The sequence below is a fragment of the Telopea speciosissima genome, chromosome 6 (assembly GCF_018873765.1).
Source record: "Telopea speciosissima isolate NSW1024214 ecotype Mountain lineage chromosome 6, Tspe_v1, whole genome shotgun sequence".
NCBI lineage: Eukaryota > Viridiplantae > Streptophyta > Magnoliopsida > Proteales > Proteaceae > Telopea > Telopea speciosissima.
This window is the reverse complement of record NC_057921.1, coordinates 49,720,495-49,780,995: the sequence shown is the minus strand read 5'-3', so window position 1 is coordinate 49,780,995 and position 60,501 is coordinate 49,720,495. Positions and strand designations below refer to the sequence as shown.

Sequence of the window (60,501 nt, the reverse complement as noted above, 5' to 3'; positions counted from 1 at the left end):
AACATTGTTTGGTCGTGTGGCCCCTGCACCAGTATGGGAGGTCAATCGAAGCATGCGCCGGTCAATGAAAACATGTGCCAAGGCATCAACATGGAGGGAGGGGTGGTCAGTGGGCTGCCCTTGTGTCTGGGCATAGGGATGCGTGACCAAACAATGTTCTTTTCCCCTTTATTTAAACTTGCATTGATAGAGAGAGAGAGAGAGAGAGAGTGAGTGTTGAAAGTAAAGTTTTCATCAAAAGTTAACTTGCTATTGGAAGGTAAAATTTTCATAAAAAACAAAGTGCCACTCTACAAACAAAGGAGAAAAGGCTATGAACCCAAATAGGTAAACAAAGTAAACTCCAAAATGAAACAACGGACAGTTCCAACATCACACACACTGCAATTTTATTGATAGACACACCGGACAGTTCCAAGATTTTATTGGTTTGCAAAACAACACCATTGTTAGATCGATAACCTCTCCATGAAATCTCCTTCACTAACAATGTTTAGTGCAAAAACATCGTCGGCGGAAGCCTCGGCAGTGACCACCATGAAAGCCCTCTGTCTGGCAAACAGCGCCACAATTGCTCTTTCGGAAGCATGAACCCTTGAAGCGATGGCTCTGAGACTCACAAGTCCTTGCCTCTGCAACTCTTGGCCCCATCTCTTCTACCAACAAGCCATACACTTATTAGTCTAAATTCAAGAATTCGATCTCTGTGTACAAAACTTGCATAATACTGAAGGAAATGAAAGAAAATTTTTTGGACCGTAACTCGACCCATCTCATTACTGGACTCGAAAAATAAAACTCAATCCTTGGTGACAACAGACAGGCCCATCAAGTTTGAGCCCAACTACGAAAACCCATCCTTATCAGTAGTCATGGACTCATGGCCCATCCTTGATGAACCTACAACTCCAAGGTTCAAAATCTACTTATCGGACTTGGGATCAGGTATGGCTGATACCAATCCAGATCGATCAAAAATTACCAAAATCCAGGTTTTTCTAGATCAGGCTTGGATGTGTCAAATAATAATAAATTTTTAAAAATCGGTACAGATTGGTAAAAAATAAAAAAAAAAGGGGGTGGAGGTTAAAAAACCCAAATGACAAGTATAGGATCGGATCGACTGATTCAGCCAAAGATCCAGGAATACCTTGATGGATTGTTCTAATCTTGGAATCAGTCATGGCCAATAGTGATCCGTTCCCTGAACGATATCAGCCAATCCGATCTGAGATTACAAATCATGCCTACAACCATGCTCATGAGAGCATCAATCCGTGGGCCACTCAGACCATTAGCAGACCTACTTCCTTTAACTTAATTTGTAAATTAGATTTTCTGGTAAGAAACCATGAGAAAAATCTCAACTCTTCTTGTCACCCTCTGACTCATGAAGATGTAGTGATGAGAGGGTAGCTTGCAGGGTTTCACGAATCGGGAATTGGATCGGTGAATCGGCCATGATCTCGATTTTCATCGATCTGATACAGTCAATTCACACCGAAAAACCTTAGAAATTCCTTATTATTGGATCTGAGGACCGTTTCTAGTGTTCTTGAGCACCGATTCCAATCCGATCCAGAACGAAATCGCGAATAACCGATTTAGTGTCATCGGCTGGTCACCATGCCATAACTACATTATCACGAATTAGATGGAAACGAAATCAAACTGAAAACAAAAATGGTAGTAAAGGTAGAAAGAAACGCAAGGGAAGAGAAGAACCAGTAGCCACAAGCAGCAGCATGAGAACGAACAGTGCTGAAAATAGACGCTTGCTGCCCTCCATTGATGTCTGAGAGACAAAGAGAGAGAGGAGTAGATTGCAAGAAGGATTTACAATGAAGAGAGCAACCTTGAACCTCTGGGATGCAATGAAGAGATCAACCTTAATGCTAGTGTTTATATAACCCTTGGTAGGTAGGGCCACCTCACATTTTCTAAACCCTATACACATTAGAACCAATTCAGATCCTCTACTCTACCAAAAAAAAAAAATAATTCAGATCTTCTACAGCACATTATCCATAGCGGCTTGAACGGTGCAAACACATACATGCGTAATAACCACCATACCCCCAGCTCAGACAAGTATAAGACGATCAATACACACAGCACACACCATGTGTCGGCATTGCTCAGGCTGCTAGGGGCAGCGCGCCATACAAGATCTGGATCCCACTAGAGATTTGTTTTTTCTGCTTTCAATCGATTATTCATATCTTTATAAAGCCTTTTGTCTGCATCTTTTGAATATGTTACATCTCGATCACGTTTCCTTTTCTAGATTTCTCTACTGTCTTCTTCTGTTTTTACTCATTTAAGAATACAGTACACCAAACAGGAACTTCTAATGAGGAGATCCATCAAGATCCAACGGTAGATATTTTTTGAAGATCAGTATTATACTTTGCAGATGAGATATCGAACGGCTGTCCTTACTCTTTATATAGTGAGTGGGACATGACTCATTAATTCGTTGGCAATGGTTTTTATTATTATTTCTTTTTTTCTTTTTATAGGTTGGCCATGAGCCCATGATACTATATAATATGAGGATGATAAAAAACAAAAAAGAAGCAGAGAATAATGTTTTTAATTTGGAAATAAAAGTTAGGCATACTCTATCAAATCATCTGCAAAGGAAAAGCAGGAAACAAAAGTGTGAGCCTTAAAAAGAAGAGAGGAATAAAGCATATCAGAAGATCGCTTTTTCATATTTGGTACAGCAATTAATGAAACACTTTTGACCTAGGAAATGTAAGAGTGTTTATGATTTGGATTTTTTTTTGGTTTTTTGTTCAAATGGAATATATAGATCTCAAAGGGTGTTGTGAACATGGTTCGTAATCTTCGATCGGATCATTATAGGGGCTTAGAGCGATCCCAAATATTGACCGATCCTATCCGGTATTCACGGATTGTTCCTTGGATTAGTCAATTCGGTTGGATCGACTAAATCTTGGCAATGAATCGATCAATATCAATCATTACTATTCTAAAATGGTTTGTAATTTTAGGATCAGGTCGGTATTGGCCGTGATATTTCGATTTACTTTTATTTTTCATAGTTTTTTTAATATTTTGTTATAATACTGACTGAAATGGAAATCGACCCAGTAAAATCCAATTTTTGTTCATTTTTTATCAATCCAGATCAATTGCGGCTCTGATCAATCGCGGTATTACAAACCATGGTTCTAAACTCATGACCTCTTAATTGTTAGGTGTTAGTCCTTGAATGTTGATGTGTTTAATGAGAAATCCTCAAGGAGGAAGGATATAATAATGATATATAATATGGGAGAATCTCTATGGGGGATTGTGCACCCTGTGCACAAACACAAGGGGGGTGGGGGGGCAGGTGAAATGACCACCCCACATACATGAAAGTTGTAATAGCCATCCTGTTGATGCTTCCATTTGCCCTCGATCTCATTATCCTTCGCGGACATGTAGGGGCCGCGCTCCCCCATAGAAAACTCATGCTGATATAATTAATATACTGGAATTATCCTTACTGTGCCAATCAAATAAGTGAAAGAGCATCTAAAGCTTATTTCGGTAATATAGTTAACAAAATTAAAGCTAGATATGGCTGAGATGCCTTTTCCATTCATGTGATTGCCACAACATTTGTGGGCTTGAAATCATGACACTGATGACTTGGACTCTCACTTGCATGGATAGGGCTCCTATGTGGCGTGGCAGGGCGTCCGACACATATCGGAGGGTTAGGAGCACCCGGGCATGCAGCCCCGTCCAGCACCCATGTGTTGGGCTGTGTCCGGGTGCTCCTAGCTGTCTGATGTGCACCGAACACCTTGTCGTGCCACAGAGAAATTTCTTCCTCTATTTATTTGCAGTCAAATTTGACTATGTACTTGGATGATGAAAAGCATGCATAAAAATATTGGGATTCAATAGATAACAATCGATCTCACATCGGATGCAAGTAGTGTAATGTTAAGACTTATACATACTTAGTCACCATCTCCTTTATAAAACTTTTAAGGATGAATCATCTGACCCTCTTTGGTACATTTCCAGCCATCCTCAACTCTATAATTTGTTCTTCATCGTCTAGAATAATCCTGGCCACCGTACAAAGAAATGATCTTTTTATAAAGGTTACGAGGATAGGCATTAAAGTAGGGTTTGATATCCATTCTAGGTCGATTTCGCATTCTCGGATGATAAAAATATATAGTTGATTCATCGCCAGAGAATGAAAAATCGACTTAGAATGCATACTAAGCACAGCCTAAGATGTTTCATCATTCAATTAAGCTGTCAGTCAGATCTTCCATCTCAAGTTCTTAACCATCTTCAGGTCACAAAATCTCTCCACTTTAATGTTTAACCATTTGGTGCATTTAAGAAAGAAGAAATTAGAGGAACTAAGAAAAAAAAAAAAAAAAAAAAAAAGGGTTAAATACGCATACCCCCTAAAATGCATCAAATATTCCTCATGCCCTCCTAAGGTTTGACAAGTCTACACACATCCCCTGAAAATTCCATGTACCATCCCTACTTTACCCCCTAAAGCCATTTAAGTCCGCACCAGACGTTAAATGCTAAAAAACATAACCAAACTACCCTTTCTTCTATCTTTTCTAAAAATTGAAAAGACCTAATTGGCTTGACCTATTTGATAAAATTTGAAAAAGATCAAAATGCCCTCATCTTTCCCAAATCATCTTCTTTTACAATGTAGATACCCAATACTACCACCACAGCCGCCGCTGCCACCCACCATTAACACCATCACCACCGTGAAGCCCCACCTTCAGCACCAGCTCCAACTCCTCCACCTTTACCAATTCCATTAGTCCCCCTCCCTTGCCTATTCCTCCACCAACACCGCCGCCCTTATCATTAAAATTCAGGCCACACAATCAACCACACCACCGCCACATGTCACCATCTTCGACTCGTTCACACCATTACATGTCTCCTCCATCACCGTCATCATCTCCTCCAGCATCTCCTTATTCTTCTCCACCACCACCACCACCATCATCAGCCTAATTAACCATCTTCTCCTCCACCATCCCCACCGCCCTCATCTCCACATGTTTACATTACACCACCCTCTCCATCACATTGATCTATCAACTCCACTGGACCACCTTCATTATATTATAAGTCTCTTGTACCTCCTTCATCATCATCATCACCACCACCACCACCATACTCTTAGCTATTAATAAAATCAACTCCATCACTTCATTCCTAAACTACAGGAACTTATCTGGTGGCATTGTAAAACGCTGCAATATTGTATACTTTTACCTTAAAATAATGCATCTCCACATATTTGGCCTACTTTAGTACTATAATGTCCAAAGGAGATCGCAACTAGATCTGCTCAAAATTATTTATAGAATTTGTATTTGCTGGAATAACTTATTTCTTCTGATGCTTGTGATACGGATGTCTCATATTCATCTATGCTTGAAGAAGGAAAGACTTCATAATGAATTCCAGTGTGCTTGACTTCTTGTGTTGCTTCTATTTCCTTCTTGTACCTTCTTGGCTTGAACTAGCTAAGACTCTCTTTGGTATGATTTGTATTTGTATTTATTACTTATTTTTGATAAATCATTTGTGACAATAAATTATAATCGTTTGATTACTATTTGTACAAGCTATTATATAATTATAAATAGGTTTGGTATGCCTATGTGCATAATATATTATGGGAAAAAGAATTGGTATGCCTATATGCATAATATATATAATGGGAAAAAGAACTTTGAAAGGTTACATAGCCCTTGCGCCCAGACATATAGGGGCACAAAATTAGCACCCTACCCTCTATGAAAGGTTGAAATCCACCTTGTTGATGCTTCCACGAACACTCCCATTTGCCCCCACACCAATACAGGAGTCTCAATACTTTTTAGGGAACCCTCTCCCATATATTATATAACCTTAAAACTTTTATTAGATAGAATCTATAAAATATTTGAACAAAGGATTCCTGGTCATCCTCATCCCCCAACCCTACTCCCTCTTCTCTTAGGCCTTTTACAAACACATCATGAATTACAAAGAGAAATAAATTTGTCGGTGCCATAGATGATTGAGCAATCATACACATCACAATTGGAAAAGAAAAACCATCAAATATTGTTTGTAGATTGTGTCATTGTAATTGAGTTGATGATGAGTTTCTCAAAGTGAAGGAGTCTCACATATCCACAAAACTTGTACTGGGTTTAACATATTCATGGAAGATTATGTCATTGATATACTCTTGATGAAATTGCTTCCAAGTCATTTCATATACCGTTGCAGAAAACCATATTTTTAACAACGGTTCAAAATAAAAAAATCCGTCGCTAAGAGCAATATAGTTAGGCTTTTTGGCAACGGTATAAAAATAACCGTTGCCAAAATTGAGATAACCAAAAAAAAAAAAAAAATTTAAATCAGTATATTTCCTGTAATTACATTAGTATACTGCTCCATTTGAAAAAAAATAAAATTAACCATACATCCAAATAAAAATACATTTCTTACAATTCACTTCAAAAAAATACTACAATCATAATTAAAACAACTCATGACTCTAATTACATTGTATATATTACTTTCATAGACTTTGCACTCCTCATCAGACATCAGCTGGATTTATCTTGCAAAACTCATTCAATGGATCAAAATGATGCCACAGTAGTTTCAAGACAGCATCACCAACTTGGGAATCAACTCTCAAGAGATCTTCTAGACCATTCAAGAAAGGTTTGGTCATAGCAATCTTTGGTGTGGGAGCCCATCAATATGAGACATCCATCCTCAATTCCAAGTCAATCTGATTGTATCACTGTACCAGTTACTAGTCAGTGTCCCATAAATACTAAATTTCAGAACAAAATGAGAAAGCCTCACATCTATCTTTCTACACTGAAATTTGAAAGCTTTGTGTGACCAGTTTTAATCTCTTATAGCTTAGACTAGTCTTTGTTACTACAAATTCATTACAACTCAACAAGCAGTCTCCTTATCATTGACTTGTGTGCAAAAGATCTAATGGGTAACGCAATTCTATCTTTCCAGATTGCCCAGGAGAACAGAGCTAAATGAAAGCATGAAAATTGAAGTTCAAGGACCAGCACTACATGAATCAGTTAGTTTGACATCACAACTCACACAATAAAAGATCCAAAAAACACCTGCAAGCCCCACAAGCAAAAGATCTGGGAAGAAATTGTCAAAATTATCTCTGATCTCAACAAACTGAAAGATCGTATAAGTAATATCAATGAAATTCCAGACATCACAATTTAGCACAAATTGCTATTGGAGAGCAGGAAAATTTACATAACATACAATACTGAGTTTACCAATTAGGTAAACAAATAAATAACCTTGTTAAGCCTGAACCAATGAACTGTACACCTCTTTCAATGAGAAACAATTCTCATAGACTCCACACTGAACCTGCAATGGATGGCCAATCCAAAAGATCCTCCTCCTAGTAGCTAGTCAAGTAAATGTACTCACTACTCACCACCCACTCAAACAAAGGAGGGCAACCCTCAGGACATGTAATATTAATTGCTCTCCCCACTTAACCACATGCCTCCTATCCAACCCTCCAGATTGGCCTAAAAACTAAATCCTTTCTCACCTCTTTCAGTCTGCTCACTGCAACACTTTAACTTCTGCACCACGCCCCATGTAAAAGATTAAGAATGAGCTGATCAGAAAATGCAGAGCAACCTTCTGTGAAGTAACTCCAATTTCTAACCAAACAAAACCTCCACACCAACTAAACATATGGAAGTGGAACACAAACAACAACCAAAGAAACTATTCCAGAAAAAACACTCAAACAAAACCAAACAGAAATCTAGTGTGGGACTTGAAAAAATAGGGTCACAACTTCATGGCAGAAGCAGAACAAGAAGAAACACTGAGATCCAATTAACAAAACAGAATTTGCTCAAACTTTTAGAAAAAGTACACAGCTATACAATAAGGATTTGAAAATTGATCATGCAGTTCCAAATCAATTGCACTAGATTGAGTAACAAAAGGGGAAAAAATAGTTGATAAATTCGTGAGCATCATCCAAATAGCCTGTGATAAGTTCCTATCCAAGAAGACATACCCCAGATCTCCTTGAATGGGTTCAAATAAAAATCCAGCAATCCGATCTCCTTTTTCTGCATTCCAGAAAAGAAGAAAATGATTAGACTGGTGACATTTATAGAATGCTATGAGAATGACTACAAATAGTTAAGAGGAATGCAGTTCTCCCAGATTTGTGTTTATTTACCAATGGGAAAGCTGTATAGTGGATCATGTGCAAACAACTGGACCCACCATCCAATGGTTTACTTCTAAGATATCTCATAAACAATTTAATAAATTTTGTGGATATAGCTATTCAAATAGTTATTCATATCTCATCATCGTATCATTACTATTCTCAAAATAAGAGATTCTAAGAGCTTTACCTGCAATACAATCCAGTTCTGAACCTGACCAGAATCAAGAAGAAAATGGCTATAACAATTGCCTATTGGCCAAACCAAGAGGAAGAACCTTCCATATCCAAAACAGGAATCAGGCAATGATCCATCAAGTATAGTCACTGTGGGACAGCAACACAAATATCCTTGTGAAAATAAAGGAACCAAGCGATGTCCTAGCGAGTGCAGCCACTACAATTCCAAATGGTACAAGAACAGCAGTAGCAACAGCAAAGATAACAAGCATATGCATACTACTGGACTTTTTTTCCTCGATAGATACTTGAAGAACTGAAGAAGAAATTGAATAAGTAACAGAACAGCCCAAGAATAAACCCAGATCTCATAAACAGGGATCAAGAAATAAACCTACAGCAAATCAACTCAACAATAACAAGAAGCAGTGAAGCACACTAACAAAAAAAACTTGGATATCTGGCAGGAACCTCAGTCAATTTTTTTTATAAAAAAAAAATTCAAAAATATTGCTTTTAGATCTAAAATCTAAAAGAAAAGGAAAGCAAAAATGTTGAAATAATATCTCAAAGTAGTGAATCTACTATATCCACTCGCCATTCATTCCATACCAATTCGCAGACAACAAATGATTTAGTAAAACACACAGTGACACAAAATTCAAACAGGAATTCCAAACATTTCCCAACTAGCAATCCAAACCGAAGTACTTAAAAGCTCCACAACTCCGAATCACTACCCAAATCAATCGAACGACAACTCAAATCCACCTTAGTAAACAAAAACCATTGTCACGATTTCAACAAAAATAGGTGACCGAGAGAACAAGAGAGTGATTTGAAACGAAAGAACCAAGCTAAAGAAGACAAGTAATATACTAAAAATATATTTATACCTGGACAGTTCGGGTTGCGAATTCGACACCAATTGTGGATTTGGACTCCAAACAGAACTCGTTCCTAGTAAATCTGGAGAGAAGATTGGATTTGCCAACGCCAGAATCTCCGATTAAGACGACCTTGAAGAGGTAATGGAGAGCACAGCGAGAGCTTTCGCCTTCACAAACGCGAGAGCGAGAGAGAGAGACAGGATTTGAGACTTGAGGGTTTAAAATTCCCAATAAACTTAAAAATAAGAATAATGATTTGTAATCACAAATCACAAATAGGTCCAGACCTATTTGTGATTTTTTATTTTTCCTAATTTGTCAAAAATATAAATAAGTATTATACACTATACCAAACATCTACAAAAAGAGAAATTCATAAGATAAATACAAATACAAATCATACCAAAGAGACCCTAAGAGATTGTTTGTTTTTCCTTCTTGTACCTTCATGGCTTGAACTAAGATATTGAACTGTCACATGAGAACATAGTCACATGGTAGATATCAAATGGGGCTCAAATCGTGTGGACGGTTAGCTCCTAAGCTTCTGCCCACAGTGGCAAAGGAGCTCTGAAAATCATGGCAGCATTTAGTATGCATTCTTGGAATGCATTCTAGATCGATTTTGCATTCTCCGAGTAGTTATTTTCATCGCCCCAAAATGCAAAATCAACATAGAGTGCATACCAAATACAACACACATCTATAAGAGAATGCATAGTAACGGTAAAAGTATGGTAGACCGTGCGTGTCATACATGGGAATGCAAGCCAATACATGGGAGTGTGTATTTGATTAAAGGGAGCAAGAACGGTCATTTCGCACACCCCTACTTCTGGGAGCAGGGGCAGCGCATCACACACGCCCAGGTAGCAAACTCTTTCCCTTGATTAAATTAACCTCTGAAAATGTACATACATACATGGCACAGCTCATTCATTAGTTCAAACATTGGCTGAATTCGGGATTCAGATCGGGAAACCCTTGATTCCAATTTGTATCTGGTGATTCACGCGATCAGATTGTAATTCCTCAAACCATGTCCTCAAGTCAGGATCTTTATCCCATCCAGCTCCCTGTCCGTTCAAGTCCCCTAACAAGGGGGTGCAATGACCACCCTACCCCTGCCCAAACACTCTGCTCGAGTGGGGTCCACCACCCCTTATTAGAGGGACTGGGGAACTGGGCCGGGCAGGGAACTGGAGGAAATAGTTTTCCCCTCAAGTCCAGTGTCCTCTGATTATTTTACAACAAAACTTAATTGTTAAGCCATGTCTCTTCTACTCCTTAGTAAACAAAAACGAAAAGGGAACAAGGAAAACAGACAACCTTTTTCGTCGAATGGACAACAAGAATCAAGAATCCTACTTTCTCATGATCAGGAAGTCCCCTGAAGATGATAAATTCTTTTGGATTCCCGCTTACAAGTCTTTGAATTGCAGTAAATTGCTGTATCTCACAAAGATTAGACGCGCTTGACACCTCATAGATAATAGATTTCCATTGAACCATGCCCATCCTACTATGCCTTGGATGTCATGTATACCAGTGAAGAACTAGCAACTGCAAACAGGTAACTGCCCGTGGTCCTAGAGTTTCAGAGTTAGAGAAAAACAATTAGGACTTGCCCTATCTTTTCAGATTTTCAGCAAAAAAATACCTCATATCTTGACGTTTGCAAATACCTTGTAAGTAGTTAGCCGAACTGATAGATCAAATCAACCTGGTCTATGAAGCCTGATTGGAGGAGAACGATGATCATTAAATGCCAACACTTCTATTAGAGCTTTTGAATGCTTTCTTCTGTGATTCCACAGTCATTTCTCTGTTCCTAAAATGCCTGTCACTGAATTCCATTGTTATACACTAGGATGAAAACTAACTACGAAACAGAACGAGCTTACTTATCAAAAGATGGGAGGTGGGGAGGGGGAAACAAGCATATAATAACACACATAGCCATGAGTAAATTTCCTTATAAAGAACAAGATAGATTCATGGGACTCCAACAAGTGCCCTATGGACCATATAGCACCCTTGATTCACCTGAAAGCCAATGGAGAACCTAGATTCCTACAGAAAAATATCTCATAGAAGTTACAAGCAAAACAAGGTTGCATCAGCTGAGTGTTTGTAAGGGCCATATATTGTATTTGTGCCACAATGAGCTGCTTCAGAATAAAAATAGCGTCCAATGCACAAAGCTCCAACTACTGCAGGGTCTGGAAGGGGCAAATGTACGCAGCCTTAACTCCTGCTTCGCAGGATAGGCAGTTTCCAAGTTTTGAACCCACAACCAACAGGTTGCAATAGCACAACTTAACCGTTGTGCCAAGGCTTGACACTAATGAGCTGCTTCATAATACTGAAAATAAAAACAAAACTCAAATTGGATTGTACCTGAAGTTTTTGAACGAGGGATAGTTTTCGATAAAATCAATCTTTGGACCTCAAGTGGTGAAATTGGTCCAAACAAAACACATAAACCTGCTTCCTCGAGTGCAGGTAAGAGAAGAATATTTTTGAAGTCCTCTGAGTGAGTGTAATTCATAAACACTCAAATTGGTTTGTACACGAAGTTTTTCAGCTACAAGTCGCAACGACAATGTCACATCCAAAAGGACATCTGATGCAGCATAGCCCCAGATTTATGGATTTTCTGAGACTGAACGACAATGAAAGGTGGTGGGTAATAGAGTAGGGTCGAATAAAGTATCTAGAAACAGAAGAGAATGGGGGAGGGAGGGGGAAGAAGAAATAAGCACTGTTATGGAACTGTGACCACTACGCATGAACAATAACTTCGAAAATAAGAAGAAAGAGAGAGAAAAGATGAAGAATAACTGACTTGAATTTGAAATTATCAGATCTACAACAGCAACCAATAGAAGACAGAGGTAGAGAGAGTAGAAAGCTATGCCTCTGCTGATCGATAAGTACCCAATCTACTTAACCAAAACTTGAACTAACCCATTCAATCTTGTATAGCCAAAGATCAGGGTATACATTCTTGTAACTATTAAAATATGACTCTTGCTGTAACTAGACTCCCCTGATCCTAACACAAGTCAAACCACTACTTTCTTTACCAATAAGGCAACAATAGACTAGAAAAAGAGCATAATTCGAATCCTAAACTGTATGGGAATTAAAGACAATTACAACTTAGAAATCATAAAGAAACTAGGATACAACTTTTTAAACTTTCAAATTCCAAGTTGTCAAGTATCAGCATCGGCCAACATATCAAAATGCTGGTTTTAAGAGATGTCTCGAAGACATATCAGAGAGTCAGAGATATGCTAGATATATTTTGATACACATGGATATGTTAATGGTACATGTAAAACAAGTGCTTTAAGCATTATGCGCCATAAATAAGCAATAAATAATGATATCCAACTAATGTCAAGTTATCTCCGTCTTCATGGCATCTATGTGATTCAAATATTCATTGGCAAGTGTAATAACAGAACTACTAATAAGTAATAGAAAACACTTGGCAAGAATATTTGAAAAAGAAACATTTATTTGCATATTAGGATCTTGGCTTAAATTAACCCCTAAAGTTCCAAACCAAGCAAGCAAGATGCAAGCATAAACACACTACTAAGTATTAACAAAACAAACTAACTCAGCCTTATCCCAACTTAATGGGGTCGGCTACATGGATCCAACAAAACAAAGTAAGTAAAACAGAAGTCTAAACAAAATAGGGGAATGAAGAGATGGGAAAAGAGGAATGGAAATGAGATGAGAAGTGACAAATCAACGATGGAAAGTAAAAAAGAAAAGTGAAAGATAAAAGTAAGAGGAAAGAGGCACAGCCCAGCAAGTCAGGAGAATCTCAGCTAAATGGGGTCTGCTAGATGGATCCTTGCCCTCCAATAGGCTCTATCCGAGGTCATACTTGGTACAAGACCTAGACTATGCATGTTCTTCCTCACAACTTCTACTATGGTCATTTTAGGCCTGCCCCTAGCTCTTTTAGCTCCTTCAATCGAAATCATATCACTCTTCCTTACTGGGGCGTCCAGCGTCCCTAGGATTTCAAATTCATAAAAATGACATTGCAAAGCATAGATTATCTAACATTAACTCTTTCAGATGATCTAGACATTGAAGTTGATGACCACATCAAGTTCAAGGAATGGTAAACTATATCAACTACTCTAATAAGTCACTACTTAGCAACATCCCAATTCCCACAGTTAGATAAGTCAGCAATGTCATTACCTGCCATCAAATTGTCTGAGACAATAGAGAAGCACATGAGCAAAATTCTCCATTAGTTACTTCCTGATTTCGTAAAACAAAAGGACATCACAATCACAACTGTATCATTATCGAAAAAACTATCTAGCCTAGCATCAGAATTGAAAATATATCATCCTTACCTAAATTAATCGAATCCTGCGAGCTTCTATTCAATAAGAATTGGGTAAGTTTTTCAACTTGTGATTGCACATCTGCACTCTTCTTCTTTTCTTTTTACACCTTCTCCTCCAACTTCTCCACTTTCTCCTGCAACTCTTTGTTTTTCTGGTTGAATGCGACATTAGTTTTTCTAGCACTAGCATATTTTGGACTTGACCCAATTCCATGGAGGCGCACTCGGCCATGGATATTGATGCCCATTACCTCAGTAAAGATGCTTTCATGGAGCTCTTTGTGATTCTACTGACAGCTCCTCTAGCTTATCTTTCAACGTTTTCTACAAATCATTGCAAACCAAGTTAGCAACATTCATCAAGAAACAAAGACTTGGAATAACAAAGACAAAATATACCATATTTTCGCCTGAAGCATCGTCAATCGGTACTCTGCTTTTTTCATATGTGTTAGCATGAACATCTAGACCCTTGAAGGTTCCTCACCTTTCTCCTTCAGATGAACAAACAGGAAAAAAAAAGGGTTAGGATAACTATAATGGGTTCTTCAAATAATCAGATGTATGTAGTTCACACGATAACAAACTAACCTGCATATCATAAATTTGGGCAAAACTTCGTCGCTCCCCAGTGCGACTCATATTCTGTGCTTCTCTATTCATGTTATTCCGAGCACAAATTTGCTACCATAGTGAAGACGCAAATTATATAATGTTCCAACGACAGTATACAAATACCAACACGACAGGTTAGCATAGGCATCATTACCTTATGTTTGGCATCACTCCACATAGCTACGTGGTCTTTCCACTGATCTAGTGGAACACAATCATCGTGCTTTTCGATGCATTCATCAATCGTAGTACATCGATTATATATTTCTTTCAATTCTAGCTTGAAAGCCTTCCACTAGGGAGTAGGGACCACTTTTTTCAGCACACTTTTTGGCCGCATCCTCAATCTCATAATATTACAAAACAATGTATTATATTAATTGAAACCCATAAAATATATACGCAATAAAAAAGTTCCTACAATGTGAAATCAGCATAGGAGAAGTTGTGAGGTAGGACATGCATAGTCTAGTTTAGGGGTGTCAATTAAGGATGTCAACGAATATTCAAAAATCCGTATTCAATCCGTGTTCGTATCCAATTCAGGAGAATCCGAATCCATCCAAAAACTAATCGAATACGAATATGATAATCCCCCTATCCAAACGATTATTATTTGATTCGTTTAGCAATCTGATGGTAATAAAATGTCTGAAATATATCTTTGTGCCCGTCTATCCGATTAAGTTACCTTTTGGATTTTGTTTTCTTATTTTTATAATTTTATAAGTTAAGATAATGGGATTCTGTTTCTAGATTTTCTATTGGTTTATATATATTGTTTTATGCACAGTGATACATGGAATCCTATATCTGTTAAAATAAATACAAGATAAAATCAAAAGTAAAAAACGTAAAAAAAAATCAAAAACTAAGAAGAGTAAAAGAAAGGGTAGATGTTGAACTCTCAAGTCTCAACCCTAACCCTCATCAACAAAATGGTACAGCTATCAACGGATAGTCGAAAATTTATATTCGATCTACATTCATATCAGTTTAGGAGAATCCGTATTTAAAAAATCACTATCCGGAAACTATCTGAATCCATCCGAAAACTAATAGGATATTATCCGAATCCATCCGAATATAATCATATACGAATATGATAATGCCACTATCCGACCGAATTCAATCCGTTTACATCCTTAGTGTCAATCAGTCAGTTCGGGCCGGCTTCAGTTCGGGCTGAGTCGGTTTCGGTGTGGGAATGGTGAAACCAAACCAATAAGGACAGTTCGGTTTGGCTTCGGGTTTACATCGGTTTCTTGTATCAGTTTGTCATTGGGTCGGCTTCGGTTTCGACTTGGTTTGAGTTCAGTTTAACATGCACATTTATATAAAACTATAGGGGAAAAAATGCCCGATCTACAAAAACAAAGGTGATATCCAAAGTTGCAACAACTATAGAAGCATTAAGCTTATGAGTCACACTATGAAACTATGGGAGAAGGTTATTGAAGCCTGTTTAAGAAGAGATACTCATATCTCGGTGAACCAGATATGGCAGGTAGATCCACGACAGAAGCTATCTACTTATTGAAGAGGCTCATGGAAAGATATGGAGAAAGCAAGAAGGATCTTCATATGGTCTTTATTGACCTAGAAAAAGCTTATGACCGAGTCCCTAGAGATTTAATCCAGCGTGTCCTAGTGAGGAGAGGAGTTTCTAGCAATTATGTGGATGTTATTAAAGATATGTATGAAGGCGTGGTGACTAGTGTGAGATCTGTGGGAGGTCAGGGAAAGGAATTCCCTTACGATTGGCTTACACCAGGGATCAGCCTCAAGCCCTTTTATTTTTGCGCTCATCATGGACGATCTAACAAAGAACATTCAAGATGAGATCCCGTGGTGTATGCTCTTCGCTGATGATATCGTTTTGGTGGATGAGACAACAGAAGGGATTAACTCTAAGTTAGAGATTTGGAGGTCAACCTTGGAAATAAGAGGCTTCAAGATTAGTAGAACAAAGACGGAGTATATGATGTGTAATTTTAGTCACAATGTAATGGTTACTGATATAGTTCGAATTGAGGATAGAGAGATACCACAAAGTGACTATTTTAGATTTCTAGGATCAATCATAAGTAAAGAAGGTGGCATAGAGGATGATGTTTCACAGAGAATTAAACTGGGTTGGATGAAGTGGCAAGGTGCGTCTGGAGTGCTGTGTGCCTGTGTGACCGACGTATTCCTTTAAAACTTAAAGGAAAGTTCTATGGAATTGTGGTACGACCGGCTATGATGTATGGGGCAGAAATGCTGGGCAGTTAAGAAGTGTCATATTGATAAGCTTTGTGTAGCAGAGATGAGGATGTTAAGATGGATGTGTGGTAAAACAAGGAAGGTGTTAGAATAATGTACACCAGAATACCGTGGGGGTATTCTGGTCCTTTTGGGGTTATTTTTATGTTATTAAGTGTTATTAGCTTATGTCGGCTATGTGGGTTTTAGTCCCACATCGCCTAGCTTCTATTATTTATAACTTCCCCTCTATTATAAACAGAGGGGCCTTTCTCTCATTAATACAAGCAATTCCATTATTTTATTTCCTCTCTCTGACCCACAGTTCAACCAACATGGTATCAGAGCTGGTCTGATCTAGGTTAGAGAGAAGAAAAACCCTAATTTCTCCAACCTTCCTTCCAATCGATCTTCTTTTCTTCTCCTTTTTTCTCCTTTTTTTTCTGGTTCTGTTTTTCTCCCTTTCAGCCCAAAAAAACAGGGGCAGCACTAATGAGGTAAATATATGTCGATGATTTAGTGCTGCCCCCCCTTTTCCTCCTATCGATTTTTATTAAAAAGAACCTGCTGGAAGCTTTTTGCGATTTGGAGTTCCTCTCTCCTTGAGATCAGATTTCGATACACCTGGTCCTCTAACAGAGGAACACCCTGTGCAGCCTTTTTCCAGCCAAATGTTACCCTATTCCTACACCTAACATCCCTCTTTTCTTTCTCTCCATCAATTATTATTTATTCAAGCCCCTACCCTAATCGATCTCAACTTGTCAGGGTTTTCAAAACCCTGACTCCAATCAATTTGTGGTGTTTCCTTTTTCAGATGCAGCTGATCTTTTGGGGGTGATTCCCTATTACTACAAGACCTACTCAACCTAAGTTTGGACCCTTTCTGATGGCTGGATTTGTTTCTACAGCAAAAATTCCTTAACCTGCTAATTTGGTTACCTGCCAAAAACCCTGACTTTCAGGTTTCAGTTTTTGCTAATTTTTGGAGGGTTGATTACTCCCACTTTAAGGACCAATCGACCTCAATATTGCACCTATCCAAGTTTTTTGAAGACCCCTACCCCAATCAATCTCTTCTTTTCAGGGTTTTCCAAAACCCTGATAAAAATCGATTTGGTATAGGGATGTTTGCTGCTGTTCGAGTGCTTTGGAGGTGGTTCTACCTTAAAAGAAAACTCTCCTTCATCAGTTCAAGGCTTGAAGAAGGTCCTTTATGTTGGTGTTGTGCTGTAATGCTGCCCTGCTCTACTTCTGCGATTTTTTGGAGTCTCTCCCCTATGAAGATCAGGTCTCACTCTTACTGGAGATTGATTGTTCACCTTGGAGGTTCCATTCTAGGAGCCTTGGTCAGCATCTGTTACATGTCTACATCGGCAATTACAGCCCCCTTTCCCTAAATCGATCTCAATTTCAGGGTTTTCTAAAACCCTGACAACAATTGATTTTAGGGTTAGGGTTTTCCTATCAAGCTCATATTTTGAGGAGAGTCTTATACATATCCGAGGAGTATTCAGCCCATTATTCAGCATCTTATATCAGGTTTTTTGTAAAAAATTCCAGTTCATTCTGTTGGCTTGGTTTCTTCAATTATCATGTTGTTTTTTTTTTTTCTTGTTCCTATATCGCTGGCTGCTTCAACTGCCTATGGATTTGTCTGGTTAATTATCTTATTTGGCTAGTTATTATGAGCTTCACTACCTACCTGGCTGGTGTCATTGATTGGCTTCTGTAAGCATGACTGGTTGATGTGTTACTACTGCCTTCATGTGGAATACTGCTGCCCTATAATTGTGACTGTGTTTCCTCTTATTGGAGATCGAATTTCTCTTGTTATTGAAGACTCGAATCTACTACCTTGGAGATCAGCCTATTTGGGATTACCACAGTGTGTTCCACAATCTTTTGGTTGCACCTACGAAACTATTCGGTCATGTGGAGCCTTTCTGGTTAATATCCGACATACTTTGGAGCTTGGATACTAGCATTGTTATAGATTCAGATCTGATCCAGTTTTGTTGAGGCTACTTCCATTCATAGCTGTCCGGATATCTTCTTTGTACTGTCTAGCATGTGGGATTTTCTACCATGGAATCTTTTGCACAATTGCTCCTCCCTGTTTGAAGATTGAACAAGCCTTGCCAATTGGAGCATTTCCTTACTACGAATCAGATTTGTATATTTTTCAGATCTGAATATTGGGGTTAGGAGTTTCTCCCCTGCAGGGGTTTCCATTCAAAGTGTTTGTTTGATTGATGGAAGAAGGTTGGAGCTTTCTATGTTACCCAAGTTAATCCTACTCCATTATCCCACTGCTGTTTTTCCTTCACCACCTCCCAAAACATACCTTTGGCATTACCCATAACACCCTTGGAAATTAATGGTATTCTCTTCTTTACCATTTCTTCTTTTTTCCATTACACTTAGCAGCAACTGAACCATTCTGGAATGTTATGTTTTGCCCTATCTCTAACCTAATCTCTCTTATGTCCACGTGCACTACACGTGAGGGGGGGATTATATACAGTATACCTGCAGCCATTGCAGAGAGCAGAACATGCAGGGACACTTGGTGCAAAACATAGAAGGTCAGAGGTTTCACCATTGCCAATAAGTATCTACCTTGTTATTGTATCTACCTTGTTATTGGGTTACGTTTGCCGTAAGGGGGAGGCTGGTGTTAAAAGTTTTGAAGATGTTTGGTTATTGCCTGCCCATATGAGGTCCTACAGTTTGGTTGTTTCCGCTGCTTGCTGCCCTAGTTATTTACCTTCAAGATTATCAGTCAAAGATTCATCCCTGGACAATTGTTGAAGATTGGTAACAATTGATCAAGTCTGCCCAAGTTTGAAGGTCTATTTTTTTCAAGTTCTTGAAGGTCTATTTGGGAGCTGCATTCCTTTTGGAGCTGGATTCTGCTACAACTTATTTTTCCCATTTTTCATTCAAGTTGGGCATTAGTACCTTGTATGCGCCAACTTGAGGGGGAGTGTTAGCATTGTTATGGAGAGAGTTTTTCTTTAGTAGAGAGTTTTTTTCTTTAGTCCACGCTGGATCTTCCTTCTTTCATATTTGTATAATCCAATATGAGGGGGAGTGTTAGAATAATGTACACCAGAATACCGGGCATACCCCGGTATTCTGGTCCTTTTGGGGGTATTTTTATGTTATTAAGTGTTGTTAGCTTATGTCGGCTATGTGGGTTTTAGTCCCACATCGCTTAGCTTCTATTATTTATAACTTCCCCTCTCTATTTATAATAGAGGGACTTTTCTCTCATTAATACAAGCAATTCCATTATTTTATTTTCTCTCCCTAACCCACGGTTCAACCAACAGAAGGATAAAGTACGGAACGAATGTATTAGAGCGGATGTAGGAGTCAACCCCGATCAGTGACAAGCTCCGAGAGAGTCGTTTAAGGTTGTTTGGTCATAATTAACGGAGGCCTAGGGACGCTCCAGTAAGGAGGAGTGATATGATCCCGATTGAAGGAACTAAAAGAGCTATGTGCAGGCCTAAAATGACCATAGGAGAAGTGGTAAGGAAGGACATGCATAGCCTAGGTCTTGTACCTAGTATGACTTCGGATAGGGCCTATTGGAGGACAAGGATCCAAGTAGCAAACCCCATTTAGCTAAGATTCTCCTGTCGTTTTGGGTGAGGCTTCTTTCCTCTTACTATCTTTCATCTTTCATCTTTCATCTTTCATATTTCATATTGCATCTTTCACTAGTCATTTTTCACTTTCTATTTTGCATCTAGTGTCATATTCCATCCTTATTTTCCATTTCTTCTTTCATATTGCATCCCTCGCTAGAACTCAGTTTTCCATTGTTGTGTTTGGATCCATGTAGCCAACTCCATTAAGTTGGGCTAAGGCTTAGCTTCTTCTTCTTGTTGTTGTTGTATAGGGGGGGAAAATGATTTTTTATGGGTTCGGATTGTTATCGGTTTCTTATCGGGGTAGATCGGTTTGGTTTTGATTTCGGTCCTGGTTTTGAGCCGGTTTCGGAGTTTTGGTTTGGTTCGGTTCGGTTTTGGGGTCGTAATCCCCCAAACTGAAACCAGCCTAATAAGACTTCGGTTCTGTTCGGGTCAGGCTATTTTGGTTTGGCTCAAGCCGGTTTACCTGGTTCAGTCCCAACTTTGACACCCCTAGTCTAGGTCTTGTACCAAGTATGACATCAGATATAGCTTACTGCAGGGCAAGGATCCATGTAACAGACCCGATTTAGCTGAGATTCTCCTGACTTGCTGGGTTGTACCTCTTTCCTCTTACTTTCGTCCTTCATCTTTCATTTTCTTTTTATCTTCCATCTTTTGGTCATTTTTCTTTTTTTTCTTTTTTCTTTTTTCATTTCTCATCTCATTTCCATCCCTCCTTTCCCCATCTCTTCATTCCACCTTTTTGTTTAGACCTCAGTTTTCCCTACTTTGTTTTGTTAAAATCCATGTAGCTGAAAGGCTGAGTTTGAAATCACCAAATATGGGTGTCATCATACCGTCACCTTTTCCCAAATTTCTTATAACGATCTGGCACTTTTTGCCAATCTGGATAATTCACTAGCATAACCATAGGTGTCCTTATGTGTGTACCCATCCACGTAATTAATTGTGTCGTTTCCTTACCAATGCCTTGGTGGTAGACATTGATCAAAACTTTAATCCTTTGACTAGACGGCAAAGACGCTGTTTGCCAGTCCCCTCAACCGACCACATATCCTACTACTTTTGTCTATATGTGAATTGGCAACAAATAAATGCAATTCAGTGATCAAAAACAGAAATGAATACATTATCCCAAAATCCATATAATGTTATTACATCATAATACAATAGCTATTGGTCATACCGGTTGCAGCCACACTCGTAGACGCAATGTCTACAAGATTGTTATCCATTTTCTACACCTGCAATGACACATCACTTAAATTGTAAGTACTAATATCTAATCATTCTTATCTACAAAATTAATTAATTTTTTGATTAATTAAATACTAACCCTTAAAAGCAAATAGAAACCCAAAAAATTGTAGTCAAATACTAAGATATATGAGTTACTTTGCAAAGCATTGATCAGTTCCAATAGGGCATCATTGTTCCCTCTTTGTCAAACTAAGACCGGTACCATCTTCACCAACCTGTCCTCTCTTATTGTAAATGTTTTGAAATGATATCTGTAGGTAAGTTTGAACATTGTTGTCAAGCACATTCCCCTCTATATCATAATTATCGTGTATCAGTGTTTTTATAGCAACAAGCCATTCCTGTTTTGTTGAGTCTTGCACATAAAACATCTGCTCTGCTTGTGTAGGGAAGACAAATGGATAATCAACTACACTTTCCCTATAATGCATCAAATGATTAAAGTTTACGAGTGTAAACCCGGAGTCATCTTTGACCACTCCCTTACTAATATGAGCCTAATCACAGTGAAACAACACTATTTTAACATTCGCAGAGTATTCTAACTCAATAACTTCCTTCAAAACGCCATAATAAGCTACATTTACTTCAACGGGCCTAGGATCTCTACAACTACCAAAGTTCTCTGCTAGTACTGTCACTAAGTGATGCAGATTTATCACCAAACTGGGCTACTTTTATTAGGAATAAGTCTAGGGTTGGGTTCTATACACGTTGGGCCTTTGATCAATGTATAGGTCACTTTTATGGACCTAAAGTAGGGGTACATAGGTTGCATACAAGATTAGCTCTATACTTAGTTTATTTTCATGTGTTTGTGTTTTAAATTGAACCGGCCCAAAGCTAGTTTGAACCAATGGTTCAATTTAAGTGACTTAAGTCACCACTTTTCTTTAATGTATTTTCTCTTTTCTTTTGGGTCCACACTCCCACGAATTCAGAAAGGGAGGTGGAATAGTGTTAGCCGGCTAGGAGTATTCAAACTCCTAGGCTGAATAGGAGTAAGGCCTTTGGGCCATCATATAAGCAATAGAAATCGTGAAGCACCACACTCTCCACTTTTGAAAAATTAAATGCTCTTGCAAGCTGCTGCTGCTTCTCTTCCACTGTGAAGGTTTGCTTTGTGTATGATCAAAGCTGGTGAGATTGGTGTCTGATCCAATCGACACCTTGCGTTGTGAAGCCCTGGTGGTTCTTCTACAAGTTCTCTTTCAAGTTTCAGTCCAAAATCAAATTTATATTCAAGCTACTGCCTCTTACTTTCAGCAACTCCAAGTAAGTTTGGAAGCATCCCCATCCCCCACTTATTCTCCCAACCCTCTATAGCTCCGAACCCTAACTCCCCCCGTCTCAAATTTAAAAACCCAAAGCCCTAACACCTGCACAGACTAATTTAGCCATCAGTTCTGCCCCAAAATTGGATCGAACCTTCCCCTCTCCAGTTGGGAAACTCAATCTGAGTTTGGTCCCCAAACTCCCATTCAAACCCTAGATTCCATCATCCCCCACAAAACCCCAAAACCCTAAGTTTCTGCACAGCCAATTCCAGCCATCAAAACCCTCCCATATTTTGACCAAATCTCACTCACCCCCCATTAGCACTCGATCCCATAGTTGTCATGGAGTCCTGGCGCTGGAGAAATGGCCATATCAACTTACGCCATGGCGTCTGTTTCCTTAAATCTCCTATTTTAGCCTTGTTCTCACCATTCAGTTGCCAGCAGAATTTTGGGGCTATTTCTCGTAGGTCTGGGCGATTCATCCTTCCAAACCTTGGCTCAGCCCCTTTCAACATTGAGGCTCCATCGCACATCAGACCTGCACCTCCATTACTAACGTCAGATTTGGTTCAGTTCCATCGATCTCTTGGTTGCAAGTTCTTTCAATTAGATTCTTGGTGCCCTAATGTAGTCCTAGATAGGTAGGAGACCTACTAGGAGCCAGATAACAGGATCAATAGCAAAAAGGGGTTGCTGGTTCGAATGGACAGCACTAGGTTTTAGGTTAATTCTAGGGTTTAGGATGGGAATTTGGGAATGGGTCTTATATGGCTTTAATGGGCAGGTCTAGGGGGTCAATATGGTATAAAAATAATAGGATTTGGGAAGGTTTTAAAATTCTGCAATTCTGGACAGAATTGAGTAGCAGATTTTGGGTTTTAATGGAGTGGAGGAATGGAGGGGTTATAGTGGAGACTAAGGGCTAGGGTTAAGGTCGAGTGTGGGGAATGTAGGCTGGAAGTAGGGTTTGAAATTGATGGCTAAATCTGGAGTGATGGGGGAGTCCTAGTTGAGGTAGGAGTTGCAGGTTTAATGGAGATTAGGGCTTGATGGATGGAGGGGAATGTGGATTAGGTCTAAGGGAAGATAAAGGATGATAGAAGAAGGTTTGAAATAAGAAAATAGGTTCAAACTCACTGTATTGCAGGACAATGGCAGCAGTTTGATGACTTGAGAGAACCTCCCGATCTTCACAATGCAAGGAGTCGCAGGAGTCCACCCACCCTATCCACCTTGAGATCCACAAGGATATACACTCACAAAGAGCAGCAGCAATGGCAGCAAGCATAAAGCTAATTTTTATTAATCAAATTCGTATTCAATGCTGGCCTCCCTTACAAACTCATATAGAAGACTCAAAAATAGACTTAGACACTAAAAAGGAATGGCCTAACCCAATCCTTAACCTATTAGCTAACTTAAACTGACTAGGAAACTGAAATAGATGCAAAATAGAGTCCTAATCCAGCCCAACTAAACAACTAAAACAAAAACTAATAAAATCACTTAAATTGAACCATTGGTTGAACCGGTTCAATTTAAAACACCAAATAAAAAGCTAAGTATGAAAATAAAACTAAGTATGGGAGTTAATCCCGTACGCAACCTATTTACCCATATTTTAGGCCCATAAAAGTGGCCTATTACATTAGAAACCCATGGGATCAAAGGCCCAACATATATGTAACCCAACCCTAGACTTATTCCTAACAAAAGAAGCCCAGTTTGGTGATAAATCTACATCATGCCCTTGAGAGAACAGATTGTGGCAACTCTTGCCTGAAGCTTCGTATCGATTGGGTTCTTACGAGGAAGGCCCACCTTCGAAATAACTTCCATTCTGCCACTGGGTTATGGTTACTTCTTTGGCCAAGGAGTCGTGAGGTTGAAGAAGACTAAGTGCCCGCTTGATAACCTTACCAGAAATTGTTTCTGGTGTTTTTTTATTCTGAGAAACAGAAAAACACCTAAAAAATGCTTGATAAACAGTGTTCCATAGAAATTGTTCTTGGGTGGATAAATCAAAATTTCTGCTCCCCAGAAGACTTTTGACAAAGCATGTCCAACATGTTCTGCATTGCTCAACACAAATCTACCAAAAGTGTGCCCGATAAAAGTTGTTAAGACACAAAGCCCTAAACTCCTCTTTTGTCCTTCACCAAAAAAACCATAGAAATACAAGGAAAGAGTAGGTAAACAAGGGAACCAGTAATACAGCTACACAGACGCCCAATATGGCTGAGTAACAAAGAAAAGCAAATAGCTATTGTGCGAAACAGATCAAGGCAGGTTTGGTTGCAATCTTGCTTGATCCTCTGGCTGATGTGGATGAAGGATCAAGATCTCTAGTAAGGCAAAGCTGAGAGCTACCATAAGCCTCAAAATCCAAGAAGATGACCAACCATAGGTCATCTTAGATTCTCTTTATACAAGAAACAGGATTACTCAGGGCTGTGTTTTGAGAGCTCCTGAGAATCAGCTTAAAGTTGAACCTTGTTGTTTGTTCCTAAGAAGTAAAAACCATAGAAATTGTAAAACAAAGATTCTATGTAAGGGAAATTTTCTAGTAAAATCTTCCTAATATTGGCTAAAATATCTGCCAGGAAACAAACGCAGCCTAGTGGAGTTTTCTACATCCATACATTGGAAAAATTTTTGATTAGGCATGTCGTTTTTTTAGTCTCATTCAATCATATACTGTCTAGGGCATTGACACTAGTTTGTACTATAGTTTTTAATATGGAACTCCAGTTGAATTAAAAAGAACACTAGCAATTGATTTAGATTTACTTCTGGATATTATTGTCTCTGTTGAGAGACGATTCATTTTAGGTCAAGTCTTGGGCAGTTTATCCCATGTCCCCATCTCCCCAGAGTTAAAAGCAGCCTGCAAGATAATCTTTGTTCCAAGTTGGGTTTGATTAGAAGTAACTGTGCATCTAAACACCTTTTGAATTGGGTTAGAACAAATCCATGCATCTGAAAACCTTTTATCCAAATAATTCAGAGCACATGACATGAAAGCAGTTCCTCTGAAATAGGCAGTGTTAGGTATTTCTTCTTCTTTATTTTTTGTTGGATGGGGGTTAGAAAAAATTTGGTTTGAGTTCCTTACTATTTATATAAAAAAAATGCTGCATTAGAGGGGTGGGGGGAGGGTGTTTCTTGTTTGTCCAATCATATTCAATGTTAAATGTAAACTATGGCATAAAAAAATAATAATTCCCTGGTTTGGCCAATTAATTTATAGTATAAGTATTTATCTGCTCAGCATATTCTTTCTTAGTGATCTCTATGAATTTATCCAAATGCAAATTTTCCCTTCAACTTAAATCCTCAATTGTTCAATGATGTCATATGAAAGAAACAGAGTCTTCTTGAGGATTTATTTGTTCATTGAATATCTTGTTTGTTTTGACATTTACATTACCCAATGGTGTGATTTGTTTATGTAATAGATAAGCACTTTGTTGAAACCAAAACCATGGAATATGCTTTAACAGTGGAGCAGAAAAACAAAAAAAAAGGAAAATCAATATGATCACAGTCAACTTCCTATAACATACCTGCACCTCTCTTGGAAGGGGATAAAATATGACCAGCAAGGAACTAGTCTCTCAAGCTGCCACTGCTGATCCCACACTGTTTTTGTATAAACTGAAGAATTAAGGAATGCAAGCTTCCACAGGTTGCTGCAGTATAACTCCACCTAAATAATTAACCACTAAAGCTTTCTTTTCTCTCTCTCCCTTTCTCTATTGATTCCTCAACTGGGGGGTAGTGGGCATGAACAAAAGATCAGCAGTCTATATATCTCTTCTCTCTAAAGCCAATGAAAGAGAATGAAAGAGAGAGAGAGAGAAGTAAGAGAAGAAGAGAATTAACAGATTAGCCAAACCAAACAGAAATGATGGTGAGGGGAGAGATTATGAATAAGCCTTTATTGAGGCCTCTGATGATGTACATGGGATGTGATACATACTGCTGTTGCTATTTACAATTAATTTTATGTTGTTTGATATTTTCCTAAAACCCAGGCTTTATTTATCAATTTTTTCCAACAAGGATGAGGGATCTACCCACCACAAGCATGAATTGACTCTTTCATGTCAAGCCAATTGACACACAGGAAAAATTGCCTAATAATTCGAATACAAGAAAGACTCAAATAGTTAGGGAGGAGAGACAATATCCGAGAGTATCGGGAAACCCATTTAATCTTGGATTTGGAATTTGCTATTGTATGCTGATACATGAGCTTCCATGTTAGAAGACCACTTTCATTGGAAAAAGAGAGTGAAAAAGAGAGTCCACAACAGCTTAAAGGGGTAGTAGCTATGGACAATGGATGGCTCAACAAAGTTAGGGAGCTTAGCTGAGTTGTCTTAGAATATGAGCTTAGTGGGGACTTAGGAGTATCTGGGTATTCATAAAAGTTGTAGATAAGCATGACTTTAGTGGCTCCACTGATAAAGTACTACTTGATGGGTCTTTAGCTCAAATTGGTAGAGCACTTGAAACATGAGCATGTTCCAAGAGGATGGTGGTTGGAGTCCACCAAGGCCTTCTTTATTCAACTGTTCATAGCATAGTCAGTTATGCTACTAATCCACACAAGAACCCAATTTTAATGGCATCTTTAAAATTTGACATATTTTTATACTTACTTTGGTTATGTTAATGAGATATTTTAATTTATGCTAAGGTTGGTAAGAAAAAGATTTTAATATTCAAGAAAAATATTATTAAAATTGGTCACATTACATGTTTCCAGAAACAAATTTTATCAAGCACCAATGGTGTTCCAATTGTCTTCTCGAAACGTTTGCAAAACAGGTTTACCAAGCGGGTAAAAAACGGTTTCTCAACAAAGAAAATGAAAAAAACTGTGCTGAGAAACAAAAAACTGTTTTGGTGTTTCCCAGCACAGTTCCAGAACAGAAACACCTGGTAAGATTATCAAGCGGGCCCTAAATTCCTTTGTTTTTTGTTTCTCGATTTCTTATCTATTAAACCCATTTTCCTTAGTTCCCAACATTACCCTTTTCTTTTACTTTTATTCCCACCATCTATTATTTTCCATTTTGTTCCAAGTATACCCTTTACCCATCAAACGTGCTATCCCACTTCCTGGTTTATTTTCTTTATTAAATTGATTTCCATTAAGTACAGTTCTGCCACTCCTTCTTTACAACTTCAGATTAATTATGATTCTGCCATTGCTCTTATAAATCTTGATTTATCTACTAGTTTGTCATTCAACTTTGCCATTCAACTTTGGATTTAATTACAATTCTGCCATGGTGATGCAGAATGATCATCAAATAGGGCTTATTTCTTTAGAAATAGGCCTAGGGTTGGGTTATATCCATGTTGGGCCTTTGTTCCCAAGGGTTTTTTATGTAATAGGCCACTTAATGAGCCTAAACTAGGGGTACTTAGGTTGCATACGGGATTAGCCCAATACTTAGTTATTTTTATGTTTTTAGATTGAACCGATTTAGATTTGGTTGCATCCAAGTGGTTCAATGGGTCTAATTTAAGTGAAGTGTTCCTATTGGTTAATAGGTTCTTTTATCCTATTGGCTAATATGGAATCTTCTTTTAATTAGTTGTTTTTAAGTTAGATTCTTTTATTTTAAGTTAGTAGGGGTAGTTAGGACATTTTAGTATTTTAAATTAGTAATTTGACTTTGATTAGATCCCTTCCACGATTTAAGTGAGGAGGAGACTAGATTGTATGAGGATTTGGCTTAGGCCTTATTATAAATATAAGAGATCGTGGGAGGCTCCCCCACAATTGAAATTTGAAAAAAAAAACCCTGTTTTCTGCTGCTGGCCGACTGCTGCTGCTGCTCCTTGCTCTTCAAGAGTGTTTGCATCCTTGTGGGTACATCAAGGTGGAAGGGTGGGTGGAATCCTGCGACTCCTTACGCCGTGACGGCTGGGAGGGTCTCTCATTCGAAGGTGGCTTCATCCTTCTTCAATCAAGCTGCTGCCAGTGGAATCTAGTAGTAAGTTTGCTCTTTAATTTCTGTTTTTCCATTCATTCTCCCTCCCTATCGATTCCCCTTAAACCCTAGATCATCTAGGTTATTTTTAATACTCATCACCCATCTGAATTCAATCAGATTCAGACCATAGCTCCATCACACCCCTGCCTATACTCGATCTCAATTCCTGACTCCCCATTAATCACTATAAACCTAAGAAACCCTAATTTCAGTCCAGACCTATTCAGCCATCAGAAAACCTTCCTGCTGCAGCCGAACCTTCCCCCTAGTCCCTCTAACACTCGACCTTAACCCCTGCCCCTGAATCCTACTGTAAACCCTAGTTTTGGCTATTTTCCTAATTTTAAAAACCCGAAACCCTAACCCTAAATCTGCAGAATTTTGAAACCTAAACAAATCCAGATATTTTTATACCATAATGACCCTCTAAACCTGCAGATTAAAACCCTATAAACCCCATTCCCAAATTCCCATCCTAAACCCTAATTTTGCCCTAAAACAGCCCCTAATCAACCCTAAACAGCAGGCTTAACCAGAGCTTGATTCTACCGGGCTCCTAGTAGGGTTATTTCCTATTCTAGGACTACATTATTTTGGTATCAGAGCCATGGCTGAACATGGCAATCCAGTGCTGCCACAACCACTCGACCCTATGGCAGCAATAGTAGAGATGTTTCAGAAATTTACTGCTGACCAGAAGGCGTTGTTTGAAGACTTTAGAGCTACACAGAGGACTATCACTGCAAGGTTGCACCTAATTGAGCAACGACAGGTTACTCCTCATAGGGGCATCAACATTCCCCTAGATGAGGACAGTTATCAGGTCCAATCCCAAGTTCACCAACCTCATAGAAGGCATAGGGAAGATAGGGATAGGCACAAGGATTACAAAGAAGACATGTATAGAGAATACAAATTTACATTGCCAAAGGAAATTGAGAGAGAACAAGTTGAAGATAAAGCTGAAGTGGCAGTGAATTGTGATGAAAAGAAAGAGACAGCACCTATAGCTTCAAAGATGGACAGTCGACATGTAGAATACCCTACTAAAGTGGTCAATGACGAAGAAATCAAAGAAGACAAAGTGGAAACAGTAGAAGATGAAGAGGTGGTTGAGAACTCTCCACAGGAAGGCAATGACCTTCAAGATGCTGTTCCTGAAGAGGTGAAGCTTGTGTCTCATGCATTAAATGCGAAGGTTGCTAACACTAAAGGCTCTATGGACGAAACATTGACAGTTGTTGTTGCTTCAGAAAGCGAACACATAGAGTTTGTTCTGTCACCATGGTTTTTCGAAGAGAAAGCTCCACGCCTTGGAGATTTTATCCCCAATGTTCCTGCTTCACCGGAATTCTGTTTGGGGATGGTCAAAACTGCTGGTCACCTGATGATTCCCCCTCATCACTACAAAATTCGAGGATAAATTTTTTCAAGCTGGGGAAAGTTTATGCAGAATGATCACCAAATAGGGCTTATTTCTTTAGAAATAGGCCTAGGGTTGGGTTATATCCATGTTGGGCCTTTGTTCCCAAGGGTTTTTTATGTAATAGGCCACTTAATGAGCCTAAACTAGGAGTACTTAGGTTGCATACGGGATTAGCCCAATACTTAGTTATTTTTATGTTTTTAGATTGAACCGGTTTAGATTTGGTTGCATCTAAGTGGTTCAATGGGTCTAATTTAAGTGAAGTGTTCCTATTGGTTAATAGGTTTTTTCATCCTATTGGCTAATATGGAATCTTCTTTTAATTAGTTGTTTTTAAGTTAGATTCTTTTATTTTAAGTTAGTAGGGGTAGTAAGGACATTTTAGTATTTTAAATTAGTAATTTGACTTTGATTAGATTCCTTCCACGATTTAAGTGAGGAGGAGATTAGATTGTATGAGGATTTGGCTTAGGCCTTATTATAAATATAAGAGATCATGGGAGGCTCCCCCACAATTGAAATTTGAAAAAAAACCCTGTTTTCTGCTGCTGGCCGACTGCTGCTGCTGCTCCTTACTCTTCAAGAGTGTTTGCATCCTTGTGGGTACATCAAGGTGGAAGGGTGGGTGGAATCCTGCGACTCCTTACGCCGTGACGGCGGGAGGGTCTCTCATTCGAAGGTGGCTTCATCCTTCTTCAATCAAGCTTTGCCGATGGAATCTAGTACTAAGTTTGCTTTTAATTTCTATTTTTCCATTCATTCTCCCTCCCTATCGATTCCCTTAAACCCTAGATCATCTAGGTTATTTTTAATACTCATCACCCATCTGAATTCAATCAGATTCAAACCATAGCTCCATCACACCCCTGCCTGTACTCAATCTCAGTTGCTGCCCCTTTCCATCACTCTAAACCCTAACTCCCCATTAATCACTATAAACCTAAGAAACCTAATTTCAGTCCAGACTTATTCAGCCACCAGAAAACCTTCCTGCTGCAGCCGAACCTTCCCCCTAGTCCCTCTAACACTCGACCTTAACCCCTACCCCTGAATCCTACTATAAACCCTAGTTTTGGCTATTTTCCTAATTTTAAAAACCCGAAACCCTAACCCTAAATCTGCAGAATTTTGAAACCTAAACAAATCCAGATATTTTTATACCATAATGACCCTCTAAACCTGCAGATTAAAACCCTATAAACCCCATTCCCAAATTCCCATCCTAAACCCTAATTTTGCCCTAAAACAGCCCCTAATCAACCCTAAACAGCAGGCTTAACCAGAGCTTGATTCTACCTGGCTCCTAGTAGGGTTATTTCCTATTCTAGGACTACATTATTTTGGTATCAGAGCCATGGCTGAACATGGCAATCCAGTGCTGCCACAACCACTCGACCCTATGGCAGCAATAGTAGAGATGTTTCAGAAATTTACTGCTGACCAGAAGGCGTTGTTTGAAGACTTTAGAGCTACACAAAGGACTATCACTGCAAGGTTGCACCTAATTGAGCAACGACAGGTTACTCCTCATAGGGGCATCAACATTCCCCTAGATGAGGATAGTTATCAGGTCCAGTCCCAAGTTCACCAACCTCATAGAACGCATAGGGAAGATAGGGATAGGCACAAGGATTACAAAGAAGACATGTATAGAGAATACAAATTTACATTGCCAAAGGAAATTGAGAGAGAACAAGTTGAAGATAAAGCTGAAGTGGCAGTGAATTGTGATGAAAAGAAAGAGACAGCACCTATAGCTTCAAAGATGGACAGTCGACATGTAGAATACCCTACTAAAGTGGTCAATGACGAAGAAATCAAAGAAGACAAAGTGGAAACAGTAGAAGATGAAGAGGTGGTTGAGAACTCTCCACAGGAAGGCAATGACCTTCAAGATGCTGTTCTTGAAGAGGTGAAGCTTGTGTCTCATGCATTAAATGCGAAGGTTGCTAACACTAAAGGCTCTATGGACGAAACATTGACAGTTGTTGTTGCTTCAGAAAGCGAACACATAGAGTTTGTTCTGTCACCATGGTTTTTCGAAGAGAAAGCTCCACGCCTTGGAGATTTTATCCCCAATGTTCCTGCTTCACCGGAATTCTGTTTGGGGATCGTCAAAACTGCTGGTCACCTGATGATTCCCTCTCATCACTACAAAATTCAAGGACAAATTTTTTCAAGTTGGGGAGAGTTGATGCAGAATGATCACCAAATAGGGCTTATTTCTTTAGAAATAGGCCTAGGGTTGGGTTATATCCATGTTGGGCCTTTGTTCCCAAGGGTTTTTTATGTAATAGGCCACTTAATGAGCCTAAACTAGGAGTACTTAGGTTGCATACGGGATTAGCCCAATACTTAGTTATTTTTATGTTTTTAGATTGAACCGGTTTAGATTTGGTTGCATCTAAGTGGTTCAATGGGTCTAATTTAAGTGAAGTGTTCCTATTGGTTAATAGGTTTTTTTATCCTATTGGCTAATATAGAATCTTCTTTTAATTAGTTGTTTTTAAGTTAGATTCTTTTATTTTAAGTTAGTAGGGGTAGTTAAGACATTTTAGTATTTTAAATTAGTAATTTGACTTTGATTAGATCCCTTCCACGATTTAAGTGAGGAGGAGATTAGATTGTATGAGGATTTGGCTTAGGCCTTATTATAAATATAAGAGATCATGGGAGGCTCCCCCACAATTGAAATTTGAAAAAAAACCCTGTTTTCTGCTGCTGGCCGACTACTGCTGCTGCTCCTTACTCTTCAAGAGTATTTGCATCCTTGTGGGTACATCAAGGTGGAAGGGTGGGTGGAATCCTGCGACTCCTTACGCCGTGACGGCTGGGAGGGTCTCTCATTCGAAGGTGGCTTCATCCTTCTTCAATCAAGCTGCTGCCAGTGGAATCTAGTAGTAAGTTTGCTCTTTAATTTCTGTTTTTCCATTCATTCTCCCTCCCTATCGATTCCCCTTAAACCCTAGATCATCTAGGTTATTTTTAATACTCATCACCCATCTGAATTCAATCAGATTCAAACCATAGCTCCATCACACCCCTGCCTGTACTCGATCTCAGTTGCTGCCCCTTTCCATCACTCTAAACCCTAACTCCCCATTAATCACTATAAACCTAAGAAACCTAATTTCTGTCCAGACTTATTCAGCCATCAGAAAACCTTCCTGCTGCAGCCGAACCTTCCCCCTAGTCCCTCTAACACTCGACCTTAACCCCTACCCCTGAATCCTACTATAAACCCTAGTTTTGGCTATTTTCCTAATTTTAAAAACCCGAAACCCTAACCCTAAATCTGCATAATTTTGAAACCTAACCAAATCCAGATATTTTTATACCATAATGACCCTCTAAACCTGCAGATTAAAACCCTATAAACCCCATTCCCAAATTCCCATCCTAAACCCTAATTTTGCCCTAAAACAGCCCCTAATCAGCCCTAAACAACAGGCTTAACCAGAGCTTGATTCTACCTGGCTTCTAGTAGGGTTATTTCCTATTCTAGGACTACATTACATGGTTGACATGATCGCCATGGCAACGCCATGGCAGGCGACGTGTCGATATATCGATCAGACACCCCTCCACCGACTTGGATTGCCGTGACAACTATGCTCAATCCTAACCCTAGGTCCACCCCCTCCCTCTAAACCCTAAATTCTCTCAAGTTACACTTTTCAAAAACCCAGAATTCTAAACCTAATTTGCTGCTTTATTCTAATTACACTCAAATACTTGTCAAACCATCTTAGGATCTTCACTGATAGACTCCCCTACCTTGACTTGACAGGAACCATGTATCAAACCCCAACCCTAATTTCACCAAAAACCCTATTTTAACCTAGCCAATTCACCTGTTCATAGCAGATCCTGGTTGATTGGCTCCTAGTTGGTCCTCTACCAATCTAGGACTACATTAAGTTCTCCAATAGGAACTCAGCATTCACCCAAGCATGGTATTTATCTAAATGAAGTAGGACAACATTTTGTATGTGCATTAATCTTGGTGACAATAAAGGGGAAAGGAGGATATGAAAAATTGTGCTTCTTTTCATGGGGTAATGAAAAAGCTATTCATAAAAAGAATGAATAAAATTGTTTGGTAGGATTGCAAAAGAAAAGAAAAAATTCAAGAGAAAGAGGAGAGATGTGATAACTTACCCAATGGAAGTTGCGTATTCAACCATTAGTTCTACTTTCATGTTGAGACTATGCAACCATTACTTTTTCTTTTTACTAGATAAGTATAACCATTACAATTTTCCTTTCCACATTTCATGCCATCACCATTAATAAATGCAAACATTTCAACAGCCTTCACACACTACAGTGCATATAATAACTTTCATATGTTCTTGTCATCAGTTATAGAAGAGCTATGCAAAAAATATCAACAGTATAAAAGGCTTAAGATAATAGCGCATACCTGTATTTAGCTTTCACGCAAATAGAAGATTAAAATCAGCATCTGAAGAGAAACATATTCATGAGAACAGAATGCATTAAGTTTTGCAGGAAATACAAGATTAAAATCAGCATCTACTAGATGCATATGATGGATTACTTACCCAATGGAAGTTGGTCTGAAAGGTCAGAACAGGCAAACATCATTCTCCCTCAAACTTTTCATCCTCAACTCAATATATGCCTCTTCAAGCTTACTCCAGTCCAGCAAGTCCGCAGCACCCATATGGGATGCTGAAAGTGAGCCTGGAACTGGTCAAAATTGGTACAAAAGGTCAGAAAGTCACTTCATTTATAACATATCATTCCCTTGGTTGCCTAACCCCCATAGCCCCACCATCATCTAACCCGAGTACCGAAAAGGTAACATCATCTGGTAGCACACCGGCCTTCTTCATCTCTTTGTATACCAAATGAGCTTTATCCTGTTCACCAAGTCTGCAGTATGCAGTGATTAGTGCAGTATAAGTTACCTCATTAGGATTGGCTTTTTGCCTTGTCATTTCATCAAACCACTGCCGTGCGAGGTCCAACCGGCCCGATTTGCAGTACCCATCAACCAGACAGGTATAAGTGACAACATCAGGCAAAAGGCCATTTTGTACCATTTCAGTAAAAAGAGCACGAGCCTTCTCCATGTATCCAATTTTACAAAACCCAGCTATAATTGCTGTGTAACAAATTGCATCTGCAATCAAATGCTTTGCTTTCATTTCCTTGAATAAATTCATGGCTTCATTAATCCTGTTAACATCACATAGTCCACTAATAAGGCTAGTGCATGTGACTTTGTTTGGTGCAATCCCACTTTTTGACATCCTCGCATACAGCTTGAAAGCCTCCTTTAAATTTGACTGATTGACAAAACCATCAATAAGTGTACTATAAATAACAGCATCGGGAACAAGACCCCTCCGCAACATCAAAGGAAATAGCTCCCAAGCCCTCTCTGCTTTCCTTTCCTTGCACAGTCCATTGATGATTGCATTAAATGTAAACAAGTTGGGAATAATGCCCTGTTCTTGCATTTCGTCCAAGAGTCTGAAAGCTTCATCAATATATCCTTTCCTGCAGTATGCATCAACAATAACAGTGCATGTAACAGTGTTTGGAAGTATTCCCTCGTCCAGCATGAGTTGGAAATGTTCCAAGGCTTTCTCTAAGCATCCCATCAAGCAGTAAGCATGAACCAAGCAAGTATAGTTGTAAACATCAGGAACGAAATTATTTCTGATCATCTTGATCCAAAATCTATGCACAGAATCGAAGTCTCCATGCTTACAATATCCATTTATTAAGATGTTATAAGCGGTCTGGTCGGGATTATAAGCCAAAGCCTCAAGCTTGTGGAACAACTCAAGTGCAGCTTCCATTTGTCCAATCAAGCAGAGACCACCCAAAAGCGAGCTATAGCTAACCAAGGAAGGCCTTATGTTATGGAGAACCATTTCCTCCAGTAAACTGATGCCTTTTGCAACATCCCCCTTCTTGCAGAACCCGTGAATCAGAATGCTGTAGCTGTGAGCGTCTGGTGATACTCCACATCTCTCCATTTCTTCAAAGACCTCCACAGCCTCATCTAACTTACCTTTATGGCAAAAGCCATGGATAATGGCATTGTAACAATGACTATTGAGGGGCTGGTTTCTTTCTCTCAAGTTTCGAAGGAATTTCAACCCAGACTCAACATCTCCAACCCTGCAAATCCCATGAATATATGTACCATAAGTCACAGCTGTAGGTTGCACCCCACACCTCTCCATTTCTTTTAATATCTCAGCCGCATGGCTAATATCTGTGTCAGCCTTCCCAATATCTCCTTTACAGTAAGAATTCATCAAAATACTATAAGACCAAACATTAGGTCGTGGCCCATAGTTCTTCATTTCATCAAATAAACTTTTAACAAATTCTACTTTGTTCCTTTCCACCAAAAACTTGAGCAAGAAATTGCATGCTCTGACATTCGGTTCAAGCCCAATGCTCTTAGCTTGCACGAACACATCTACAGCATGTTCAAGCATTGATAAGCTCACAAAAACCGTCATAAGAACTTCAAAAACAGACACTGAAATTTCTGCCACTGATGACTCCAGTAGAGTGGGACACAGCTCAAACGCGTCATAGTTTACTTCCTGATAATAGCACACGACCTCTCTTAAGAGATCATGTACTTCTTTGAGCATTCCTGCTGATGAGAAGATATGAACCATAATGCAGAAGGCATTGATAGAATGAGAAAATCCATACTTTTCAACAGCTTCAAAGAATCTTATTTCCCTTGCAAACCTCCAATTCAAAGAATGAAATACTCTGACTACTTGGGGGAAAAGGGTACGCTTTCTACTGACAAATAAAATGTCCCCTGGTGCATAACTTTCAGCAGTAATTTTAGTTTCGGCATTTGGTTCTGAATCAAATGAATATTCATCCAAAAGGGAGGCTGAAGCACTATAGTACACTCTGAACCAGAATCTTTGTCTTAGCTGGGTTCCATTACGCAGCAATCCCAATTCAATTAAAGCCATAGATAAGGAATTATTATTGATGGAAAATCCTTGAAACACTCCACGACCCACCGGCATACATGTCCATTAGTTGAAAACCTACACAAGAAAATACTGATCACTGCAAATTGAATTTTTTATCTGCTGCACATAAAACACTGAGGAAGACGAAGAAGAAGAAACCCAAAGTTCTTGATGTTTTGAATTAGGGTGTTTATCTAGCGGACAAATTCTCCCCGAAAATGAAAAACTCATCCTCAAAAGAACTAATTAACTAAGCTTGAGAAGCCAGCTCTTGAAGCAGACTCTTAAAAAATAAACCAAACAATTCTTTTGCCCAAATGATAACACACAACACAAAGAAAGGTTTCTCAACTATATATGGAACAAAATCAACAAAGAGCTCACAATATAAACTTATAAGAAGCAAAATGATTCAAAGAACACCAGAAAAAAGACTGCCATATCCGTTACTTGAGCAGCTTCCGAACCCAAATGGACAGGGAGTTCACCTCGATTGCCGCTGCAACTTTCACCGTCGAAGTGTAATGATGACGGAGAGGGACAACGGTGCAGGGGCTTTGTTTCAATGGTTAGACAGTATTGGGTTTGAAATTCAAATGACTATTTTACCCTTAAGGTTTAATAGGTTCTCTGCCTTTACGTCATGTTTCTTTAGTGAGAAATTGAGAGAAACTTGGTTTAACACTAAATTATTATTCTTTTCTTTACTCTTTACTTTTTTTTTTTCTTTTTTTTTGAAAGAAAATATATATGTAGATCAAGAAGTTAGAGAACATATAGGATCAGAACAGTTAAAAGTAATCCTATAGTTGGGATTAAAATGTTGAACCATATTATTCTAGTTTCTATACATATGTGGTGGTATATTTTAGGGTCTCTTTGTTTGAAGGAAAAAAATGAGACGGGAAAAAAGGGGTAGAATAATTTGGATGTTTTCCATAAAATCCCAAAAAATGATGGTTGTTTGGTTGCCTTGGAACGGGAAACTACTTGACAATGTATACAACAATTAATATCCTTGTCCATTGATATGGCATGCAAATTCTCCCACCCCACCTTCATTACAAAAATCCTACAATTTTTTTTTTTTTTTATTTTTTTTTTTTTTTTTTTGGTAGAACTACAATTTTTAATATGACTGCACGGAAAAGGGAAGGGAAAGTTTTCTAAGTCGAACCATTTGGATATGATGCCGAACATAACAAGGAGATTGTTGTTTCTGCAAATTCCACTCCATATACACCATAGGTGGTAGAAGAAGAAGGAACCGCTTGAAAATGAGAGAAACCTAAAACAAAGGGAAGGGGAAAGTAGAATTAAAATCAGCCTCTTTTATGCCCTGGGATGTGTTTTTTTATATTAAAATACTCATTCGACCCAACCAAACCTAAGGATGTTAAATGGTTTGGTTTCGGTGTAAAAAATTTGGTTCCATTCCAGTGCAATTATTTTTTACATAAAACCAAAATCGAACATGTTGAAACCGAAATCATTTATAAACATTTTCAATTTAATCAATTTTAATGATTTTATAAAAATTTTTGAGCAAATTTCACATACACCCCTTCTAAGTATTCAATATGTCAAGGACTTACCAAACATGGTCAAAATATCAACCTTCCCCCTAATGTTAGCACAGTTAGTACTCAAAGGTGAAATATCCATTTTATCCCTCATTTATTTAAATAAAAAAACTGTCATTTCATCTTCTTCCCTCTTCTTCCATATTCTCACTGGAGAACTGTTACCAGCGGCAATTCTACTTTAAATTTTATTTTTTTTCTCCTCTCCCTATCCCTCTCATTCTCCGTCTCCGACACCTCTCCCTCTCCGTCTCTGAACCAAATCATAAACATGATTCTGGATTTTGGACAGAACTTCCTGTTTATTATTCTAAGAAAAAGAAGAGGCCGAAAGCGGTAAACTGCTTAGGTTTCATGCTGGAAGGGTTCGTAGAGGGTACCTTACTCTTCAGACATGGCCGAAAGCGGAAAACTGCCGAAAGATGCGAGGCCCCCACACCAGAACTTCCATCGCGAGGCTCTTGAACCCCTTGAAAACCCACTTCTACCGCCTTGAATCCCCTGAACCAGGAGCCCGCCAAAATCCTGTGAACATCACCGCTGGAGAAACAAAAAGGGCAAAAAAGAAAAGATATAGAGAAATAGAAGTATCACTCTTGGGTTTATGGGTCACGGGATCGATTTCCATCTTTGCCAACCTTTTCTTGAGATGGGTGTTCCAATAATTCTTTATTTCATTGTCTGTTCTCTTAGGCAAGTGAGTTGCTATGGCTGACCACCTGAAACCAAGAACACCAACACTAACGAATGAACACGTCTTCTTATTTTCTCAATGAAGAAAATTGAAAAGGAAAACTAAACCCTAGAAATTTCCAATTGGAGAAGGAATCTTTAATGAATAATGGGAAATGAGAATATACCCATTTTCAGATTTTTGCAGGAAAGAAAGAAGATCATTTGGAGTAATTAAAAGAAAAGTCATCAGAGATCAAATTCAAATTTGAGAGATTTTAGTTATTTAAAGAAGTAGGACTCGAGAGAGCACACTGACAGATTTTTTTGGAATCTCAGCAGGGGGAAAAAAAAAAAGGGAAAGGCAACAATCATAAGTTTAGCAAGCTGATTATGTACGGACATGTTCTTGAAGAAACCCATTTTGTTTGAAAAAAAAAAAAGAAAATATACAGAGAGATATAGAGAGAGATGTTGCAGTGGAGAAGATGGGTTTCAGGCTGGGTGCACCGAACAGCACTACAACTACAGTGGACAGATTGAAGGGGGAAAACATACAGGTCCTGCTGTTGTTGCTTCTTCCGCCTTCAGAACATGGAAATAGAAGCAAAAATGGCGCCTGTCAATGAATCCCCTTCCCTGTTCTTGCTTCTTCCCCCTTCAGAACAACGAAGACCAGGAAGAGAATGGTCTGTTTTGTCATTTGGGGTTTTATCCTAAAGGGTATTATGGTAAGTTCATCATGTTGTAAGGGTAATTTTGGTATTATAAAAGAGTTAACAGTGACTTAACTGCACAAACCGAATGGAGTGGATTAAATTGAAATAAAGTGATAAAATAAGGGTAGTCTGTGATATTTTTCCAAAGTTTGGTATGTCTGTGATATTTCATATACTTACAAGGATGTCCGTAAAATTTGTCCAAAATTTTTTATTTTTTCTATTCAAACGGTTACTTTCCATTACATATCTTTAAATTTTTTTTTACTCAAATGGAAGTATGGATTGAATTCTTATATGTTGTCTTTAAATAATTGTTTATTTGTACCATTACATATTTATTTACTTATTATTATCATTAATGCTTTAGTATTTCCCTTACAAATAACTAATATATGTTTCAGTTTAAACGGTTCGATTCAGTTTAAATTGTTTAATTAAATGATCTCAATTTTAAAATCAATATTGAACCATTTATTAAACAGTTTTACGATTTTGGTATAAACGACTCGGTTTGGTTTCAGTTTCATTTTGACACTATTGTCCCAACATGAGAAAACCCAAGCCTAGTTTCAAACTTAAATAATTTTGATTGGATTTTGCATATGTTTTGACAATGGAGATAAGTTCTATGTCCAGACACAGAGGGGGCGAAATAACCGCCCCACCCCCATGATGTCAATATGTGTGTTCTCATTGACCCCTGCACGTGCAGGGACCATGCTCCCCCAAAGAGAACATCAACCCTTTAACAATTTCAAACCTGATTCTGGGTTGGGCTTGGTCTCACCCTTTAGATTGACCTCTGAGGCTGCTCAATGCCCCACCCTTAGATTCATGTAGTATCAGATCAGATTATAAAGCTTGTTAGTATTTGAACTGGGTTGGATAGAAATATGCCAAATCCTAATTAAAATTAGATTAATTAGGATCATCCAACCCAACCAAAAACTTGTAATCAAAGACTGGCCGGTTGGGATCAGTTTTATTGGTGGGTGAAATTATAGAGCTTTCTATTCTAAAGATCTGATAATGCCAAGTTTGACGGATCTGGTTTCTCTCTAGGGAGCTCAGTGCCCAAGGAGTGTCTAGGGGGTATCCAAGGGTTGGGTTGTCCCCCACATATCTTGGCGTACCTCTAGAGATGTATGCAGCACAGCCCAACAACTAGATACCCCCTGGGCGTGCTAGGCTCCCTGGAGAGGAGCTCAATCCAAGTTTGACTTGATCAAATGCTCTCTAAAACTAAATCAGCAAGTAACTCCTCTATCCAATGGCCCATTATAGCCATCAGATCAAAAGCCTCTCCAAATCAAACGGATAATATGACTTGTTATGCTGGACCCACCCTTCAAACCGACCCTAACTATCCATAAACCACTACTAAAAAAGCTTCTATACGGTACCTAATCAACCTACAAACCGCCCTAGACTGTCAAGTGTCCTAATGTCAACCACAGGCCTAGGAAAACAATTCTATAGTCAACTAAAGTAACCCAAAGTTGGATAACCAACCCCAGCAATCACTCACGTTAGCAAAAGGGAGAGTTGCTTATAAAAATCCATGTTTGCAGGTTTACATAAACATAAAAAATAACAAGAATAGAAGGTCTTGAGAAGAGATTAAGGGAAAGGGGTTTTGAGATGGAGAAGGTGGTTGGAGGGTGTAGTAAAAGAAGTGGGTTCTTTGTGATGGTAGCAATATTATTAAGCTTGGTTTCTGAAGGTGAGGCTCAGGATACTTCTTGTCTAAACCAGCTGGTTCCATGTTTGAACTACCTTCAAAGACAAGGTGGTTCGGTGGATTCAAACCCACCAAAAAGCTGTTGTGATCCTTTGAAATCAGTGATCGATTCAAACCCAGAATGCCTTTGTACCATGATAACCAACAGAGCTACCAATGCAGCTGAGCAGGCCGGAATTAATGTCACTAAGGCCCAAGATTTACCTGATAAATGTGGTCAGACTGTCAACCCTATCGCTTGCCTTACAAGTGAGTCTCTCTCTCTCTCTCATGGGTACCAATTTTCTTAACATGGTAAAGATATATGGGCCTGAGTTTTTTTTTTTTTTTTAACAAGAATATGGGCCTGAGTTGATCCATATGCTAGAGGGTCTCACACTTCCACCTCAAAATTTTTTTTTTCCTTTTTGTTTTTACCTCATCCCCATTACATTGATTAAATTTCAGTCCAAAAGAAACATTACCACTGATTAAAAAGTAAATATATTTTGGGAGAAAGATCACCACCCGGTCGTGCTAGATACTCTGTCCCTGTGCCCTGACACAGGGGTGTGCAAAATGATCGCTGCACCCCTGGTCATTTTCAACATTCCAAGGGGTGTGGCAGTCATTTCGTGTGCCTCTGCTCACATGCCCCTATGTCAAGGCGCAAAGGCGTGCATTACACGATCGGGTGGCATTCTGTTTCTCAAATATTTCACATAAATTTACAATATATATCATTTCAATTATAATATAATGTCGTACACAAAAAATATATATATATATATATATATATATATAACATGGTAGTGCCCCCCCACCCTTCCCAAAAAAATTAATAAAATCTAGTGCTTGTAATCTTTGAATTGCTGACCCCATTTATCTGGGATAAGGCTGAGATATTGTTATTGTTGTTGAATCACTTTGAACTCACTTTCTAGGTTTTGTTGCACGTAGGTTCTACAAATCTCTCACGAAAATTAAAAATAAAGAAGATAAATAAAAAAAATGCTGGTATCCATCTAAAAAAATAAAAATAAAAAAGATTGGTTGCTTGGGCTGTCCACCTAAGCTTGGCTAGGTGGTTCACTAAATTTTGCCACATGGCATGTTAAGTTGTGAAATTTGGTGGATAAATAGACACCAATTCTCCTTGCTCATATGTTAACTTCAGCCTAAAGGGACTTCGCTAGTGGCAAAAATAAAGTATTGGAAAATCTTGAACTACCAATACTAAGATATACAATGGTAGAAATTCCCACATCATCCTTTTCAACACAACATAATTAATTAGTGAGTTACCAGCGATGCTTAGGTTGGTGAACCACTCAATAACCACTTGGTTCTTAAACTATACTAGTATGTTTTTATTTTTTTTTCATCAAATAATCAAAACGTGAAGAATACATAGCTTCAAAGTTACAAGCCTAAACTACGGTACACATCACCAACAGAGCCTTCTTGACTAGGGAATCAGCTATCATGTTAATCTCCTTATAAATTTTCTCGAACCTACATTCACTTAATAAGTGACTAAATATAGAATATCCTCCACAATAAGCTGCACAAGCATAAGGGTAACATATATATAAGACACTATGTGAACTTTTTCATAAGGGGTAATATATAAAACATTATATCTGAAAACTTTGTGCATGCATGCAGATACAGGTTCATCACCGAATACCGGTAGAGCAGAATCGAATTCAGCTAGTGATTTCTCATTCATGGGCATTGTGATGGTTTCTATTTTATCAGTGAGCTTTCAGATTTTATGGGCATCAAACAGTATTTAAGCTTTATAAGCATCAATGAAAGGATACATCAAAGAAGAAGATTTGAATTGCAATTTTTTTTTTTAAATTCTTTTGTACTCAAATATCCGTTTATTTCTTTCAATTGTATCTTCAAGTTTGAGGCCATACTTCCGGATAGAGTTCTTTTTTCCTTAATTGATTATATCTTTGGCATAGAACAATCATTTTTATCAATAATTTCAAGGGACAGTGGTTGTACTGCATGCAATAGCCTTTGTATCGAGTTGCCCCAAAACCATATCTGGTTTAATTATCTGTCAAATGGCCAATATGGTTTTTAAAACTATACGTAGCATTTTGTTTTAATAAAATAATTGGTATATTCATAAGGGGAAAAATGTCCCATCAAGATAAATTTTCCATGGTGGTGCACAAAATTTTCATAGATTACAAAATAATATGGTAATTCTGACCATTGAATAGACAATACTGAAGGCAGGATAAACCACGGAGAAGACACCTAAGGCAAAGAACATTAGAGGCCAATTATTTCAAATCTCTCCAAAAATTAGGTCTAAAGCAATGCTTAGGAGATCCATAAATCCATGACATGATAAAATCAAGGGGACCTGAGGCTGATGTACAACGAATTTGAGGTATGGATGACGATCTTTGATGAAGACAATAAAGTAAGGATTGTGTTTTCCTTATGTCACAGTGAATGGGAATTCATTCACCATGGGGATTCAAATGCATTCGTGAGGGTATCAAAAGGGTATTTTGTGGAACATACTAAAACCATATACGAGTTTGTGAATCCTAGGATGGTGTGGTGAAGGAAAACCTTCTCTATATAGTTAACTAGGCTTTGATATCCAAAGTAGTTTAAAACCACAGAATAAGCAGTTCATGGGCTAATGTAATGATGGGAGAGGGTTTGCTACATGGATAGTGTGCAGTTTCATTCCTGGGAAGAGGGGTATAAAGGAAAAACATTAAAAAAAAAAAGGAGCATATGACACATTTTACAGGGGTGTGCTATAGTAATCTGAGTCTTATGAGGGGTGTCAGCATGCAATTTTGAAATTAAGTTGGCGTTGTGCAAATCTTTTACCCTACAATGATTGTCAAAGGGGGAAAGTTTATGGCAATAGTTTTTCATCACCCAGTGCGAAAGGAGAATCTCTTCATCCACAATGATTTGAGTCTATTATGGGGCTCCTAGAACAGTGGGTTTCATCATTAACTTATGTCACCTTCCTCAGTTCAATTAGAGGGTTAGATCCCATGACTGAAGAGATTCTTTGTTCACCATGGGTGAAAATAAAATTCGATCCATAGTTTATAGTGTAACCTGCTACAAAACCAAAGAGAAGTCCGGAGATAGGTTTTACATAAAAATAAGATGTGTGTCTTGATGCTCTTAAGTAAGGCCAATAAATCTCAAATATAGAAGTTAGGCAGCGTAGATGCTAGGCCTAACAGGTCCAAGATACTGTGATCATTTTAGGGGTATGATGTCTTGTATTTTTGTCGCTTGTATTTGTGGGTTGATTTTTGGAGGGCCATAGAGATTTGGAAGAATTGGCCAATCTCGCACGTTATCTTCATTACTGGGGCTGTGGGTGCATAGTGATAACCCATGAAGACAATGTTTTTGGGATTATATGGGTATTGCCATAAAGTGTACCCATGTAGGGTTTCCCTATATATTTGTAGCGAGATGGTTTTCTCTGTAATCGAGAGGCGTGAGGACAAGTGGTTGTAAGTTGTAACCTTATTCTTCATTGATAGTAAAGCAGATCTCATCTTACCGTGGACGTAGGCAATCTTGCTTAATCACGTAAATTTTTTGTGTTTGTATTGCGTGATTGTTTTGTTTGGTTTCCATTCTTTTCTACTTCTAAGTTCTAACTTCATGTTGAGAATCGCTCCCTAGCGCAGTGGGTAGGGGTGGCGTACTGGAGTGTTAAAACCGCTACCGGGAGGCCTCGGGTTCGAAACTCCTGGTTCTCATCTTCCTCACCAATATAATAGTTTAAAATAGAAACATATGGCGCATGTTTTACAAACACTTCAGGCTCTGTTGCTTACAGCATAGTAAGACAAATGGGTTTAGAAAGTCCATGGGCCCAACGAGGCCTACAAGCCCTAGCAAATATTTGAGCTATGTGTCTGGACGTAGGCTGCGCAACTCGTGGTTAGGTTGGGCTCAGGCTACCCCTCCAGTGCACCCAACTCACCCGATTCCAGCCCTAGGTGCCTAGGTGAAACAATTAGGAAATATATTGATTTTACAAAATAATTGGGTAGGGGGATATTTAGCATTTGCTTGATGAGGTGAGGGCCGTGAGGCTTTATGCCCTTTTGCGTATCAAGCCTGGCTGCAACTACTAGTGATGAGCCCAAGTTTCATATGGTCAAGCAATGTTTAAGTTAAGTGTGTTAAAAGAATTTAATTTTAAGTGTGTTAAACGATCGGTTTGGTTTGGTTTAGGTTGGTGTTTTTCAGTTTTTTGCATATAACGGTTCAGACCAAAATCAAATGGATAAGGATTCGACCTCTAAAAGCCAAATTACAAGTGATAGTTATCTATCCCATTGTTTCGGTTTATTATCGGTCTGGGCCCGGATTTCCATATATAAAAAGGAAAATTAATATACAAACATCGCTTTTATGAGGTTACGGTTTTTATCCTAAAAACCCAATACCGAAGTGAGCTGATCGACCCAGTTCGATTCTATTTTTGGGTTCGGTCCTACCGGTTTTTCGATTCAAACTCCATTTGACACCCTAGTCTAAGCTATGTATGGTTTGTATGCCAAAAGGCTTGGACCTGAGACCCCTTGGTAAGGTGGGCATTTACACTCTACAATCTACCAATTGTGCTAGGCAATTGCTCTCAATGAGTCTGAGTTATAATTTTCCATTGTTTGATTCTTCGCTTGTCCTCTCACTCGAGACATGATCTTTGGACTCTTATTCAATCTTCCCTATCACTTTATTTTTATAAGGTTTGACAGATCGTTGTGAGGATTTTAAAAATATGAGATGTTGTGGTGTAGTGGTTATGGTTGTGAGGCTTTTAGAAATATGAGATGCTGTGGTGTAGTGGTTATCACGTTAGTCTTACACACTAAAGGTCTCCAGTTCGATCCTGGGCAGCATCAATTCTAATTAGATTAAATTTTTCTAATTCTGGTCTAGCATACCTTTTATTTATCCTAATGCAAGAGAAATCTTTTATACTGGTTTTTAGCAACCGTTAGATTCAAGGGTTTTAATCTGAGCCGTTTAAGGATAAAGTATGGCAGACACTCCTCCTATATAGTTACATTTTGAAATACATGTAAAACACTATCTTTTTTTATTTATCAAAAAAAATTAAAAAAAACGAAACATCTTCCACTTTTTTCATTCTCTGCAACCCGCAAGCACCAGTCGTTGTTCATTACCTTGCAACTCAACCCCACCAGCAACCCAACCACTGTACCCACCCAACCCATACCCAGCTGTTGTGCATCACCACCAGCCCATCGCCAACAACCGCTGCATTCTCTGTGCACTACATCAGGTTCCATGGCTGCAACTCTACACTCTCCTTGCAACCTCCATCATCAAAGCCCAGCAACCATCTTCATTGTGTCACCCCACTAGCCACCATTAACACAACCAAGCACTTCCCCCCACCGCCAGCAGCTGAACCTCCACCGTGTGCAAATCCCTCTCTAAACCCCTGTTGCTCTGAGGTCTAATTGATCATCAAATAATTCTTAAAGGGCTTGAATTAAAAGACACAATATAATCATTATATTTTATATTTATACAAACAACTGTTAGCTCAATTGGTTGGTGGCATTGCAAGTTGGTGCATGTCCCCCCAAGAGGTCAAGGGATCAATTCTCCTGGATTGCATATTGTGCCAAAAAAAAAAAAAGCACATTTTTCCCTTTCCCCCTTTTAGTTGTAGATTGTGGGTTTGTCTTAGCCTTCCCCTTAGCTTGTAGTTGGCCTATGGGCCCTTGAGTAGGATAGTACCACAAAAAAAAGACATTTTATATTTTAAACATTTGATTTGCTTGATACCTATTTATTTAGCATTTTAATCATGATAAAAATAACGATAATGATTGAATTATTAAAAGCATTTTTAATCTTGCATGTTGCAATCAATATTTTAATAACATAATAGGATGGTCTATATCAAATCATTCTCTCTACTCTATTCATGGGTTAAGAATCCTAGGATTGCTTCAGATTTGATGCATCCATTACATGCTCAATTTTTTTTTTTAGGAAAAAATATATATTTACCCAGTATAATTTTATAGTAATTTTTTTTGGTAAGAATAATTTTACAGTAATTGATGATTGAGCGAAGGAAAAAAATTTTAAATTTCATTACAAGCAAGGTTTGGAGTTGTTGAAATAGCAAGAATGCCTACTTTTCATTATTTTGGATAAATCCCACTGGGCTGTTAAAGCGGATGACATTATGTGTTACTCTAGAAAAATGCAATTTACTCATTTTCTTGAATTAAATAAGAAATTGTTTTTAATTGGCACAGATCAACACCTTACAATTAAGAGATCATGAGTTCAATTTTCCTTGGGGTCTTCTTATTTAAAAAAAAAAGAAAAAAAAAAACTATCAAAATAAATTTCAAGAATAGTAATTAAAGCATATCGATATGAAACTTAGTTTTCTTAAGAAGATTTTTCTTTTTTTCCGTAAATATGCCCATACATTTTAATCCAAGGCTTGCCCTAGTGGTTCGTTACTTCATTACTGTCATGGGAGAACTGCGTCAGGAGCTTGATAGGTAGTTCAAGTCTCCTTAGTGGCACCAAGTCCACATTTACTTGCTTTCCTAGAAGTGAAGCCCTATGGGTACCATATTGATCCCTTGTGGGTCTTCTCCTTACCTCCTTGTGGGCCCTGGTGGCCAATCAACCCTTGAATTTCACCACCAAAAAAAAAAAATTTGTCCATACTTGGTAAATTTAGACTTTCCCACCAACTCATATGCAAACTTGTTGATGGTAATTTTAGGTTTCAAATGTTATTTATATGCCCCAATGTGACATGTTGTGGCTCACCTAGGTTTTACATCCTCCTATGTGGTGGATATAATATAAGAGAGGTCCAATATTTAATTTGAGAAATAGGAGGGAGGGAGGTATATGAAATCATTAGAATTCGGAGACGAGTGATATAAAAATATGTATAATGGAATGGAAATTTAATTGCAAAATAATTGAAGAAAGAAAGAAAAATCAAAACTGAAGATGATTCACATAACCTTTATTTTTTTTGTTTTTACTATTATAACCCTACTATGTAGAGTGTCATACACGTTGGGCTAGCTATACCTCAAAAACCAAGCCCAACTAGGGGTGTCAACTGGTCCGGTTCTGAGCTATCGGTTTAGTTCTCTAGCGGTTTCGGCTTTAAGGTGTCAAGACTAGATCCGAACCAATAAGCTTATCGGTTCCAAATTTGAGATCCAAGACCATTAACTAATAGGTGGTCCGGTTCCGATTCTTAATCGGGTCTAGGCATGCCCTTGTTGAGTAGCCAAATGAAAAGCAATTTTTCCAGTGAAACTAAAAATCTCAAGCAAACTAGAATCTTTCAAAAGCAAATCATTAATTACTGGTGTGTGTCCTCTATGTGCAACAATATGAGAGGGGTAGAATACTACAATTTGAGGGGTCAAGTGTTTTGCTTAGTCTTGAGTCATGTTGTAATAACAATTGGACAACAACTATATAATAAAAATCACTTTAACTGTACGTTAAAATAACAAAGATCATCTTTTAATATTTTAAAACAGAAAAAATGTTGCAAGACAAGTTCAAGTGTATGCATTTCTTTCGATTCCAATGGTTTCTTAACGGTTCTGAGGTTCCAAATCAGATTTAAACCAATAACCTATTACTAAGATCAGATCCGGACCCATAAACCATTGGATGGATCGATTCCAATTTCTAGCGGGATGATTTGGAATCCAACATTGACACCCCTAAACCCAACCAAGCACACAAATACAAATGTCTGCAGCAGAGTAGCGTGCCAACCCTCTCCGTCGGTGCAATTATTTGGGCCAACTGTACCAATTGACTGCCATTAAGGCATCAGACAGCTTTTACCTCTTGCAGTCTGAGGCTACTGATGAGAATGACTTTTGAATGAACTAGACGCCCCACTCAAAATTACTTCTGTTTCGGTTCTCCTCTTGTACAGGTGGACCCTATGATGGATTCAAACACTCTTTTGGACAAATCCCCAAAACGAGAGACATCTTCCCGCGGATTCTCTGTGAGCCTTTTCACCCTTTTGGAATTTGGATGCTTACCCAAACGGTAATGGGTAATTAAAAACATAGAAATTTCAAATTCTATAACAATTTTTGGAGAAAGTTTTACAACACCATTCTATGGTTTACAAAACCTTATAGGATTTTAGTATATTCCTCAAAATGTTTTCTTAATATTTTTTTATGCTTATCTGAAGTCCTGCAATGAATGGATTCCCATCAAACGAGATATAAGGAAAACTCGATTTATTTTCTTATATATATCAATTAAAATTTTATTTGAGTTTATGAATTTCAATTAGACACCTAACTACCCAAGTAGATCACGTGAATTAGTTAAATGTCAAATTTGACTAATAAAAAGAACTATGTTCGGGAGTGTGGCCTACGCTAGCACTCCCATGAGTCTATCTCTCTCTCCACTCCGTATTAAAAGACATCTACACTCTCTTATTATGTTATGAGGGGGAGAGAAATAAACACAACAGAGTGTTGGCGTCATAGTTTGAGGAATTGGTATCGGATCGATCGATTTGTATCAGTATCAGTGGAGAGCAATATCGATTCCTAGGCGATCTTATATCAGTGGATCGATATGAACAAGTATAAAAATATTTAAAAAGAAAACTAGTTTTTTTTTTTTTTGGATAAAAATAATGAAAAAAAAAACTATTTATTTTTTAAGAAAAAAGTGGTAAATCTGACAGATCTAGATTAATTAGTATCGAATCGATATCAACAGAGACCAATACCAATACCGATTACTAAAACCCTGGATGGTGTAGGCCACACTCTGGGACAGAATTAAAACTACTTCCCATTCAACTATTAAATACCTACTAGGAGATGGTTATGTCAAATTTCACACTTAATTATAATTATTTATCTTCCCATGAATTAACATGCAATACTATGTCAAAAGGCCATACCCAGTGCACAAGGCTCCCATGTTTAGTAGGGTCAAGGGAGGATCAGATGTACGCAATCTTACCCCTGTTTCCAAGATTTGAACTCGTGACCAAGCGTTCAACAAGTGACTTAATTACTTTATATTATATCCATGCATATCTACAAGAACTCTAATCACTTTAAATTTTTTTACAGTTTGTTTTACCACATGGTGAACTCCATTTCGACTAAAATATGGCAGATATATAAATAAGAACCGTGAATTCTACTTTTCCACAAAATTTCAGCTCAATTCAAAAACACCATGTCCACTATGACTTAATAATAAGCATTCCATTATGACTTAATTATGTGATACTAATCCAACTTCCCACTTTTTCTTTCTCTCCAGTCTTCATCACTATAAATAAGGGTAGTAGGGCTTGTAGGGGAGGAGATGTGCGTTTGGCACTTTGGGTAGCAGCAATATATAAAATGGGTTCCATGAAGATGGCTTGTGTTTTCTTCTTCTGTTTTCTCTTCATAGCCGCAGGTTTGTTGATATATATCTGCTTCCTTCCTCTTCTTTCCTTCCTTTGATATCTCTTCTTACCCACTTAATAACTCTTAACGAAAAATCTCTCTTTCTCTCTCTATTACAATGTGCAGGAGAAATGGAGATGGCAGAGGCAAGGACGTGCGAGTCAGCAAGCACTCGATTCAATGGGGTTTGTGCGAGGAGCAGTAACTGTGCATCCATTTGCCAAACCGAGGGTTTCCCGGACGGCAAATGCCAAGGGCTTCGCCGCCGGTGCATATGTCACAGGCCCTGTTGATCGAGGAGGTGCTCTACAACATCAAGAACAACAAACCGAATCATCCCAATAAACAAACTTCGCCAACCATCTTAGCTTTTTCTCTTCTTCTTTAGGGAGGGCTCTTTTGCTTTCAAGTGTCTAGCTAGTTGTTGTGTGTTCTGCTATTATGAGTCCCGGCCAAGGGTGTTTCTTTGTTTTATGTTTCTGTAAGTTCGAGTCTCTGTTCTTAAGGGTGTGATCGAGAAATAAAGATGCTTTCTTTTTAAGTGTCTAGCTAGTTGTTGTGTGTTCTGCTTTTATGAGTCCCGGCCAAGGGTGTTTCTTTGTTTTATGTTTCTGTAAGTTCGAGTCTCTGTTCTTAAGGGTGTGATCGAGAAATAAAGATGCTTTCTTTTTAAGTGTCTAGCTAGTTGTTGTGTGTTCTGCTTTTATGAGTCCCGGCCAAGGGTGTTTCTTTGTTTTATGTTTCTGTAAGTTCGAGTCTCTGTTCTTAAGGGTGTGATCGAGAAATAAAGATGTAAGTACTTATTCCAGTACAGAGCTGATGTGTCTTGATTTCACTCCTTAAAACTACTTTTGCTTTTCTCTCTACTTTAATTTTCTTAGCTTAATTGCAATGAAGTCGTCAAGATCTCAAATCGGTTGGTGTTTTTATTCATATCCTTAACTGTTCTTAAATTTGGAAGAATACCTCTTCCAGTGATAATGGCCAACTGGGGAACGATCCATACAATAAATCAAAACCTACCAAATCAGTGATAAACGAAAAAATTGATGGCGGCAAGTGCCTGCTCCCAACAGCAACTCTATAGAGTCAAGCTTGCACATTACCCATTGGACGGCTATAGATAGAAAAGGGAAAATTACTGTCTCCAATTAGCTGCCCCCTCCATTTCCTCCAATTAATCCTCTAATCGGGGGAGTGGATCCCACTCGGGCAGGGGATAGGGTGGTCATTTCCGCCCCCTACGAGAGGAATTGGAGGAAATAGAGGAATAGATTATTGGAGACGATATTAAAAAACAAATTTCACCCCCGCTGAATGATAACAGATTGAGGGCACCAAGAGTAACAAGTATAAGAGCAGGGTTTAAAAAAAAATCGGTGAATCAGATTGGGAATCGCCGAATTCAGTCTGGACCGATCTCAATTCTGCCGTTCTGGGCCAATTCTACCGGCTGATTTTGATCCGATTTGAATTTCAATCAACAGGATTGATTCTGTCATCAATTGCAAACCTAATTTTGATCCTCTTTGGTATCACTTTTCATTTTCATTTTCTGACACATAAACGTTTTTACAAGTGTTTGGTACAATTTATGGACCATATTTCTATTTACAAAACATCAAAATAATTGAAAATACCCCCAAAATGATAATGGACTCAAGAGTCCATTATATATGGCCAAAAATTCATTTTAATCATTTTTTCGGTACTTTGATAAGCATGTGTTTATAAAGGTTCCAAAGCCAAGAGTAAAGGAGTCATTTCCTCCTTTAATTAGAAAGCTAACCCCACTCTCTCTCTTCCTCTTCTTCTTCCCTGACGTAACGACTATCCTGTGCTTATTCGAAGTTATTTGTCTTTGGATTTGAGCGAGTTATGATGTCTGGAAGAACGACTCATTGTGAACTGGGTTCCTTTCATCTTACGAATTTTTATCTCCTACAATTCTGACACCCTCCAATTCCCCTGCAATCCCTCACATGGGAGCTGAAATGATCATTTACCCATTGCCTGGACACATTTCCCAAGGCAGTAGGTAAGTGGTCATTTCACTCCCATGTGAGGGATTGTAGGAAATTGAAGGGTGTCAGAATTGTAGGTGATAATGATCATCTTATGTGCCCCCTGACAAGTGGTCATTTCACCCCGAAGTCATTACTCCTTTTCTTGATACTTTACAGGGGGCACACAAGATGCTCACATTGTCTGGCCTGCAGGAACTTTGAGCTTCCTCCAGATCTTTACCTGTCTGAATTTGATATACTTTGTAACCATCCAAGGAATGTTTGTTTGGGTCTGAAAGTGGTAAAAATGGCTGGGGAGCGCTCTTACCCTATGTTATGTGACAATACTTGTGCTTTGAGCATAGCTTTTTGAACTTTTCTATGGTTTTGTTTATATACAAGTTCAAGCCAATGACTCTAGAGCAGCTGGAGAGGTTGGACATGGCTTTTTGAATGATATCGCCACTGAGTTAGGGGTCTCCTTCTACTCTGACCCTCACGACCTCTGTGAAGAACACCCCAAAGTCATTCTCCTCTGCACTTCCATACTCTCCACGGAATCTGTCCTCAAGTCACTGCCCTTGCAGCGGTTGAAACAAGTACCTTCTTCGTCAATATGCTTTATGTGAAAGAGATGCCTAGGAACTTGTTCCTCCAGATCTTACCGCCTGAATTTGATATACTTTGTAACCATCCAATGTTTGTTTGGGTCTGAGAGTGGTAAAAATGGCTGGGGAGGTCTACCTTTTGTGTGACAATACTTGTGGGGATAGCTTTGAACTTTTCTATGGTTTGTTTATATACAACAAGAATGCTCTAGAGCAGCTGGAGAGGTTGGACATGGCTTTTGAATCAGTAAAGAAGAACTTATTTTACATTCTACAATCAAAATTATGTTTAGTAGTTATTACCAAATACATTTTATTTTTTCATCAAAAATAGTTTTCAGTAATAATTTTTCTAAATGGGTAAAAAAACAAAATGAAATGTGATACCAAAGAGGCCCCTAGTTAGCACAAATATTGTCAAGGAAATTTATTAGCTTGCCCTTATATACCAATCCAAATTCTTAATTGCCTTGGTAGTGTGTGGCAGGTCAAATTAGTACAATGAACTTAGAAATCCATCCTTAGTTTAAATCGAAAGCCAACTATGGCAGGCAGCCCAAGCCCATCTTGTCACCATGCAAAACCCTAAAAGGCCATTGACCTGACAAGCCCTAACAGCACAACCAAGCCCAATTCTTACTCCTAAGCCTTACACATTGAAAGGAAGAGGGAAGGACTAGTGTAGAAAGATGGTCATTGTCTAGAGATATCTTTAGACTAGTGTCGTTGTTGTGGTATTGGGGTAAAAGTTGTGCTACTTATTAATTAATTAGGCTAATGTGGATATATGTGGCAGTTATTATCATTGGATTGACCATCTATTCAATTTTAATTGAAGCTAAACTCAACTATATGGCCTTAGAACACTTTTAAATTTTAGGAGAAAATTTTATTTGCCACCCAGGGTGAAGAAAGAATCACTTCATCCATGGTGATTTGACTCTTATGACTAGATTCTTAATAGTGAATCTCATAAGTAAGAGTTTCTCTCTCTTCACCAAGGGTTGAGTGTTTCTCCAAATAGGGCTTTTAAGTCTGGGATATCTGGTTTTATGGTTGTTACTGGTGAAGACTGATTTTGGTCCAAAATGTGCGGTTGAGATCTTCGAAGGGCCATTTCGGCCTCGAAACGATCTCAGATTATCGAAAAATAGCGTGCTTCTTTTGGCAAGGAGTTGTGTTAGACTCGTCGAGATCTTCGAAACAGTATATTATGGGACTTTGTCCGGTTTGGCAATTTATGGGTTCAGGGGTATTTTTGTACTTCTTCAGATTAGGGCTTCTCTATACAATATTCTTATCTCTAAGAGGACTGTAAGAGATGTTTTTGTAACATTTTCAGAGAATAGTGAAATTCGTTCTGTTGCTCTGTCGTGGATGTAGCTTCCATCTTGGGAGTGAACCACATAAATCTTGTGTGTTTGTGTGTGTTTGTTCTTCTCTATTTTTTGTATTTCTTCTACGAATCATCATTCTAGGCGTTGTTTTCTTAGCAATGGTCCATGCTGAATATAGAAAATCAATGTCGTTTGTTAGGCCCAAACTATCCATGTGAGATTAGATAAAACACAAGCTTAGTCCACCTTCAATAATGAGCTTGGGCCATACAAACAAACTAGATCTATTACTGGGTCAGTGGAAATTTCACAAAGCTACCAAGGCCTATGTGCTATCTAGTTCTTGGTCTCTGAACCCTAACTATGCCACGTGGAAAAATGAAATGTCAATTCAGATGGTTAACTTTATTCCACATAACTATGCCATGTGAATTTCACAAAGCTACCAAGGCCTATGTGCTATCTAGTTCTTAGTCTTTGCACCCTAATTATGCCACGTGGAAGAATGAAATGTCAATTCAGATGGTTAACTTTATTCAACCTAACTATGCCATGTCAATTTCACAAAATAATCCCAATAGGGAAAATATTTTGTTCATCGCTTACTGTTGCAGTGTCCTCTGGAATATTTGGGTGAGCTATTGGAATTGGACTTTTTCGAGAGAAATTTTTAATCCTAGGATGATTGCATTGAAGTCCATTGCGGGGGCGAAAGAGACTATTGATCACTTTCGGTTCTCTACTAGGAGAGCTAATAGATTTGTTAGATAGGTTCCTCCTCCTATCAGCTTCTTCAAGTTTAATGTTGATGGTACCAGTTTAAGAAACCCGGGCCTGGCTGGTATCGGAAGTGTGTGTCACAATTCGGACTCTCTTTTCACTCTTGGATTTGCTTGTGGGATCGATGGAATTATGCTCTTGCTACTGAAGCTATTGCCACTAAATCTGCTATGATCCTTGCTATCACCCTGAACCTCAAGAAAATTATCATTGAGAGTGACAACCTGTTAATTGTGCAACTCTTGCGCAGATCTTCGAATGCTACTCCTTGGAGGATCGCTCCCATTTTGATTGACTGTTTCCAAATGCTTCATATGTTCGAGGACATCAGATTCAGCCATGTCTTAAGGGAAGGAAATGCTGTGGCTGATTCACTTGCGTCTTTTGCGTCTACTACTCAAGATTCCAGCTTTTGGTTTTCCCCTCCCCCTTCTATCTCCCCCTTACTGTATGCTGACTCTTTTGGAACTCTGTTCCTTCGTCAATAAATTTCTTTTTATCAAAAAAAAAAAAGTCAATTCACAAAGCTACCAAGGCCTATGTGCTATCTAGTTCTTGGTCTCTGCACCTAACTATACCCACTCATCCATGTCCATGCATCCCTTGGTACTACTCCATGCACTTTCTTTGTATTCTTGAAACATTTTCTATTTTTATTATGTCATGTGGTCAAATTCAATTAAGTTGAAAATTGAAATATGAACAGAGAATATTGAGGTTTATCTGTCCACAAAATTTTAGTCTCATCTATATTGGGATGTAGTAACGATTAATACATGGTTAATTATGAATTTTTTTTTCCAGTAATAATGGTTATGAAATTCAATGCCACCATAATGGTGACAAGAAGTTATGCCCTTTTAAAAAACTAGATAAAACGTATCCATCGGGTTTCGTTTTGCATCACTCCTATACATTTCAGCCACGTGGGCTATGATTTGGCAAGCTACAACTGAATAAGGTCATCAACCCCTAAAGACACATTGAATTTGGTGCTCTACCCCACTATTTATGTGCTTTCTTCTTTGATTTATCATGGATTAATTTCTTTCGAGTTTTGATTTATTACAAAATTTTTAAATATTTTTCAACTTTTATTATAATATCAGAAATTGTTAGATTAGTTTGAATATTTGATCATAGATAAATGATGATGTGGATAACACGTCTATCAAATTTACGTCCATATAATATCCACATTGTTTTTATTTAAGAAATAACAGAAAGATTCTGAATCCTAACTAGTGTAATAGAACTTTCTCTGCATTAAAAAGTATATCTTTGTCACATGACTACTTAATCCATTAATAAACAAAGATGGACTCTTACAAACCTCATGATCTCATCTAATTTAATTAGTCAAATTATAATTTACCACCACTAAAAGAACTCTCAAACAACCAATCATCCTTATTCTGTGTCATCTCTGTGTTTGTGGAAAAAGTGACACACCAAATGAAGTGCTCTACACTTTTTTAAGCACTACAACACAGGACCAGAAAAAAAATATTAAAAAACAAAAAAACGTGGAGGTTACATTTGGTTGTAGTCAAGAAAGACAATTAATGGAGCCATAAGTAATCATTCTTTGTTTTCTAGTGTTTCTTATACATGGCAATCCACAAAGCAAGCACAAACACCACTAACATATTTTTCTGTATCACTGTAATTCTTTCTTTTTCAGCTTCGTTTGGATTTACAAAAAAGATTTCCTCCTTTTTAGGAAGTCGAGAAAAGAGGAAAAAATATATATATATATATATATATAATAAGGCAAAAAATATAACGATACAATCATTAATATATGGGTCAATATCTCTCCTCAAATTCAAAATATTTTGAAATTCTTTTTTATATTTATTTTTTTCTTGCCTTTCGAACATAGCCTTGGGTCATGCGATTTGAATTGGGCGATTCTAGACAATTGAGTTCAATTGACCTGAGTCAAACCTTAAAGGAGAAAGTTTTCCTTCACACAGTGAAATCACTCTCATCAAAGGTCAATCCAAGACCAATCAATGATGGCTATTGGTGAAGGAATTCCCCTTCATCATGGCTTGAGGAAAACCATCTCCAACCTTAAAATGTATCTGGTGTAGTCTTTCTATACTTTAAAAAAAAAAAATTAAGATTATATATCATGTATTCTTGGCCACATGAATTCGTTGGTGATTTTGCAGGCTGATATGTTATATCTGATGACATATCTCAATCATATGGTCCAACCATGTATAGTTTTGTCCTTTAATCTTATGGACTGAGTTTCAATTGAGCCAATCCAAGTTGGTTCTGTTGGAGTTAGGAAACCTTTAGCTAAACTCGAATGGCCAAACTCTCTCTCTCTCTCTCTTTGATCAGCACAAAACGCGATGAATTATCGAGTCGAGAGCAAAGTAAAGATTATCTTACCCAATCCACCAAGAAATTGGATCATTGCTACTCTTGATTAACAACTGGCTAGACATGCTTGGGAATTGCTAATACATATTTAACATGTTTGCATCAACTTTTATTCATGTTTAACATGTTGGACCAGTTCCTAATACATGTTTTACAATTTGGAGGTGAGGTGAGGTGACAACTAGAAATATTGGAGTCGATCTCTGTTTTTCTCCGCCTTAATTATCTTCTTCTCATTGGATAAATTCATTATTTGGACAAGAAATTAAGTAAGCTGGGTTTTCTCTGACTTGCCCACAGGAGACACCACCAATATTGAAATGGAAGTGGTTTGGTATGTAACACTTTAAATCTAGAAGTCTTATCTAGCACTGAAAATATTTTATCAGGAGCAATTATATATAAAGAAGTGGTCATATATCTACTCAAGAGCAATATTGGTCAACCATTCGGAGAGCCATTTCTTCAAAACCTTAATGATACCTAGTTAGATTTAATTTTTTTTTTTCATTCTAATTTTTTTTTCCTGACCGTATGGACCTTTATCCTTTCTAGTTTTCCAGTTCCCCAGTGTCCCTAATAAAGGGGTGTATAATAATCACCCTACCCCTGGTTGAACACTCTGTCCAAATGGGATTCACCACCCCCTTATTAGAGACACGTACTGGGGAACTGGGCTGGTCAAAGAACTGGAGGAGATAATTTTCCCTTTGTCTCCCGTACGTGCTCTTATTGACTTGACATGGGAGATACTAATAGATTCTCCTTTCATTACTCTCTTCTTCTTTTTTTTGGGGGGGGGGGGGTGTGGGCTAGGGAAGGAAGAGATAAAAATGAAATTCCATGAACAAGGAAACCAACTACTGAAACATTTTGATTTATTTTAACCCTGTGGTTGTCGCTATTAGAAAAAAGTGTAGAAAATCATGTGTATCCATATAATAGTCAATGGAAAGAAATAAAAGTGAGGTTAAAGTTTCATAAAATTACAAAAATATAAATTTAGAATGTTAAAAATAAACAGGTCATCATAGATGGACTTGGATATTCCAATTTGGATCCTCTATTGTCGAGTTGTTCGGCAGGACCCTACTGCCAATACACAGCAAGGTGGTAAATGACCACCTTAGCCTCACTTGGGCAAGGTGCTCGGGCAGGGGTAAGGTGGTCATTCCTTGCCTTGTGTCTAGCAGTAGGGTCCTGCCAAGCAGCTTGGCAGTAGAGGATCTGAATCCTGGATATTCTTTGGCGTGAGAGGGTTTCCACCGCATATTCACCAGATAGGTTGGCACCCATCCGTTGGATGTGCATTGGACACTATCCTGCGATGGAGAGGAGCCGCGTCCATCATAGATCAAACTCAAGATTCCAAGCAAATTAAGTGATATTTATCAATTATTTTATCTCATCCTACTTTTGTAACTATATTAAATAAAGGTTTATCATCTCAATTGTTTGATCTATAGTAAAACTCATCTCTTGTAATTGATTAAACTCACTCTGGGATTTTGCACCAAAAAAATTTCCAAATAAAAATTTAATGACAGTTCATGGAGGATATGATGTTGTGGGTAGGATGTCTTGTATTCTAGAGCTAACATTTGTGGGCTGATTTCAAAGGACCATTAGGAGGTCATAGGGTCCGAGGCGACATACCCAATGCACGAGGTTCCCACCATTATGGGGTTTGGGAAGGATCATAGTGTATGCACTATGCAGTCCTATCCTCGCTTTCGAAAAGGTTGTTTCATGATTCAAACTCATGATCACTTGGTCACAATGGAACAACCTTACCGTTGCATCAAGGTCCGCCCTCTAGACAATACAACAATTGATGTGAGTGCAAGAAAAACTCTGTGCAAAATAAAATACCTCTAGATACACTTCTCATGAAATTCATTGGGTGAATGATACCATC

General features: G+C 38.3%; 3 protein-coding genes, 1 long non-coding RNA gene and 1 other non-coding gene across 8 annotated transcripts; 2 read left to right on the top strand and 3 right to left on the bottom strand.

The window, feature by feature from the left end:
* Positions 1–368: 368 nt before the first annotated feature.
* Positions 369–9,554, bottom strand: LOC122663853 (defensin J1-2-like). 2 transcript variants are annotated; one of them, XM_043859505.1, is made up of 3 exons: positions 9,532–9,554; positions 1,726–1,816; positions 369–653 (listed from the first exon to the last, which is right to left on the bottom strand). In XM_043859505.1, the coding sequence occupies exons 2-3, from the start codon at positions 1,787–1,789 to the stop codon at positions 484–486; spliced, it is 234 nt and encodes a 77-aa protein (XP_043715440.1). In that variant the 5' UTR covers positions 1,790–1,816; positions 9,532–9,554; the 3' UTR covers positions 369–483. The 2 variants fall into 2 exon arrangements, with proteins under 2 accessions (XP_043715440.1, XP_043715439.1); XM_043859504.1 differs by having other exon boundaries at positions 369–656; positions 9,532–9,553.
* A 1,017-nt stretch (positions 9,555–10,571) lies between these two features.
* On the bottom strand, positions 10,572–11,047 carry LOC122665314. The gene is made up of 3 exons (XR_006333470.1): positions 11,037–11,047; positions 10,681–10,940; positions 10,572–10,585 (listed from the first exon to the last, which is right to left on the bottom strand). It is a non-coding gene; the product is annotated as an uncharacterized LOC122665314 (long non-coding RNA).
* A 111-nt stretch (positions 11,048–11,158) lies between these two features.
* On the bottom strand, positions 11,159–37,792 carry LOC122664491 (pentatricopeptide repeat-containing protein At1g62720-like). Of its 3 annotated transcripts, none has more exons than XM_043860330.1 (3): positions 34,817–37,402; positions 34,675–34,716; positions 11,159–11,191 (listed from the first exon to the last, which is right to left on the bottom strand). In XM_043860330.1, the coding sequence occupies exon 1, from the start codon at positions 37,295–37,297 to the stop codon at positions 35,015–35,017; it is 2,283 nt and encodes a 760-aa protein (XP_043716265.1). In that variant the 5' UTR covers positions 37,298–37,402; the 3' UTR covers positions 11,159–11,191; positions 34,675–34,716; positions 34,817–35,014. The 3 variants fall into 3 exon arrangements, with proteins under 3 accessions (XP_043716265.1, XP_043716266.1, XP_043716264.1); XM_043860329.1 differs by lacking the exon at positions 11,159–11,191 and adding an exon at positions 37,732–37,792 and having other exon boundaries at positions 34,472–34,716; positions 34,817–37,318; XM_043860331.1 differs by lacking the exon at positions 34,675–34,716.
* A 4,069-nt stretch (positions 37,793–41,861) lies between these two features.
* LOC122664494 (non-specific lipid transfer protein GPI-anchored 30) lies at positions 41,862–43,790 on the top strand. The gene is made up of 2 exons (XM_043860335.1): positions 41,862–42,210; positions 43,609–43,790. The coding sequence occupies exons 1-2, from the start codon at positions 41,862–41,864 to the stop codon at positions 43,737–43,739; spliced, it is 480 nt and encodes a 159-aa protein (XP_043716270.1). The 3' UTR covers positions 43,740–43,790.
* A 3,008-nt stretch (positions 43,791–46,798) lies between these two features.
* Positions 46,799–46,871, top strand: TRNAV-UAC. Its single transcript has one exon. It is a non-coding gene; the product is annotated as a tRNA-Val (tRNA).
* The last annotated feature ends 13,630 nt before the right edge of the window (positions 46,872–60,501 follow it).

What these genes read in the sequence shown, in the direction of transcription:
- LOC122663853 (XM_043859504.1), bottom strand. Translation starts at nt 1,789, where the DNA reads ATGGAGGGCAGCAAGCGTCTATTTTCAGCACTGTTCGTTCTCATGCTG. An exon ending in GCTGCTGCTTGTGGCTACTG is followed by an intron (nt 657 to 1,725) that starts GTTCTTCTCTTC and finishes GCTTGTTGGTAG; the next exon opens with AAGAGATGGGGCCAAGAGTT.
- LOC122664491 (XM_043860329.1), bottom strand. Translation starts at nt 37,297, where the DNA reads ATGCCGGTGGGTCGTGGAGTGTTTCAAGGATTTTCCATCAATAATAAT.
- LOC122664494 (XM_043860335.1), top strand. Translation starts at nt 41,862, where the DNA reads ATGGAGAAGGTGGTTGGAGGGTGTAGTAAAAGAAGTGGGTTCTTTGTG. An exon ending in CCCTATCGCTTGCCTTACAA is followed by an intron (nt 42,211 to 43,608) that starts GTGAGTCTCTCT and finishes GCATGCATGCAG; the next exon opens with ATACAGGTTCATCACCGAAT.